Source organism: Cydia amplana, chromosome 1 (genome assembly GCF_948474715.1).
Source record: "Cydia amplana chromosome 1, ilCydAmpl1.1, whole genome shotgun sequence".
Lineage (NCBI taxonomy): Eukaryota > Metazoa > Arthropoda > Insecta > Lepidoptera > Tortricidae > Cydia > Cydia amplana.
The window spans coordinates 23,941,775-24,002,722 of record NC_086069.1 but is presented as its reverse complement, the minus strand read 5'-3'; the positions used below and the strand labels follow the sequence as shown (position 1 = coordinate 24,002,722).

General features: G+C 36.5%; 1 protein-coding gene across 1 annotated transcript; it reads right to left on the bottom strand.

Annotated features, from left to right (window-relative positions):
* Positions 1–6,834: 6,834 nt before the first annotated feature.
* Positions 6,835–42,855, bottom strand: LOC134649677 (uncharacterized). Its single transcript, XM_063504542.1, has 12 exons — positions 42,655–42,855; positions 42,195–42,354; positions 18,817–18,939; positions 18,185–18,293; positions 17,586–17,722; positions 15,103–15,185; positions 13,911–14,036; positions 11,879–12,026; positions 11,066–11,193; positions 10,029–10,161; positions 8,407–8,551; positions 6,835–7,006 (listed from the first exon to the last, which is right to left on the bottom strand). Exons 1-12 carry the CDS (start codon positions 42,853–42,855, stop codon positions 6,835–6,837), a joined length of 1,665 nt encoding a protein of 554 aa, XP_063360612.1.
* Between the last annotated feature and the right edge of the window lie 18,093 nt (positions 42,856–60,948).

Sequence of the window (60,948 nt, the reverse complement as noted above, 5' to 3'; positions counted from 1 at the left end):
AGTCAGTTTTGAAAACATAAATAACTAGTGTCCGACCGAAACATGTTTTTTTGCCGAAACCGAAACCGAAACCGAATGTTCGGCTTTGGCTCTAGTTTCGGCCGAAACCGAAACCGAAACCGAAACTTTTGTAGACTTGTTAAAATCGTTGAAAAAATGTCATAAAACCGCTTTTACACACATATTATGGGGCTGTCAACACCCAATGTCCTTGAAATTGATGTTACTTAAGCAGTTTTTTATGAAAATTACTAGAGTTAGACCAAGATAATTCTGCAACGATTTTGATAAGTTGATAACACACGCAGTGTGTTATTTTAAACGTCAAAACTTCTATGAAATTATGACGTATAAATAACCTTTGCACTAGTTGCACTGCGTATGCTATCAAAATCATTGCAGAATTTTCTTGGTCTAACTCTATTCATTCACCAGTCAAGCTAACATGTAGACACAGGGTCAACCAAAAACGCGAGCGCAGCGAGCGCGAAATTTTTTGTTAAGAATATCGCAAGGCCGGGTACCGATCTTCACCTGGGCCGAAAAGTCCGAAGTGCCCCATTGAGGCGAACTTTCATGCGAAGTCAAAGCCGTGCCTAAGGCTTCAGGATAAGTAGTTGAGCACAGACTCCAACCAATGTCCATTGTATTCAAAAGCGAGACCGCAGGCCGAGCACGGCGCAGCGAGGCCAAAGGCTAAGCTGAAGTAGAGGACATGTGGAACACAAACCAATGGTAAATTGAGGTAAAAAGTGAGGCTAGTTTTCTTATTATTATCTTGCCCAGGGCCCAGTAACATGCGACAGTGCTATCTCATTCACTTATAGGTATTGACAGCCTCTTAAGACTGCGTCAACCGTCCAGGTGGCGCCCTCATTAGTGGAATTGTGTTTTATAATAAACCAATTAATGTCTGTACCTAATATACATGAATCAGTATATGTAGGTATTAATATTGTTGTCCTACTTATTCCCCAACTTTTGGTCTTTGTCCGAAGTACCATTTCATAAGTTTCGGCCCGGCCGAAAGGTTCGGCCGTTTTTTGGCCGAAACCGAAACTACAGCCGAAACATGATTTTTTGGCCGAAACTGGCCGAAACCGAAACCGAAACCGAACCTTCGGTCGGACACTATAAATAACGTAGTTTCGACAGGTAGATGAGCGTACTTTATAAAAGCATGGCACATTGAATAGTACCCGCAGATGTTATTTACATGTACGTAAGGGTTGTAGAGCATAAATTTTGCAACAAGTTAGGTACCAAACATTTTTTCATGAGATCAGACATATACGTACTATGAGGCAAGGTCAATCGTGAATATCGGCATAGAGAAATATAGTAAAGACAAGAGTGATCACTCCATACATCAGTTTTGATACCAAAAAGACTATTAATTTCAGTGTTTACATCTAGCATCGAGTAGTTCCGCTACTAGATACTAGATGTAGACACTGAAATTAATAGTCTTTTTGGTATCAAAACGTATGGAGTGAGCAATCTATATTTTAATCTATATTAATTTTATTTTTATTTTATTTGTACATACTTATATTTTTAATGATTCCGACACTTATTTGTATTTATTTATTGCAATTCACATGTACATTACAGGTTTTCCAAGTACTTAAGAGTATAGGTAGGTACACAAATGACACATGAAACCCTGATGGGCGCAGCAATCAGGTAGATATGTAAACAATACTAGTCGTTTCGAGCATAATTTCATCAATTGCAGGGTGGTTGAATAGTAAATATTCTAGAATTATACAAATAAGTAGGTACCTATGTACATTTTTCTTTCTCACCGAGACCGTGGTACACAACAAGTACGATTATGTAAAATGGATCAGCTATATTTACTCGCAAGTAGGTATTTAGAAGTTAGACCAGCGTACCTAATATTTATTTGCTGTTTACTCATTTTCATTAAAATACTCCTGTAAGCTGTAATGACATTTTTTGATTAAGTATTGTTTTAAAGTTTAATTAAATATTTTTTCCAATTCGTTGTCTTTTATTTCGTTAGGTAAATTGTTATAAATTTTTATGGCCATATTTTGTGGGCTTGTGCTATGTAGTTTCAGATTTGAGTTTGTTGTCTGTATAAGGTTATTTTTATATCTCGATTCGTATCGTCTAGGTTGGTCAGCAATTTTTTTAATAGAGCGGGGTATTTACGTACAAATTTGCAAATTTCAAAGATATAAATTGAATTTAAGGTTAAGATTTTAAATATATAAAAATAACTTAGAGACCTATATACATCTCTAAGTCAATATAGGGCATTTAGCTTGGTAATTATGTGAAGATATATAGTTTTTTTATGTAACATACAAGAACAAAATGTTGTGTCTCACAGTTATACGTTATTACAATTTAAATATTAATATGGCCCGGCAGCTTGAATATATCATGCTCGCTTAAAAGTCTTTGCTTACGGTGGCGTTGTTGATCGGGTCGCCACTTTCCCGAATGAAGGTTGAGAGAGGCGATGGCTGAGATACGCGTCATACTCGTGAACGGGTGCTGTTTGTGGAGACTGGTCTATTTAAGCTAACACGAGCTATTATTATATTTAGTTACTCTATTTTTGAGGATAATTACATGGACATAGACACACCTCATTCGGTTCTCGTATGCTATTTTATTTTTATTGTCATTTTCTTACTTAATGAATGTTTTAATTAGGTATACAGGATTTTGACTCTTGGAGACCCTATACATCTCTAAGGATAATTTGATTAACTACTATATATTGTAATCTTTTAGTTATGATGACACTTAGAGACATTTACATTTCTAAATAATCTTAGATTATAGTTTTGTATCTTTGTGTTCTTTTTTTCAATACTATTGTTATAGCGTTTTTTTTTGTAATTCGACATTTAGAGACTTTATACATCTCTATGTAACACTTTAGTTTGATTTTATATTTGCGGCTTAGAAAGTTGTATTTTATAATTGTAGATGTGTTTTTTTTTGCTGTATGTAAATTCCATGTTGACGTGTAAAAGTGCCCTTGTGGCCTATTTGCTGAATAAATGTTGATGTTTGATGTTTGATGTATATGGATTTTTTTCTCTATGATATCGGTGAATAATAGGTACCAATTTATATAAAGTTATTTAATCATCCTTTATTGATCATACACAGTGTTTAAAAGTTGTCTGCCCTGTAGAAAATAAGTAACCGTTTGTGCCCATACCTATACCTATATGTACGTGACTGCACGGCCAAGCCGTACTGTTTGACCAAGATGTTGGCTTAATACAGTTAGAGCTTATAAAGTTAGGACATACAGAGTAAAAGTCTTGGTACCTTACCGAGACCTTACCTACTATGGGATTTGATAACTTTTTAGTGTAAAAGCTTTATGCGCCTAGTCTTGGCGACACTTTACATGAAATGTTTTAGGTGGGATTTATTTTTTCTTATTTATACAATTCTTATGACACGAAATTTGTTAGTTAAGTACCTATGTACTTACTTAACACTATTCTTGCAAACTAAGAATCGCAATATTTATCTTCTAATAATTATTCTGTCAAAAATTAACGTGGTAAATCAGGTAATATATATGTAATATGTTCCTAGTAGGTATTTGGTAAAAAATAAAGAAACGAGTCTATGCAGATCTAATTATCATTAATAAACACAGTCATATACCTACCAGGAAAAAGCAAAATGATAGTTACTTATGTATAGTTAACGTCAAAAATATGAATGTATACACTTTTGAACCTTATTTCAATGAGATAGGGTTTAAAAATGTGGACATATTTTTGGCGGCGACGTACCAAGCAAGGTCAAAGGCTGAGTTTTGGATTTGCGAAGTGAAGTGAAGAAGTTCCAGTGGTCAGCCGCATTAAAACGTAATTTCAAATGCGGCTGACTACTGGGTTTTACTTTAAATTGACTAGGGCATGCCTAACTAAATTTGAAAATTAAAATTTTTTTGGCTCTTAAACATAATAAAATAAACGAATAACCCAAAAGTCAGCCGTGGGGGCTGGGCACTGGATTTTTTGGAAAAAAGTGTTATCCAGTGGCCAGCCCCCTCAATTTATAAATGAAATATTGATATTATCATTAAAACATAATGCAATTTAATAGATAAACGAATAAATAAACCAATCATTAATATAAAGAATAACTTTTTACATTAAAACATAGTTTTTCTTGCCTGTTAAGAGAACACCACGTACAGTAAAAAATATGGCGGACATGACACTATTGTACTCGTCGACAAACAGCACCTGTATGAACGAGTATATTTCTTCCCCTCGTTCCCTCACCGCACCTGTCGCATGACGTATTAACCAATAAGGATTCAAAGCTCCTATTAGAGTACTCGCGATTTGTTTAAACGAATAAACCAGATATTTATGACCAATAAACGACTCAAAAGGCTGGCCACTGGTGCTGTTACCCAAACACGTACGTGAGCCAGCCTATTGGATCCTGATGCCAAACAGGAGCTGTAAAAAAAAGAACTTCAGTAAGGAACTAGCGACCCGCCCCGGCTTCGGCCAGGTTACAAAAATCTTAACAAAGTATAAACTTAAACCTTTCCCAAGAATCACTCTATTGATAGGTGAAAACCGCATGAAAATCCGTTCAGTAGTTTTTGAGTTTATCGCGAACATACACACAAACATACAGACGCGGCGGGGGACTTTGTTTTATAAGGTGTAGTGATTTAGTGTTGACGCGGGCGATGTCACTGTAAACCCTTAAGGCCAGAGCATACTGGCTGCATGTGTTACACTAAGGCCTGAGTGGACGCTCTAGTTGGGCGTGCAGCGGGGCGGGGCGTGCGGCGTGCATATTAAACAAATGCAAGCGTATAGGAGCGGCCTTAGTACACGCCGCTCAAATTACTTGTGAGCCCGACGCCACGCTGCACTCCCCGCCGAATGCTCCGCTTTGAGCGTCCACTCAGGCCTTACACTTAGAAGTTTCACGTGTGCGTGTGCTAAATGGTTGGAACCGTGCAAGCGGTGCGCCATCATAATCATAACATAAAGACCTATATTTTCAACGCATCCATGGGCACGTGCACTTATACGCACACACATCCGGGGGTGTGTAACGATCGATATAAAAATAAATAATATATTCTCTGTCGATATAACAACATTTAATAGAATTTCAAAAAATATAATCACTCATTTTATATAATATACATTTGGCATATTATTAAAATGCTTAATATTATTTTATATAATTATCTATCGGTATAATACTTATTTCTTATAACGATCATGTGATATAATGCTCATTTATTATACGAGTTTTATTATATAAGTATTATTCGGTATAATATAGCTATTTTTATTGGATTTGCGAACTACACAAAAGGGAGCAATGCAAATCGCGGGCCATCACGTTGTTTGATAGTAGTTCAGTCACATACCGTTGTTAAATTTTACGACGCTCATAATCATAACCCTGATTCAGCACGATTGGCAAGAGTTTCCTTAATTGATTCTCTCAAATGTGAGGCATTAAGAAGTGTTGATAAAAAAACCTGTCAGACTAGTTAATAAGCAACGCAAAACGAAATTACACTGAAATTATTTTATTTTCATTTTATGTAGGGGTCGCAGTTCCAACCTAACCTAACCTAGTTTTCTGGTACTTAGCGGTTTGTGTAATGGTCGCAGTTCTAACCTAACCTAACCTACTTTTCTGGTAGCGAAAGCGGTTCGTTTTGTGTAGGAGTCGCAGTTCTTAACCTTACCTACGTACCCAGTTATAAATAGCAGTTCGTAATACTCAGAAGGGGTATCGTTTTTTGTAGTGTGTAGTAAATATTGAGATTATAAATGTAATACATTATATCAACAAATGTTATAACAATTCTACTTTAGATGAAATAACTTGATATCATAAATTCGGTATAGGAAATATGCATTATACTTCAAGAATGTTATGCCAAATGTTATTAGATCAATTAATCATTATATAAAACGATAATAATATCATATGTTAATATATTGAGTGTTGTTATATCATTTAATAATTATACTAAATAAGCGTTATTGCAACTGATATTATAATAAAAATATTTATAGCCATCGATACGCACCGTACACAGGCGTCGTCCTTACGAATTTTCTCAACGTGCGCTTTCCTGCCGACGAAGGAGTCGTCGGTACAAAATTGTACTTTTCTCTCACTTCCTCGTCTGTAGCAACATAAGTAAGTATAATAAGTGATAATATCCCTCGCCATATATCAGTTCGCCTTTGTACATTGTATACTTTCTTTTAACTATATCTTAACGTCTTATGTACAATAAAGTATTTACATACATACATACATATCGATAAGTAAAAATAAACAAGCCGAGTATAGGAATTTGTTCTTGGTGAGAAAATGGTTTTATTATTGATGTAATTTTTCCAAAAACTATCCCAAAAATACTTGTGGTTATTAAAAAAATTACAGAGGAAAATCTGGGGGCACGATTGCCTCCGCCAAGACTAGCCAGTCGAAGCGCAAGGGCACTACCTACCTTTTAAGGGTTCCGTACCTCAAACGAAAAAAAACGGAACCCTTATAGGATCACTTTGTTGTCCATCTGTCTGTCCGTCCATCTGTCTGTCAAGAGTCTAAACCGTAAAATTATTCAATGTAGAGTTTATTTCGATTGTGATTTGTGACACACATACATAGATTAGGTAGGTACCCACATTCACGCCCTGTTTGGATTCATATTAGTTAAATCATAATTTTTATCCGTTCTAGCTTTTAATTATTTCGTTACTTTTATATCCAACATGTCGACGCATTTTTTAAATATCTCTTTGGATTTCTTAGAATTTCCTAGCGCTTACCATCAGCCGTTTGAGTGTACCGAGGCGTATAAGTTTGTAAATCGAATGATAGTGGCGTAGTAGACCAATAGTAGTAGTCTGGAACCCACATCTTCTCGTCTAACGGCTCGAAGCCGTACTGCGTCATGTGCGAAGGCCCCCGGTACTCCACCGGAGTCAGTCTGAATTTATTGTTAACATTAGACCAAGGTAAATGAATATTATAGTTGACTAAACTGTATCGAAATGAATATTATAGTTGAATTGGGGTCCCATAGTGAAAAAAGTATGCGATTTCACTTTGGTATACGAAGTCTTAATTCAAGCATTGCAGTCGACGAGTAGAAATACGTGATTTATTTCGACGTAAACAATTATATATGGAGGTGAGAATTACATAATAATATATATATTTCTTGAGGGATCTTCACTCTTCAGTATAATTTACAGTACAGGATTCCTGCTCCGTCTGCCTATTCAAACGCTTTGATACGTCGTCTCGTACCTCTAACTCTTATGGAAATAGCTCTTATCACAGAAATTTGGACTTTAAGTTTCAGCCGGAATATTATTTGTGAATATGCCTTTCCCCATTTAGTTTTGATGCTGTTTTCTTTAGGAAACTATTGTATTCAGTCCTAGGGCTCCGTCGCATGAAATGACCAGTGGTGTAAAAAAGGCTCTTAGGTCCTCTGTTGCTCTGTCGTATTTTAAATGTTTCTCTGACATTAGACCAATGCTCTCTTAAATACAAACTCAACAAACTGAAATATATGTCATTATAGTTATGTAATCTTAGAGCAATCTGAGCCAGAAAACTGTCTCAGTAACTGAAAACATTCGCGTCCCTTCTGCCCCCTCAATCACTTCTCACCCCATTTTACGGTACCTTTTTGTGAATAAAAACAGCTTTCTTGACCAATCAGATTTGGCTGGGCGTTAATTTAAGTCAGTCAGTCAGTCAGTCAGGTCTTTTCCGTATATAAATAAAAGCATCAAACTAATATAGAAAGAATAGAATAGAAATGGTTTATTTGGTGTTGAAATACATGCTTAACCTATAATACATCTTATTCTAGTACAAGACACCAAAATGGATGCCACTCAGCATATGCCGATGACTAATGTCCTTAGCCAAGGCGCTGGTTTTCAGGGCAACCAATTTAAATGCACATAAAAAAATATAAAATAAAGCAAAACTTAAGAGAGAGAGATAACATATACAATACAATACAAATACTTTTTATTGCACACCTCAATAAAAGAAGACAATACAAATAAAACAGAAATACAAACAGAGGTAAACAACAGGCGGTCTTATCGCTAAAAAGCGATCTCTTCCAGACGACCTTTGGGTAGCGGAAATTAATAAATTTACATATGTCAGTAGGTGTTGCAAATGCAATGAAAGAAACCTATCACTAAATACATCGAAAACAGACAAATTACCATGCAAATAAAAATAAACAAAATAAAAATACATATACAATACATACACATACTTATATATACATACATAAATAAATACATATATAATATAGCAGTGCCAGCCATAGAGAAAAAGTACTTATACTTATAATACCTGAAGTCCTCGTAATATGTGCCTTCCTCCCACCTCCACTGTTCGATGTCGAGTAACGATATGTTGACGTGGAGGCCATACGCGCGTACATCCAAGGCACACGCCTCCGTATACGTCATTTCCACCGATATGTCGAACCGGGTACCTGGTAAGAGGACGGTGTTTAATTTGACACGTACCCTATCGGGGTCCCGTTGTTTCCCATAAAGTTTTAAGCTATAATGTATTGATTGCCCGAATTTTCGTTAGTCATAATTCATTTGGTTCAGAAACGCGTCACTTTTCAGGATTGCCATAAAACAAACCTAACCTAACCTAACCTTAGGATAATCTAACGAAAATCCTCAAATGTTAACGGTTTCATATTATCATTAGTCATAAAACTGAAACCGTTAACATTTGAGGATTTTCGTTAGATTATCCTAAGGTTAGGTTAGGTTAGGTTTGTTTTATGGCAATCCTGAAAAGTGACGCGTTTCTGAACCAAATGAATTATGACTAACGAAAATTCGGGCAATCAATACATTATAGCTTAAAACGATTTGGGAAACAATAGAGACCCGTACCTATCACTCATAAAATATTTCTTTATACTTTTTTCCTTGTCGGAATATGATACTAATTATGCTCGCAAATATATCGTCAATATTTTTATAACATCTTTTATAATGACCTATTATATTACATACCTAGGTCATATCTCTCGACTTACCATTCTATGTTTGTACCAGAATTAAAATAATCAAGGAATTTAAAATAAAGAACTACAGTATTTTTTTATAGTGGCTGGGTTTCATAGTAGTAGTTCCCCCCCCCCCCTCCCTTATCTCTGAAGTTTACCAACAAAAAATTATGAATTTTTTATATAATAATAACAGTATCATAAATATTACAGGAAAAATATAATCACACCTCTATTTTGAATAAGCCCCTTGGCGGGTGTTAATTATACTTGAAATATCTATGAGATTACGCTAAAACACCTTCATTCAAATAAAACAAGAATTGTTGAAATCGGTTCACATGATAAAGATTTATCCCTGAAAACCAACGTACATCAGTTAGACTATTAATTTCAGTGTCTACATCTAGCATCGAGTAGCGGAACTATCAGTACTGCTACATCTATTGTCAAGTAGCAGTACTGATAGTTCCGCTACTCGATGCTAGATGCTAATAGTCTTTTTGGTACTAAAACTGATGTATGGAGTGAGCAATCTATGTATTTTTTTCTCTATGGCTTAGTATACTTCTGGTCAAAGTCTCTGTGCTCTCGTGCTTATAGTTAGGTACCATGCGAAAATTTAAAGTTTGTACGGAACCCTCGGTGTGCGAGTTAAACGAACTCGTAGTAGGAGAATACCCTATTGTAGTACCAACTAGGGTTGCCAGCTAGTTTTTGGTGGAATATAGTATTTTCCAGAATAAGACATCAAAAATATAGTATATAGCAAAAAATATAGTACTTTTAGATAAAATACTAAACATAACTGTAATATACGTTTAATCGGAAATATAGTATTTTAGCGTACTATATATTTTTCCAAAAATATATAGTGCAGAGAGCCAAAATATAGTACAATACTATATTATATAGTACGGTTGGCAACCCTAGTACCAACCCTTGTAAGCGTAGCAGGCGGGTCCGCCGATACGGCGCGGACAAAAATGGCGCACGCTCAACGCTGCGGACGCCGACGCGTGCTTCAGCTCGAACACCACGCATGTGTACTGTACCGTGTCAAATATGCTCATCTGTTGGCAGGAATTTAATAACATTTAAATGATAAATAAAATCCTTTACGTTAAAATAATCGCAGCAACATATAACTCACACTCATCTACTCTGTGTTCCTGACAAACATTTAGCCAACACAAAATTACAGGACGTCGAAAATGGCCTGAATCGCATCGAGAAAAGGATGGTACGGCAGTGCGGTTTTGTTTTGCTCGACTTAGAAGGGGCACTGCCGTGCCCCCAGATTATAATTTCCCAGTTAATGGATAAATCCATACACGGTAGTAGGTTAGGTATATGTCCTTAAGGCGAGAGAACAGGACTTTACCCACTGAGGTTTAACAACGAAAACTATAAGAGTATAAGAGGACCGATATACGTTTCAAGGACCACATCGCAGGGTTCGAAGGGAAGAAAACGAGTAGGTAGGTACAAGACTGAACTGATAATGCAATATGATTTGTGTATATGGCTAGTGTGGTCACTTTTTCCTACCATACTACGGTATTAGTGTACCTAACTTTACTGTCTAATTAATGTTTATCATCATCATCTTCCTCGCGTTGTCCCGGCATTTTGCCACGGCTTATGGGAGCCTGGGGTCCGCTTGGCAACTAATCCCAGGCATTGGCGTGGGCACTAGTTTTTACGAAAGCGACTGCCATCTGACCTTCCAACCCAGAGGGTAAACTAGGCCCGTATTGGGATTAGTCCGGTTTCCTCACGATGTTTTCCTTCAGCGAAAAGCGACTGGTAAATATCAAGGATATTTCGTACAAAAGTTCCGAAAAACTCATTGGTACGAGCCGGGGTTCGAACCCGCGACCTCGGGATTGCAAGTCGCACGCTCTTATCGCTAGGCTACCAGCGCTTTTTTTTTTGTCTAATTAATGTTTATGAAGAAGTAAAATCAATTTTTACGTTGTATGTTGTGAGTTTAACATTGTTGTTGTCTGTGGTCACTCTGACGTAGTCACGATAGATAAGGTTCTGCATCTCGTAGTTATCACATTCTCCGAAACGCATCAGCGTGCCGAATGCAACGCCACCTGCCAAATTAAATTTTACCATTAGGTATCTTCTAACTAAAAATATATAAGAAAAATCTTGTACATAAAATACTTTTTTTCATTTACTCAAATAACATAAAGTACCTACTTTCATTTATTTACTCAAACATCATCAGGCCATCAAATTTATTTATATTCATCTCTTGTCTTTCTTTCATGTTGTCCTTGTCACAAACCTTACTCTCCCATTCAGTTATTAGTTATTAGCCTCATTGCTCACTTCATTCCTAAACTAAGTTACTATCTTACTTACTTCATCACTATCAAACGTTTCTATTTCTAATTGGTTTTTAACTAATAATAAGGTAAACGTACTTGCTCGACATCCTAATGCCCAATAGATGACACCCTGATGTGACCTCTATTGACATTGACTTAAGTTTCAAGATGACATGTACTGGGAGCGCGTCGAGCACCAGTACGTTTACCTTAATATGTCTTACTAATATTATACTTTGAAAGCGTAAACATATGAATGGCAAGGCCACCCGTACTCGCTGCGGGGACCTGCCCCAACAAATCAGCAATATGCACCTACTAGACACATCACATATATCCTCTATCCGACAAAGAGCAACCGGCCGCCCGTATTTCTAGCGAGGACCGATTGACTCACACAAGTGATACAATATGAAAAAAAAAAAAACACATGAATGATACGCACTGCGCAATACGTATTTGTGCTGGTTGATCTCCGAGATGGTGATACGCTGGAACTTGTCGAGGGAGTCCTCGATCCAGGGGTAGTAGCGCAACATGTCGAGGTAGCGCGCCGGCGCGCCGCAGCCTGGTCCATACACGCTTAGCCCTAGCTGCATAAACAAAAGAACACACAGTGTAACGCACCACTACTTAATAAAAGTTTCTCCCATGTAGGAGGCTCGAAGGTTAACTGGAAGAGATCCCTTAAAGGGCATGTTTGCCTTTGTATTGATTTATATTTTTTCCTATTTTTTTGTAGAATAACGTGTTTTGATACTGTTGACAGTTACAGCGGCTGCGTCGAGGCCGCATCAGTAATGACGTCACAGTAACACAGTTACAGTAGCCATCCGAATGTTAACAATTTGTCTGTCAGTTCTTATATTCGTAGGCAGGACATCTTGGCTAGGCCCCCTGAACAGAATTTCTACTAATATTATATAAATGCGAAAGTATACGTCTCTCTGTCTGTTTCCTCTTCACGCTTACACTGCTGAATCGATTTGGATAAAATTTGTCTTTGAAATTTCAGGCCCAGAAGGATATAAGAATTTTTTTATCAATCATCATTATCCCACGCAGACGAAATGATGGGCAAAAGCTAGTTTAATATAGGCAAGTATTGGGCTCAGCAGTTACCAAACATTTTAGCATCTCAATAGGTACTTGTATTAATTAGCATTTTATGTTTTATCACTATGACAAAGGGTAATAAGAATAAGTCCTGTTTACATCATTTATTCAGAAAAGAGTTATTTTCTTTCCTGCTAGGAGGGATCAAAGTTGCACTTTTCTGTTTTAGGACACTATTTTTATTCTTTTTTGCATACTATTTTTTTTGTTCAAATATTATTTTGAAACAATATTAATTTCCTCATATATGTGAAAAGCAGTATGTGTCACATGGTATCAAACTTATTTCCACAATGGGCATTAATAATTGAATTGCTCCCTTGTGAAACAATCTACAATTAACATCAGCAGCCATATTCGAACTTTAAGATACGTCAAATATATACGTATGGAAGCGATATGGATCGGATATGTCAGTGTCAAACAAGTGTCAAAAGTGACGTTTTTGTTTGGCTGTAAGCCAATAACCAAGAATATCCAGTTAGCCAAAACCTTAGGTCATTGAAGTTAAAATGGTTCTATTACAAGTCAGCCCGTCTTAAGACGAAACAGGAGCTGAGATTTAAATATTTTAGGTAAATATACCCGTCTCGCTAACGGAAGCGGCTCCTAAAACTAGTGCGATAAGGACAAGGCGAAAAATCCTGCGTAAAAATCTCAAAAATCGAGGTTTCGTACTCGACTGTTTCCTCCTCTAAAACTTAACCAATCGTAACCAAATTTGGAAATCTAAATGTTTATGAAATTGTCTGTGTCGGACCGTTTTGCTTTTTTGGCTAATTGATATCAATTTTGAATACCACGCCTCTCATTGCGGCATAGTCAATTAGGCCAGTTTGGCCATTTTTGAAGGGTTCTAGCGCCTTAAAAAACAAAAATATCAAAAAAAGCAAAACTGTCCGACACAGATATTGACAATATTAATCTGTGTTGAAAAAATCATTGCTCTAGCTTCAAAACCCACGGAGGAAACAGTCGAGTACGTTTGTATGGAGAAATGGCCACTCCTGTTGGCTCTTAATTATAATTATTGCCTTTATTTGTACACGAGGCCAATGTTCGATTCGCATAGCAGATGGTCTCGGTTAATGCAATCATTTTCAAACTGTATAATAATAAAATATAAAAAGTATAACAGCGTTTTATCCCTGTAAGGCCCACGGTCCTACCCGTAGTACTAGTTACTTCAATGTAATTTAAACCGTTTTTACTTGTAACAGAGTTGCATTTTCTTTGTTTCGTTGGTTTTCAAAACAAAAGAAATTCAACCATATTTCCTTCACTATTAATTTCAAATTCAACTAGCAATGTTTTAGTAGGGTAGGCCTTAGGAAGGAGGTTATGAGTTCAGCAGTCAGTACCAATTGCCAGCGACCCCACACGTCGCGCGTGACTAACGCCGCACCCGCACCCCACACGCAGGGCGCACGCTCCGCCAGTGACACCGTACATTTCACGAATGATGGCCGTCTTTTCGCCTCGTACAACTACAAACAAAAATAAAAAGTAGTTTACCCCGAACTAAGAACTCGCGACTGGCCAAAAACGTCCAATTAAAAAAGGATTTTGACCATTTAGATAGAGTGGTTTCATGGACATTTGTTTGAACTTTATTTATTTATTTAACCTTTATTACACAAAAGAAAAAACCTTACAGACAAAAGGTGAACTTAATGCCATAAGGCATTTTGTACCAGTCATTGGTCAACCTTAAAAGTCAAGCAGAGAGAGGGAGAGGAAGATAATATGATATAAGTCATACATCATACATAATTATAAGATTAAACATAGTCATAGTCCAGACCTGATAGCCAGAACCGACTTTTTATATTAACCTCATGATTTTTATTATAACATGAATGCCAACTAAAGAAAAAGTGAATAAGCCCTCCAATGGCGAAAGCCAAATAAAATAAGTAGGTAAATGGTATTTTCTTATGTTTCAGACGGATTATGTGTTCTGTACATGGCATACACCTATGACGAGAGCGTGGATGTCAGCTCACACTACTCAGACCGCTGAAAGGGATGGTTGGGAGACCCATTTTGAAGTCAAGTTCAAGGATTTATCACAGAAATATGGCTATACTTTCGAACATGTTCCTCCTACTGAAAAATTCATGGTAGCTGGGCCGCACCCGGATTACTGTGCTACTAGGTCACTCTGATACCTGATCTAATCGGAGAAAACAGTACGATAATAAATAAATCTTCAAAATCAAAGTGTTGGGTTTCAGTTACCTGGTCTACGTATTTATATTAGATACCTACATATATCTGAGGTCTAATATTTTAAATGGAGGGTCCGAAGGTTTCTAAAAATGAAAAAAAAAATGTGGTCGCAACTTTGAAAACTGTCAAGTACTTAACCTTTACATCAAATATTTGTAAATGTGTTTAAAAAATTAAATAGTGAACAACATTTTTTAACATTTTTGATTCTGCGGCAAATAATCCGATCTTCTTGAAACACGAACTACTTAAGACAGTTTAACTACTGAGGAAGTCGCGAGCAAACTCAAGGTTGTTTTAACAGATATAAAAGTGGCTTACGCTTTTTTCGATGTAGAACTCACGGCACATAGCAGCGGGTACTTCAGTAACCGGCAACACGCGCTTTTGCAGTGTGTCTAAATCTGGAAACGAATATTATGTACCTATGTTATGTCTCTTTAATGCACATAAACAAGTTTACACAAAAACATACACTACTACGTTTGGCGCTGCAATACTGCAGCAGTAATTCTGGTACAGTCCTTTTCGGTTGGCTTACAGATGTGGTGCATAATCCTTTTCCATCGTATTTTCTCGGAAGTGTTCGTATTTGTCATTCTACTTCATTCAACCTCAGTACTTTTTGTACGAAGACTGACTAAAATAGTTTACTTAACACATTCGTGCGTTTTCGTGAAATTACGATGGTAACAGATTATGCACTACATTTGTATTGTACTCGCGAACGGCGGCCGCTAACAACTGCTAAACTGACTTACGTGCGCTAATCTTGTAATTTATAAAACACCCAGGTCCGGATTGCATTATAAAATACAAGAGTGATTTTAATAGTAGGTTTTAGCTTGTATTTTATTATGCAATCGGCCCCTGAACTATCAAAAAGGACATCGGAATTTGAATAAATATAAAGCCTGACCAGTAATATATGATTATTTTCAATGTAAGGTGACAGTTCAGTATAAGTAGTATGAAAAAATTTGTTCCAGTGAAAAGTCCGCAACATGGCGCGTGATAATATATTCCTGGTCAGGTTTATAAACATTGTAATATTATTGCAATATCACTTCTATATTTAAAAAAATATGTTAGGTACTTACTCTCATCGAACTTAACTACCCAAAATGTTGGGTAACGAATGTGATAGGGAGGCTGGCATACCGGTTTAAATATTTTAACTGAAATATAACGTAAACATAAATCAGAACATAATCCTTTATCTACTCATTCTTAAAGTACCTATGAAATAAAATATTAATTAATAAATACCGTGGAATATGTATAATTTTTTACACTGTAGGTAGGTACATAACAACATTGTAGTTTATAACATAAATAACATAATATTATTCGCGCATGTCTTTCATTGTCAAAATAACCACAAAGGCACATAAATCATTATTATACTTACCTACCTACCTAAATCTGAGCACGATTCTTTTTATGTTTAAAAGTTTTATTTCTTATAAGGGTTACTATTACTGAATCGCGATCAGAAAGGGATTAGAAATAACAGATTTCCATACACTTACGTCAAAATCAATATGGATTGACAGCTATCTCAATCCCTTTCTAATCGCGATTCAGTAATATGAAAATCCATCAAAAATGCTGTAGGTATCGTGACTGTGTTGACTTATCAATTATAAAGAATAGGGATGATGACACATGTTGAATTTTATAACAAAATCTAGTAAAATAGATAGCAAATGAGCAATTTATCACATTATTGTGGATATTAAAACAATTTAAGGAAATAATACAAAAATAAGCACCTGAAAGTTTCAAAATTTAAGTTTTTTTTAACTTTCAAAAACGAAATAAGTCATAATAATAATAAATAATTATCATTGTCCCGATAGTTGTTTCAGCGAACGGTCTAATAGCGAAGAGTCTCGACCAACATCTTGAGAGACTCTCGCTAGGTGGTTGGATCAAGGGCCGGATGCAGAAGGCGGTGATCTTGGACACGGCGCGGATAGTCCGCCGGTTCCTCTCTCTGCGGCCCTGACCACCGGTAGCTTGGGCCCTGCCCCGCTGCCGGCGGCATTCTAGGTTAGGTTTTTTATAATGTGTTTATATGTTTTTTTTTATTGTTTTGTAAGTGTTTTTATATTTTACTTTTATATTCATATTATAAAAACCCTAACTTAAGAGAAAAGATAAATAAAGAGAAAATAATAAATAATAAATATAAATATTAATGGACATTTTTTTTACACATATTGACTAAGCCCCACGGTAAGCTCAAGAAGGCTAACATTAAGTAAGGATAACATTCGATTCCTTATATTATATACAAAAAAATATTGCATAGCAACTATATACATAAACGCAATATTTTACGAAAAACGCAATTTTCTTGTTTTGTCCATACCTACTACAAGATGGGATCTCAGTGACCTTGACGTCACGTTCACTTATCCTTGTGTGAGGAGCGTTTCGCGAGTGAATTGCGACTGTCGGACTTTGACTATAATTTCTGACTTTTGTTTTGCTTTAATGCAATAGGTCCCATATAGACATTTGATCCTAAAAACAAACCTGCCCTAGTAGCACGGTCGCATTTTTATCATTTATCACCATGCCTGTCACGTTCTAACAAGTATGTAAGTGCGAAAGTGACGGGCTTAGTGATAGTGGATAAAAATGGATCCGTGCTGAGCCCGCTGATCGATTGATACCAAATAACTGAAAATTAGTCATGTAGCCTATTAAAAAAAACAGAGGACAAACGACGACGGGACGGGACTTTTTCGTACGTATACAAGTATAGGAAGATATATACTAAAAACTATTCTCACGGTTTCGCACGGGTTGCCGTAGATGTACTATAGCGATACTGTTGATGGTCTCGCCGTATTCGGGGTGCACGACATAGTTGCGCACACGCCGCCCCTCGCGCTCCCAGCCCTCGCCCAGCAGCACGCGCGCCTTGTCTCTGTCAGAATATAACGAACTAAGAGGGATGCAAGTTATATTGGAATTTCAATCCACGATGAACATTAGAATAAGGACGGATAAGGAAGCATCTTCATACAGAAGGCCGCAGCTAAATATTTACTACTTACTTATTTACTTTTTGTGGGTTCAGTCGTACTTAAATTAGTGCACTACAGAGCGCCATTCTTCGTCGTCATCATGCATATTTAATAGTAGGTACTATTAATAATGTCTCATTATTAGGTAATAATGAGTTATGACTAGGTCATAGTTGTCTCTTAAATCCCTTCAAGTGTAGAATTTGTTACGCTAACATAAACAACGAAACATCAATTGTCATCTAGACGACTTCTCTACATACGATTATGCCTTTTTAGTTTCAACTTCTAAATATAATTCAAAATCTTATTTGTTCTCTGCTCATCTTCAAGTAGTTATTTCGAATAAACAGTGTGGTTACCGGAAGGACCGCTTGGGCATGGGGCCGATGTCGGCTGAGTTAGCGATAACGAATTCCGTGTGTATGAGCACCACCGTCGTCACCGAGCGCGTCTCGCCTAGCTCGCCGTCTGCAACAAAAACTCATCACCTCAAGATATAAGCCGCATTTCATGACTATAGGTGACATTTGGGTGGCAGCGGCGAGAAATGGGCTATGTCAGTTATAATTTCCTTGACTTGATACCAACTTCGCGACTCAATTAGAAGTATAAAGTAAACGTGTAGCGTAGGTTGCTGTTTTTTTTTTTAACTAAAGCATAAAGACACGACCTTTTCTTAAAAAAAAACTTTGTGATCCTCTGGGCGCTCAAGACTGGTTGAAAACACTGAACTATATTAGAGAGGTTGTTGGCAAAAGGAACTCTCCATAACTCTCTTCAGTCCTTACGTTAATCATATTGAAATTGGAATTGCAGCAGGAAATGGACAATAACACAGTCAATTTAACATTGCCACAATCCAAACTTCACCTCTGTGACTTAATTTTTCAAGCAAAGTGACAGTGACATCCATGACTCGCTTCTGCAATGTTGTACGAGTACGACAATGCTGTCACAGCTGGAATGTAACCTTTCATTTAGAAGGACTTACGCAGCATGTAGAATAACACGCCTAGCCAGGGGTACTGGTGGTTAGGCACCGCGCCTTCTACCGTCTCTGCATTGTCCACGCCGCATTTCACCGTGTCCAGTCTCACTGCCTCCCCTCTCCACACTAAATATTCAAATTGAATTCACATCACATTTAATACAAAATTAGTTTTCCGCGATAATTACAAAAAAAGTAAGTATATGAAAATAGGTAACTGAAATGGGAAAATAGGTAAAGCTTTTTCTAGTTGATTTGGGATGCGGTGATAAATACTTACTTTACTCTTTGGGTGATAGTCACAGTACCCCTAGTGTACATTTCCTTCGATAGCGTGACGCAAAGAGTATAATAACTATATATAGTAAGCGTGACGTGACGTACGCGTTTGCATTATGCGTCATTTTGTATGGGATTTTCAGTATCCAAAAGGAATCGAATTTATCAAATAAAATTTACACTAGGGGTTCTGGTATTGGTTTCAGCCTTAGGTACCATAATTATAAAACCATAATATCTGGGAGACCGATCTTTGCTCGGAAAACATATAAAAACTAAAAATGCGCGATTTGCCAGAGATACGATCTAGCTAGATCCATTTTACACCCCTGAAAACCTTCATATAACAAATTTCCTCGAAATCGTTAGAGCCGTTTCCCAGATCCCCGAAATATATAAATTAATTGATATTATACAAGAATTGCTCCTTTAAAGGTGTAAGATACTTCTAAACAGCTGTGGCTGTGGCGTAAGCAGAAAAACACACATGAGGAGGCCAAAACTTTTCTTAATTAAAAAAAGATCGCCGTGTTTGGTACAGCAACTGTAAAAATATGGGTGCATATAACTTACTCCAAAATATGTACCATGGTTCTTAATTCGCCGACACAAGACCTATGCGATATATTTTTGAGTATGATGTGTGCACCCATATTTTTACACTTGAATGTACCAAAAGTACCATTGCCGATGCAAGGCAAGTCCTTTAACAATTTTAAGAACTCAAACCAGGCGGTCTAGCATGAGTTGCGTTCTTGCGCGCGACTCCATACATTTTGCATGACTTCAAGTATGGAGTCGCGCGCGAGAACGCAACTCATGCTAGACTGCCTGATAACAGTATTTGTGATATGAAGTTTTAGGTAGGTACTTGAGAATTGTAATAAAACTAATGAGTAATGTCAGTGAAATATTGCTTTCCTCATTGGATTCAAGTGTGCTCCTTTTAGATTTTTAGATGCCAACGCGGCTTTCTTTTCCAAAGCGGTTTGGAACTAGACAAAATTTAATGATGAAAATTTTACACATCCAGAAAAATAGTAGGTACGAGATTTTAAGATCGGCCTAAATAAGTAGCAATAATTATTACGTATTCTATTCGCTTACTCTTTAAATATAACGCCAGCGCAAACACAAACAGTTCCTTCCAAATCATGACTTTGTTTTAGGTATGCACTTTTTATAACATTAAAATATTATCTTCGGTTACCGCGATAGTTACTCATGAAATAAAACTATTAAAACGGATTATATCGCGTATATTGACGGGTGACTGGCCATTGAACGGGTGACCGTTAACCACGAACGCTGTAAAGGGTTCGAAACGTCGGGATGTAGAATAAATTCAATATACGCGATATAATCCGTTTGAATAGTTTTATTTCATTAAAAAATTACTCAATTATTAAAACTTTACTGGCGACACCGACACAAACAGTCTTCTAAACGAAACTGGAAATAAAGGTAATTTACAGTTGTTAAATAGTGCAAATTTGGGATACCGTAATACAAATATTATGTGAACTAGAGACATCGGAATGTTTTAAATAAAACAGAGTGGTTAAATGTCATATTTAGCCGACTTGGAATGAATTAAAGGTAATGTTTGCAAATATTTGTTGTTGGTTTTCATAATTGCTTGTTTTTTAGTCACGTCCCATTATACTTGAAACCCTAGCTAACCCCTAACGCTGGATGGAGTTTAAAGTATGAATATTGAAAAATAGAGTGAAAGAATGTGTATGTATTCATGTAACACATCAATTTTTACAATGAATGCACATTGCACATAGAGGTGGCAGAGGCAATAAAGAGAAGGAAGCAATAAATACAAAGTTTTCACCACACCAACCCGAAGCAAATATTAAATGTAAAATATCAAACAAAATCAAACCAAATCAAATCCAAATGAATGTTATTGAATATTTATCATCCAAAATCATCATTTAAAAGTCAATTCTACCAGAAAACATAAGAAAACAACTCAAAATTTGCATTTGATTACTTTGCCTCACATGTGAATAATAAAATGCAACTTTGCTTTCAGTTTTTGAAGTGCAAAGTAAGCCTTTCCGAGCTGGTGTGGTGAAAACATAATTATTACCTAACTCTAATGTGTCTTGAAATGAGATACCTACATAACGTGCATACTTGTTACTTGTTACGGTTCAATTAGTGCCACACTATCAACAATCATAGCTAATCTGGAAAATACATTAGGTACATTCACGCCAGGCGCCATATTTGCCCCACTCTGTGTAATTGGCGTGAAATAGAATATTTATGACATCCGAATGTGATTGGAATTAGCTCAACCAAATATGATTGCGGTCGTTTTAACATGGAGCGATACGCCGATTGATGCATAAATGGAACGAGTGGTTTTGTCGCGGCTTTTGCAGCGGTACCTATCGCGAAATATTTATTTTTTATTATAAATATACTTAAATGCCTAATAATAAGGGCAATGAGGCCAAGTTATACGAACAAGTGCGAGCGAAATGTAAGTACTCGGGAATGATAGCAAAATTTGGTAGGTACATCAATTTGATATCGGAATGTACTTACATAGTACCTACTTACTACTTATGTACTTGCAGTTCTAATTGGCCTCCAAAACTTGCTTAATAAACTCTCTTACCTCCTTAGATAGTGGTAGGTGAGCCCAAGAGGGGATTTTTGAAGTCATACTCAAGCGCGTCAGATTAAAATACCACCACCTTCACCTCCACCATGTTGAGTCTTAAAACGCGTCCATGCAGGACAGCCTATCAAAATAGAAGAAAATATCGATCATCAGAAATACTCGAGCGCGTCAGATATAAGGTGACAGTCGATTTCCAACCGCAGCTGCACTACTGTTCATTTTACTATGGAAATTGACTATCGGCGCGATTCGGGAAATGAATTAGTGACTCACTAGATATGAAATAGTAAAGATATGTGACGTTCCACGGCAAAAGGTACCTTATGGCGGCTGGGGCTTACGCTATTATTAACGCCGCTCCAATATTCAGCCGGGGCAATAGTACCTTTTGTCGTGGAACGTCACATATCTTTACTATTTCATATCTAGTGAATCTCTTATTCATTTTGCGAATCGCGCCGAGTAACAGCGACGCGTTCAGTACCAGTAGGGCAGCTGCGGTCAGAAATGGAATGTTACCCTAAGGTGTAGTAGGTAGATTAATTACTTATTAAAAAGTGTGAATTTCAGTAATCTGATTTCAGCGATCCGTATTGGTGGTAGCGTCACAAAGCTGCAAATAAAACGTTACCTTGAACTTACTTGAGCGCGGTCGTTTTTTTTATTTTTTTATTTAAATAGATTAATGCATAGGTATTAAGAGAATGATGCGGTTGCACTAATTGATTTAAAGAGCAAAGAGCTGATTCTGTTTACCATATTAAAAACACGTTAGGTACCTATATATGTGTATACATATAGCCTCTAGACAGACAAATACAAATACATCTACCTATTTGATTTATGAGCACTCCATAATATTATTAGAGAAATTTTAGCAAGTTATGCATACAATTTTTGCAGAAACTTTTGAAAGTCTCAAAACTTAAACTTATCGTCCATTAACGAAAATTCTCATTTAAAATGATTATATTCGAATTATACTAAATGAACAATTCTCTGAAACTTCGTATAAAATGTTTCGCAACTTTGAAAAATGCTACTACGGAGACAATTTATTCATTAGTGAGTTTTTGAAGCGGCAAAGATAGCGATTTCAAGCATCTACGTCGACGGGTTTCGCTTTCATTTTTGAACTTTATAATTGAGAGACAATTTGGCAGTTAAAGTTGGCTCGAAAGAAATAATCAGATGTCTAATTTTAATAAAATAGCTAGTGATCCAGACGAGGGATTTGACTAGCAAAATTTTAAACAGAACTTACTTTCAGAGTTATCGCTAAAACAATAGCTGGATCTTCTCAATCCTTTCTAATTTTCTGGCTTTACGCGCTCTGCTCAATACAATATGTATTACACAGCCTACCATTTTCTCTCTATTCTAAAAACTCTCAGTGTGTCCCTCGTATAGGTATGCACATGTCATGTTCTAGCTTAAACCGCATTCTGCTAATTAGACCTCAAATTATGTCGGTTATTTCTGGACGTCATACACACGTGTGCTCAGTGAATACAACTAGACAGCAGGGTGCCATTTAGTGCAGCGTAGATATACAAATTGTTGCAATGTAATGAGCCACTTGACGGAAACTTTATAACTATACTAAAGTGTATCAAAATGTATTAAACACTGATTTGATTGCAAATTAAATAAATTAGTAAATTTAATTGATTTATCGAGACCGCTATAGATACTTTATATACATAGTCGTAGGTAGTGCTCGAACGTCGCAAAAAAATAAAAGTACCTAAAAAAACACGCATTAAATTTAAATCGGTACCTATTAAATAAATAAGGCCTACTGTATTATATTATGTACTATGTAGCAAAATGCAGTAATTAGCGACCATGTTGGATTTGAACCGCCCCTGCGCGTTTAAACACCGCAAAACGAATATCTGCGATTTGCCAATCATTTATTCAAAGAATACCGGCGGTCTGAATCGTTTCGCAATCAAGCTACAAATATAATAATCGTGGTTACTCATAATCTCAGTTAATGAAGCTTACTGAATATAAAACTCGCTCGTTAAAAACGAAATTGCCCTTAGATATTTTGAACATTTTAATTACAACGGGTATTATTCAGCTTCCTGTTCAGTTGTGTTAAAAGCATTTATTTTCCTCGAAGCGAGAACCCATAAATAATTAAAAAGCGCATTAAAAGCTTCTCGACTAGACACCTCGAGCTTGAGGTGATACCCAGAATTTAATGGTCGATTTATTGTGATTTTAATAATAATGCCTTTTAGTAATCAATTCCATTCAGGGTCGGAAATTATACAGAACGGAAATTCCTTTGCAAGAAAAAGCAACTATCGTTGGTTCAGAGGCAAGAGCCACCATAGACTCCGCGTAAAATATTTTTTTATGAAAAATTCCATCTAAGAGGAGGCGTAAAGCCACATAAAGCCAGGGAAATTAGAAGGGGACAAAATCATCGGAAGTTTCGCCCAAGAACATAGCGCGAGATGATCTGTGGCGCGGGTTTTAGCGGGGCATTTCCTTTTATCTCAATTACTTTAAAAATATGCTCAAAAAGTTTTTGCTCTGAATCTGAGGCTCAGATCACTAGCTATTATAACAAATAAAATATACTGCTTTGACAAATGAAAATTCAACTTTAAAATTTTAAGATTTTAGTTGGAGTCTCCGCTTGCAAAATAAATACGTAAGTATTTCCGTTCACTGGTAAGTACACACTTGTGAATGTTTCATAATATTTGCCCTTGATTAAAATGATTGTGTAAAATTTCAATATAAAAATTATAATTTTCCGTTTAAACTAAGCTATTAAACAACTAAGTTATGACACGCATTTTCTCCATTCTATAATAAAACTACATGCTCTAATATATCCCTTATGGCCCATAAAGCCCATTTGGCTTTAGGAAATAAAGAGCAATAATTAGAAAAGATTGATTAGCTTAGGACGACAGGGCTTACAACAAATATGATTAAGAAAAGCAAAACTAGACAAACAACTGTAGACATATCATGTAATACTTACAGTTAAAAGCTTAAATTATTGTTGTTTAATACTTTAATAGTTGCTTAGTGACCTAGTATAAATACACTTAGGTATTAGTATGGCTTATTATTATAATCTGGTAATATGCGTGGTCAGTTCGTAATTTAATACTTAAAAAATAGCAAGGTACCGTAGGTCGAACTTAAAAACGTTAAGCTAAAGTTCGAAATAAGTGATAGACAACCAAGCGATTGGATTAAGGTTTCGTTATATCCTTTTGAAAGCTTGAATGGTTCAAGGATCAATCTATTTACGGTAATTCGATAACAAAAGTTCCACGCGATTGCGATTGGGGCTGGAAATCACGCAAGAAACTGCAAAGAAATTAAGTAACTCGGAACAGACAGGAAAAAAGTTTTTTCGATCCGTAACGGACCCTATGATATCACTTTTATTGTAATTTTGTAAAGTAAGATTATCCTTGTACGAGTATATTAGAGCAGTAATCTAGAAAGTTTTCAGAAAGCTTCACTTTAATCAAATAACAATATAACAATCTGCTGAAAGCTATTGACAAAACGACTCAAATTTTATAATACCAAGAATTTCGTCATTTCGACAAATTTTAATAACAACGCCATTCAATATTTTAGGAAGCTTGTTCAGTATTTGATGATTTCACGTGAGAAAATTTGTCTGAATCCTTGAATCAAACATGTGTAATAATCAGATTGGAAAAATAAATAAGTGGGGCGTGTTGCTGTGCGTTTCCACTGTCGAATTTTTATATGAAAATTTTACTTATTACAAATAAGTACATAAGTAAATGTATGGGATTGCCTATGTAAAAAAAAACTTGATCATGAACAAATCACTTCAGTAAATATCACTTGTATAACAGGCAATTGCACGGCCAATCGTGCGTATAATTAGTTTGTCTGAGCTTTGCCGCTGCGCTCGGTAAGCAATTTGAATTTCATCCCAGGTTATGTTGATCATTTCTGAAATCCGAATACCTCCCCTGGATTACAAATCTGCCAGCAGGCACGCTATATGGTAGCTAGCATGGAGAACCTCCTAACTACGCAACGCACTCAAATTTATTAAATATGACGCGGCTGAAGGTTTTACCGCCTGTTTCAGTGAGTGAACCTGTGAAGATGACAAATGAAATAGCTCCACAAAAACATTTCGATCGCAGTTCTTATGGAAATATGACATTTATGTGTTATGGATAAAAGAGAGAATCTTAGATACCTATTTGTTAAATATTCGCCAGTTTGTTCTCTTGAGTTTTCCTGAGTGAGACGTTCTTGAGGTTAGAGATTTTCTTGAGAGACGTATTCTAAAAAAAAGAAGTGTAAAGAATATAGTAAAGTATAGGACATACGGAAACAAACGAAAGCGCTGCGCCGCGTACATGTTTGAGCGACTTATTTATTTCCCTATAGCCCAGAGCGTTGCAAATTTGAGCTCAATTAACTCAGATCGATTAATGAAACAAAATACCTCAATACATTTGAAAGCCCGAATGCCCCCGGTCGTCGCTCTGATCACCTAAAATACGATCGGAGATTCGGAGTAATAAATAAAGCATTGAACAATCCTTTATACGTAAATCACTATTTGGCATCCAACCGAATTGAATAGTTTCCATCAAGCGAGGCACCAAAGTTGCTGCATTTCTGACCTAGGTACTATTGAATATGGTTTTAAGTTTTGAAAAATGTATGGTAAATATAAATATTCTTTTCATTTCTCATGCTCTGAATGTGGCTCAGTGTTGAAAGGCCCCCTGGATGACTTATCATTCTTATTAAATATATCCCACTAAAAACATTTTCATGTAAAATGTTGCCAAGACGAAACCATAAGGCTCGCACTGACAAAAAGTTATCAGATCTCTTGTAGAGCCAAGCTTCTAACTCTACAAGCCCTAACTTCACAAACTCTACACCTTAGTCAAAATATGTGGCTTGACCGTTTCGCTACTGTCACATGGACGTAAGGTGAAAAATGTATTCACTATTCATTATTTTTTATAATACAATAGTTCTTGGAGTAACGAAACGGCCAAGCCACATATTTTGACTAAGGTGTAGAGTTTGTGAAGTTAGGGCTTGTAGAGTTAGAAGCTTGGCTCTACAAGAGATCTGATAACTTTTTGTCAGTGCGAGCCTTATGGTTTCGTCTTGGCAACATTTTACATGAAAATGTTTTTGGTGGGATTTCACTTCTTTTTGTAAGTTGCTTCCATCCCCTAATTTAAAGGGTTGCGCGTGTGATTTAAGGTACTATTAAAAATCCTGAAATACGTACCTCGGGGCATCTTTTATGCATACAATTTTTTACTGATTCCCCATACAAACTTTAACCCTCCTTTTCCCCTAACGCCATTTTCCACCCCCTTTTCACCCTTACGGGGTGATTTTGGGGTTGAAAACTATTCAACGCCATTCCCCATTACAAAAACTATCTACATACCAAATTTCAACTAAATCGGTTCAGCGGTTATTGATTTCCCATACAAAATTCCACCCCCCTTTTCCCCCCCTTAGGGGCAAAAAATTTCAAGTTTTTGAATTATTTTGTTGTTTGTGTACTAATACTATCTTACATACCAAATTTCAGCTTCCTAGGACTTCAGGAAGTACCCTAGAGGTTTTGATGATCAACAGTGAGTGAGTGAGTCAGTGACGAAATTGGGGTTTTTTAGATATGAATAAAATCTTAAGTATAAGAGCTATGCAATTGAAATTTTTTATGTTTAATAAGTCCACTATTGATATCATATCTCGAGAATTTTGTTTATCTGGTATAATCCAACCCCAAGTTATGAGGGTTCAAAAAAACGACGAAGCGCTTCGAGAAAAGGTAGGTAGTGCCCTTGCGCTTCGCTTTGCTCGTCTTGGCGGGGGCATTACCGTGCCCCCAGATTTATCTCGGGATCCAGTTACCTATAATGACAGGTATGATACAATGTTTTGCTATTCTAATAAAGTGAGACAGGGCGTTACCTGCGTGAGCAGCATTTAAATAGGTGTTCTGCCAAAATTCAAACAAACAAGTAGAGATGGGTCGTGGGTATTTACCCAATTTACCCACCCAGGTAAATACCCATCTACCCGGTATTTACCCGTATCTACCCAAAAGGACGGGTAGATTCATTTCTTATTGCACATGTCGAGTTGTGTTAAAGTGGAGATATGAACAGAGTTAATGGTTGTAATTAATGTGTGTCATTTAAAATGTTAGGTTTAGCGAAACCTGCAGTTGTAACTAAGCATTTTTTAGTACACTTATGATAAATATTAAAAAAAGACCGTCAAAAGAGTATTTTTTTAGATTTTAGTAAATTATCATACTTATACGTTGATAATACACATTCGAACTTCAGTCGGCGGGGGGTGTGGTTGGGGGGAGGGGGGGTAAAAGTGAACTTTTTCATATTTCTTGGAATCTGTCATTAATATCGAAAAGTGTTGTATGTACAAACTAAAGTACACAAAATTTCCTACAAAAAAGGTTATATACATTTTTGTCCTAAAACTAACTGTATTTGACTTATGAGCTTCCCAAGTTGTGACACTGCACAATTTTTTTTTCTTATCATTCATAAGTAGTCTTTATTTTCATCTTTCTAATGTATATTAAAAGCGTTATAAAACATTTCCGGAAGCCAGGGAATGATTTTACACGATATTCATAATTTGACTTATACGTTAAAATCAAACTTCACCTCATAGCAACCTTTTCGTAATTAGTTTGAACATACATTTTATGTAAAATTATAAAAAATTACTTAAATTAATCTTATTTATACTCACATACCATTAAACACATCAAATTTAGAAGAAAAATAAAAATACGCGGGTAGGTAAATATCGGGTATATACCGGGTAAATACCCGCTCTCGGGTATTTACCCGGGTAGTTACCCATCTCTACAAACAAGACTTGAATTCTAGCCACTTTCAAATTGTCATTTTAGATTTTAATCCAGGTAGGTACATAATGCAATTAAAATAACAATTTTGACCCCTCATACTAATAGGTGAATCTGAATCACTACATAGTATAAAACAAAGTCGCTGCCCGCTGTCTGTCTGTCCCTATGTATGCTTAGATCTTTAAAACTACGCAACAAATTTTGATGCGGTTTTTTTAATAGATAGTGATTCAAGAGGGGGTTTATATAATAAAATATAATTTGTTAACCCGTGCGAAGCCGAGGCGGGTCGCTAGTATATCTATAAGAGATTTTATTAACCTTGGCCTAGTTTAGCCAACTAATCTGGAACCGTGTTTAACTGGGGGTAAATAAGTTTAATCCGAAGTCTTTACAAAAAAGGCTGCAAGGAAACCATAAAAAGAAAAAGACATAAATGATGTAAACTCTTTAGAGCTTTGCACCTGTTTTGCATAATCTATGCTCTGGCTGGCTCTAATTGGCCTTTCACCTCTCTAGGTAACAAGAGCAATTGCCAGGAGTAACTAAATCATCCAATTATTTTAAAAGCACAGTTTTGATTTATTATTCATTAGTTACATACCTACCTATTTATTGCTTTTTTACATTAAGAACACGGTATACGATTTTTCATTCTCGTGAGTTACAGGAAAATACTTCATACATTTAAACCAATTAAAATATCAAACAGCGGCGGTAGAACGGTCGCATTTTTACCGTTTGTCACCATGCTTGTCACGTTCTAAGAAGTATGTAAGAGCGAAAGTGACGGGCATAGGGACAGGCGATAAAAATGGAACCATGCTGCGCCCGCAGGTCAGTTTACCAAACATTTATATTAAATTAAATTATATTAAATTGATCACAGACGTTTCTACATTTTAGACTGGCGTTTGTCGTCATCTTGGACACAATTCGAGCACATAATAATTAGAACAACAGACAATGCACAGTTAGGTAGGTACTGAAAGTTGTTTAAAATTACACTAAAAATATAGAGTAAAACATAAACTCCTCCTTAGGTTAGATCCTATTGCACTAATGTTTTATAATACTTTTCACTGTTAACGGAAACTCTTAACAGTCTTAACCGCTTAGCTTACAAATAAAATAACAGTTGAAAATAATTTACAACCGCATAAAATAGAAAACGGAGTACAAAAACAAAGTGTCTCGCTCGGAACAATAAAATGGTAATAAAGTTTGTATTTCTCTTAGGGACTGTAGCCTACGAAAGAGATACAATAAAAAAACACGGGTCACTGGGTCGGGTCACCTGTTTGGAGAAAATCTGTGAACCCGTCTTCTTATTACTGTCTATAAAACTAAAGTATAGACGAGCGCTTGGACCGCCAGGAGTCAACGACATTTTAAATTTAGATTTCTTATATTCGTACTCGTGTTATTGTACCAATACATTCATAATAATACGGTCAAAATAGCTCTTTTTTCCGAGCTCATATAACCCGGCAACCTTCAAATCAAAGGTGAACAGGTACCTTCTGGGCAGGCTCGCTACATCGTAGGCCACGTCTTCGCCTCGGCTAGTCTGTGGCCATGAGTATGCCCATTTATAATTAAAAAAAAAAGATAATAGGTATTGTCTCTGTTTGAAATAAGAACTAACTTTTGTTGGCAAAATAATCGACACTATCGATGGAGCCATAGTGCCCAAAAATATGGATTGATTTATTTAATCCTATATTTTCTGTCCCACATGTTAGGCAACTTACTTTAATTGACAGAGACACATTTTACAGGTTACAATAATTGGGCAGTAAAACCTTTATAATGTTTTAAGATAAGATAAGATAATATTTTATTGTAAAAAACCTTTTTCAATCCTTTCTACATAAATCAAGTCTCTAGACTATCTCTATCTCGTGTGACCGCTAGTCCTTGAGAGGACACGACGTGCTTGGCCTTTTACTTAAAACAGAATTGCTGACCTTTGTTTGGATGCGCTAATTTCGAATTAGGTTAACAATCCAAGCGTGCAATGAAATCGTAATTTAAATAAAATCGGATGTGTACCTACAAAGACTAGACATGATTAGATTAGATTAAGTAGATTCATTTATTTCTCATTGAAAATGTACATTATATTTTACATGTCAAAATAAAATGCATTCACAAAGAGATCGTCGCAACACAATATCAATAATAATAATTGAAGAATAATAACCAATCTTAAAAACAAAATAATAAAAAGAAAAATAAAACAGTGAAAAAAATGTGTGTAAATAGAATTCTATAAATTCTATATATTTCTATAAATAGAAAGATCAAACTAATTAAGAATACCTATATATAATATTAAAAATGTCCAAAATATTTGTAAAAATATACGACAATTTGAACAAATCATTAATAATTTCCGTCAAAATATATTTATTATAACCTTGGCCATAGTCATAGACTAATCAAAATATTTTTGTAGTTAAGCTATACCATTACTAGAGCTAACTGCATTCAATTATTGTATGAAATGGCTTCCAAATTCTAGCTAGACAGCTAAGACAGCTGAACAAATCCTTGGAATGGAAGTACCTTCTTAATACATTGTGCCCTAAGTACATTGTGATATGGACAAAATTGTTAACGAGAGTCGACCCGATTGCCCGATGTTTTAAGCCAAATAAATGTACGGTTAAGTTACACTTGATTTGAAATTGTGTAAAAAATATTTAATCAGCTATTACACCACTCATATTATTTTCAAATCATTAACAAAATAAATTCATACACTCCTTATTTCATATGAGTTAATGACATAATTTTGATACAAAACTAATTCCCTATAGACTACTGCGGCGTTTCCTAAAATGGGACAAATGGGTGACGTTCGTTGCCATTACTGCCGCGAATAGAACGTTCAATACGTCACTCATTTTACAAAGGCAATTGGCAGTGACTGCGCGTGCGTCAGTAATTCATCTTCAATGATATTAATCACTGGGAATAAAAACAATGTCAAACATCCAGCTTAATAAAATTTATTGCTATTTTAAAAAGATATTCCATTCAATTTAAACGTAAACACGAATTCCCGTATCCAAATAAATCACCAAAAGCACATTCTTCTTGCAATTATACAATTCTATAAATTTGAATTAAAAGCCGCGATAAAATCGGTATGTAACGCAGACGACAATTCGGACTATCGCACGGAAGAATTTATTGTAATGGAGGCCAGGCTCTGAACAAGGAATTAGCGCCTATAGATAACGCAAGCGTGGTTGTGTTATAGTAGTTTATGTGACTGCTACATAATGAGAGGCATTAAAATACGAGTGTGGGTTTAAGAAACGAACGTTAGTGAGTTTCTTAATAGGATCACACGAGTGTTTTAATGCCTAATTATGTACAGTTACATACACTACTTTATCTAAACACATACTTAAAACTAACTAAAAGATAAACTGTACGTCAAATGGCGGTGAATGAAAACTTTTTTCACGCATGTCACACATCCGTAGTTTTTTTTTAATTCCTAGACAAAAGAATGAAGTATACTCATGTCACTCGAGATCAAATATCGTGCGGTTTAGGTATATTAACAAAACATACTAAATTGACGTTTCGTATCGATAACTGTTTTAATATCTATGGATACTAGAATAGAGACCCACTTGAGTTTTGACTGCTGTTCCAAATTTAAACTCATAACCTTACAAAAATCTATAACGTTATGTACATTAAAGTACAAATTTTCCTACTACCTACAGATAAGAAAGTTCTCATAGTGAAATTGGTTGTAAACGCTTGTCATTTCCTACGGTTTCTGAACGCATTATAGAGCACTAATGACATGTGTGTAGATAATAGTAGTTTATGCAACAGTGATATAATAAGGGTTCTTAAAATTCAAGGGTCGAAGTTACAAAACGAGACGTAGTCGAGTTTTGTAAAAAAAGACCCGAGAATTTTAAGAACCAATTATGAGCTGTTGCATACATTACTTTTTCTATGACAGCTGCAGCAAAAAAAAAAAAAAAAAGAAAAAAAAAAGTTATTATTTAAAAAAAATTGAGTTATTATTTTAAAAAAAAGAGTTATTATTGTAAATGAAAACATACCTCTTTCAATCAAGATGATCGGAACTTGTATCTTTAAAAAAAATAAAGCAGTTGTATTATACTCATAAGATGACTGCTAGCAGTCATCTTAAGAGCCTATAGACAAAGCATTCAAATGACATTGCTTTAGATATCACTGTCAGTCATTTAATTGACACATTTAAGTGCTGGAGTAGAAAAAATACATTTAAAAAAGTAACTGTCGGCAAAATTTCATGGCAATGTTTTTGCTAAATTATTGTGACTTGTGACGTAGATGACTATTTATAACCGTGTGCCGTAGAACCTCGTCGGAGATGGCGGGACGAACTTGACGCCTTTGAGAGAGACGGTGACAGACTTCAGGGTAGGTACGTGTTAAAATAAAACGAGTTCTTTGCGCAGCAGTGGCACACAATGGGTTCGCAATAAAGATGATTCAGATAATCAGAAACCATTTTGTTTTAAAATGTCAAGTCTCATTTCGACGTCAAAGAATAACATAAATCAACAATCCAATCCAGCAAAAAGAAGCAGGTCAGTAGTTTATTGTATATCGCATCGGAAACGAATGCCTATGATAGTCTGGGTTTTGAAATAAAACTGTTTATATCGTTATATGACATTATTTTCTCTAATTCCGCGTTCTAAACGGTATAGAGGCACCGCGCCGAATTACGCCTGGGTTCACCCTAACATTAGTTATGTTAGGATTTGCACCCTTGAAAGCTTTGTTTTATTATCTTCGTATGTCAATTTTATGACCTATTAAAATATTGTACCTACGGTCATTCAAACCTCAAGCGGAACGAGAATTACCTACGTATTAAGTTTCATAAATAAATCGTTAAATACACGTCGGAATACACGTTTGAAGTTAGTAAGACTGTACTCACCTTAGTTAGCACATTAGGCGCAAAAATCTTTAGCATATTACTGCCAAGTCAAAATATTATATTGACTATTGAGGTACGCATTTACTTCGGGTATTCTTGTTTCCCCGAAATGATAATTTCCCGCTTGAGCGAAACAGGTTTGGTCCTTGTTCGTTGTTGTTTCAAACGCACCAGGATCTTAGGATCGGTGCGTCGCTATAATAGTCACACATATAGCTAGCTAGTAGTAATACCATAGGTACCTATTTGTTTTAATAATACATCATAAACTACTTAGGTATAGGTACAATATGATAATACTCGTATAATATGATTACTTAAGTTACAAAAAAAAACCGGCCAAGTGCGAGTCGGACTCGCGCACGGAGGGTTCCATCAACAAAAAATAGAGCAAAACAAGCAAAAAAAACGGTCACCCATCCAAGTACTGACCCCGCCCGACGTTGCTTAACTTCGATCAAAAATCACGTTTGTTGTATGGGAGCCCCACTTAAATCTTTATTTTATTCTGTTTTTAATATTTGTTGTTATAGCGGCAACAGATATACATCATCTGTGAAAATTTCAACTGTCTAGCTATCACGGTTCGTGAGATACCTACAGCCTGGTGACAGACGGATGGACGGACGGACGGACAGCGGGGTCTTAGTAATAGGGTCCTCTTTTTTACCCTTTGGGTACGGAACCCTAAAAACAGCTTAGTAGTTTAATTAAACAATTTTCTTTATTTTATATTTGTTCGAAATCTTGTAACATTTTAGGGTTAATATTTGGTGAAATATTTAGCATCTTATACATCTGGGCAAATAAATCGGCAAAACGGCAATCAATTTGACGTCTGGGGCAGATTCCCCATACTTACACAGCTTTAGGCTCAAATGCAACTCCCTCGCCCTCATCACAGTGAATTCTTGGTTGGATATCTAGCAACCTTCCTCGCCATCACGAATAACACTTCGTACACAGTGATTATGAGTAATTTGCGGTCAAACTTATACTGGATTGATAGAGGCGTATTATTTCGTAACAAATGGAAGTAAAAACTTTTATCGCTACAAATACTTGAAGCGTCACGCGCGACAGCTTCAGCGTTTCAGAGACAAATACAAATACGAATTCAGAAAATGTAAGTATAAACGAAACGGCAACTTACAAGATTGAAATTTAATCGCATGACCTACGTAGTTATTAAGATGATTGAGTTTAAGTATAATGAAAGATAGAAATTTGAATTTTAAAGCAATGAGACGTAAGTAGGTATTTGACTTTTCACCGAAATGTAAAAAGTACCAATTGTTATTCTACTTATACGTTTGAGAAATATATTAAATCGTAATTCTTGATCTCCAGCGCACAGTGGCATGTAAATAAATCTCACAGACAACAATCAATTTAACTATCTAAGTACCTACTTAACTAATGCATTTTATTTTAGATCACTTTTCTAGTGTTTATGTTGTATCCTCTACATACCTAATACCATTAGAAATAACGTTACAGATTAGCACCAAACAAACCTCAATCACTACTCTACCACAATTCACCACTGAAGCCTCAACACCCCAAAGAAATTTCACCAAAGCCAATTTCCATCTTTTGTACGCCCAAATAGCTAACACTTGCTGGAATGATACCTATTCTAATAATGAAGTTAATGATGCAGTTTCCACTTTCTACAACTTACTTAATCAAAATATCGCTTCTTCTGTGCCATTTAAAATACATAAAATACCTAAGGCCCGATATCCAGTATGGTTCACACCAGAAACTATTAAGTTAAATAAAATAAAAAATCAATACCATAAGCGGTATAAATTGAGTAACGATCAATTAGATTATGGCTTTTTTACGTACTATAGACGTCAAGCAAAAATACATTCAGAACGAGACTTTGAAATATACAATAGACGCATACAATTAAACATTAAACGAGACGTTACGTCATTTTGGTCTTACGTGAAACAACATAGAAAAAACAATGAACAAGCCATATTTGGAGACATGACTTCAGATCAAGTAGCAAAAGAGTTTTCGAATTATTTCAGTAGTGTATTCCTACCTGATCTTCCTGCATTAGATGTTCAGACAGCCATTCAACACTGGGATACCTCCCATCAACTCATATCAATAGACCACATTGACGACAATGATATACGTCTAGCCATAAAACGACTAGCTCCTAAGAATACTCAGGGCCCAGACTTTATACCACAATATGTAGTGCGCGATTGTTGCGAAGCTTTTATAAAGCCTTTGGCATATATTTTTAATCTGTCCATCAAAACCAATACTTATCCCTTGCTCTGGAAAATATCAAAAGTCCTTCCAATTCACAAAAATGGCTCTAAATCTGATTTCGATAACTACAGACCGGTAGCAGTCCTTTCTGTGTTCGGCAAAGTGTTTGAAACTGTTCTATACAAAAAAATATATCAGCAGTTACGGAGGTGGTTTACTGACTCACAACATGGATTTTTACAAAATAGATCAACCACATCCAATCTTCTTAACCTTGTAACATACACTACCCATCAGTTAGACGAAAAAAAGCAAGTGGATGTAATATATTTAGACTTCCGAAAGGCCTTTGATAGGATAGACTGTGATGTTTTATTGCAGAAAATGGCCAGGTCTGGGTTTACTGAGCCATTATTAACATTCTTTGCCAATTATCTATCTGGACGCGAGCAATATGTTATGTACAATACAGCTAAATCAGAAACGTACTCCGTCACTTCGGGCATTGGTCAAGGTAGCAGTCTTGGACCTTTACTATTTTTAATAACAATAAACGACCTTCCAGAATATATAAAACATTCGATGATATTAATGTTTGCTGATGATGTCAAGCTCGCTATGTCCATACAAAATCCATCTGATGTAAGTAAGCTTCAAACGGATATTGATAACGTATATCGATGGGGTGCTATTAATAGTTTACACCTTAACTCAAGTAAATGTGCAGTAATGACATATTCAAGAACCTCTCAGACCATTGCTAGATCCTACACATTAAACGGCCAAATCCTACAAAAGGTAAACTCTATTCGTGACCTGGGTACATGCTTTGACGCTGAAATAACTTTTAATAAAAATTTAGTGCAAATTTGTAAAAAATCGCGAAAAGCTCTTGGTTTCGTAGTACGTCAATCCAAATACTTTCATAACCACCACGTCATTACTCTATTATATAATGCCTTTGTACGTAGCCTGTTGGAAAGTAACTATATTGTCTGGTGCCCACACGAAAAGAAATACGTACTTCTGATTGAAAAGGTTCAGAAATCATTCGTAAGATACTTGTACTGGAAACAGTATGGGTACTATCCCTATATGTATCCTACGCAGTTTGTGTTAGGAATGGTCGGTCATCAAAGTCTTGAGGTACGGAGACAACTTGCAGTCATAAAATACTTCCTTAGATTAATACGTGGATCAATCACAAATCCGTGGTTACTGCAATATGTCACTTTTAAAGTACCTACGCCATTTGTGAGAACTACTCTTCGACCTCGCCCCACACTTCTTTTTATAATTCCCAACACCAACACAGTAACTTTAATCACTAGCCCTCTGTATGTAGCACTGAACCACATAAATAATATTCTTCTCTTCGACCCCCAGACAGACATATTCTCACAGAAGGAACCGAGACTCCTAGCCACTGCAACTCGGTATTTGGAGTCAATCTCCACACCCACGACTATACCCTCATAATTTTGTATTAAATTTATTAGTCATGTATATTATAGTATAGTACTAAGTAATTAAATAATTTGTTATGTTTAATAACTTACATGTCTGGTTTAACTGTAAATGTAAGTTAGTCAATAAATAAATAAACAATTAAATTAAATAAACAATATAATTCATTTAAGTGTATTTATCTTAAGCACTACCATGAGTTCCGTAAATGACAGTCGATAGTGAGAACGTTAAAGAAAATGTATGGAGTATTTGTACAGTGCCTCTACCGGTCACTTAAAGAACTAAAATTTTCAACTGGTACCATGAGTTCCTAACGTTTTTACGTAAGTTTTCTATCCATGCCTAACTTCACACCTAAAACGCTCTCTTTCTAACTATATAAAGAAAACTGAGCCAGAGCCTCTACCATCAGTTGCCTGAGTATTTCTCACTTACTTTATGTGAATAAACGTGCCTTATGTCACGTTTTACGTTTCTTTACGGTCTAATGTGCCTAACTTCACTCCACTAGAAACGATGCTGTCCCTTTCTAAGTATACTAAAAACAGTGCAAGAATTATATCGGAGGATTGTACAGCGCCCCTAGCAGTCACCTAAAGAACTAAATATCAAAGTAACCTACCGAAAAAATCGAAGTTTGCAAATTGCGGGCATCTTTCTCTGTCAGTCTAATTACTCCTTAATTAGAGTAAAAGAAAAGCATGCCCGCATATTGCGAACTGTGAAATGTTTTAAGTGTTTCTATGGTTTCTAATAGGGTGATCAAAAACATAAATGTGAAATGAGACCCAAGTCCAATATTTAGAATATGCCTCGGTTGATTTTGCGGAAAAAAGAATTGATATCTATATGGGTGCCAAGTTCTAGTTCGCTTGTGATGTAATTAAAGTTCAGGATTTTACTCGACTAGTTTTTACGTACACGCTATATTATATTTGTCTATGTTACTTTTCTAAGAATTTAGTTTGTTGGTATAAAAACTAGACAAGACAAATCCTGAACTTTAATTTCATCCCAAGCGAACTAGGACTTGCACCCAGGGTAATTCGCCAGTGACTGGCCAGCTGGCCACCTTAAACTAATGATGAATTCTATTCATCTATAAACAGAATTCAATTTAGTATAGTTTCAATAACTGGTCAGCTTTCAATAACTGGCCACCTAATACTAAAATGAATTCTGTTTATACGTGAATATAATTCATTTTTAGTTTAGGGCCAGTAACTGGCAAAATACCCCGTATAGGTATAGATTTCAATTCGTTTTCCGGCGAAGTCAACAAAGACGCATATTTTTTATAAGTACCTAGTATTGAACTTGACTTTCATTTCAAATTATTTTATGTTTTTGATGCATTATCATTACTTTTTGTACAGAAATTATTAGTATTCATCATAGTTGATTTCGAAACTAACATTTATTTCTATTTAACAATTATTTCTAGTTAATATAACACATAGCCGCTGAGTCGCCAGTTCTCTTTTAAACTTGGCTTGACACGCTACCCGCCATTCTTGAATTTGTGCGAGCTATTTTGTCACTTTTTACAGATTCAACATTCATTCTACAATTTTTAAAGATATGACGTTGCCATAGATAAGATAAAGATAAAGATAAAAGATAGTTAATTCAAGTAGGCATAATTACAATGCGCTTATGAACGTCAAATAAAGCTAGGTAGACCGGCTCCAACCCTACACCTCTGCCCCGAGAAGATTTAAATCCCCCCTCAATTGGAGGAGGGTATCCCAATATGGGACCGGCAACAAACTCGGCGGGACACATCTTTTCAAAAATAATTACATCTTATAATTAACATGCATTACGAGAAAATAAGGGAAAAAATACGTTACGAAAATAGTTACGAAAATATTAAACATATCAATGTTAGTAAACAATGTATAAACAGTGCTGTGTTCAAGAAAAAAATGCATAATAATATATGATAAATACGTAAACACCATTAATAATCGTGTTAGAATTATACCTTTGCGTGTTAAAAAATATGAAGCAAATTATACGGGCTACTTTTGGCTACATAAATAAGATTATTATGTACTTATGTTGAAAATAGTACACACGTGAGAAGAAATCTGTATTAAAATAGGTATGTATACCTATATGTTAGGTCTTGCCCTGGCCTCGCTTTGTATAGGTTGCTGTACGTGCCGGCGTACTAAGTAACATTATAGGGCCTTAACAGCGATCTAAATTTTATGGTACCTAAATGATCTCGATCTTAGCGGGTACGTAATGATTCTCCGAGAAACTTTTAGCAGATTATCGATTCGCCGACAACGATTCGCCGAACATCGTTTCGCAGAGTCATTTATTTGTAAATGTAACTTTTGGTCGACTAACGTTACGCAAACTCTTGGTTCACATACAGTTCAGTTCGCTTCTGTGTAAATTAGCTGAACTATTATGGGACGATTTCCATTTGGCAGAGTAACTGTTTCGTTTAAGCAATGTTTAGTCGAATAACGTTTCACATTATATATACATATAATTTTATTTTCGCAACAAAAGGATGATATAAAATATTATCATTTTTTAATTAAATGCGTTAAGTAGGTATACATATGTATATAAAGTAAGTTACGAAGAAATTAGCGAATATGTAGTGAGGCTACAATTGCACTAGGTACATCAAATTAGTGGATTTCGGGAGGAAATGCTTGAGTTACTTTAGAAAATATCCAAATCATAGTACACATGCCTTTAAAAATTTAGAAGTTCCGTCAATTCCTCAGAAGAAAGATTAAAGAAGAAAATTATTATGGGAATATCTCGAAGGTAACTTACTCAAATCGGACCATGGGTGCCGGAGTAATCGCTGAACATATTACTTAAAGTAAATCATCATCATTATCATCAAAACAATCATCATCATCAGGTACACTTCATCAAAATATTTGAACTCTCACCTTAGTTTATAATGATTTCGATTAAAATTTAGTTCTGTCTTCGCAAGTGTGATGAAAAACATTGTGTGTAACTCCGGGGGTAAGAATATTCTAAGTTCTGCTAGTCAATAATATGCCAAATGAACATTCGACCTATTGTGTTTCGACCTATTGGTCGAAACCCCAGAAACCCCACCCCACCACTACCCCAAACTATTGTTTCTGGGGTAATTATGACAGTTACTAAATGATTATTCTACGAATAGTAAATATGCGTATCAATGTTCTGCTTATTGACTACTCTCGCAAACGACTATTATGCGTAATGAGATTCGGCCAATCGTTACTCTGCTAAACAACCCGTCGGCGAATCGTTGTCGGCGAAACAAAAATCGGCGTAATTTTTCTCGGAATATCAATAGGGCACCCGATCTTAGCACTTTCAGTGCCAAGCGCCCCTTCCCAATACAAAATGAAACCACTCAGCGGGTTTTTGGGCAGTGAATGTGTTAAATCTTATTTTAATTTTCAGATTGTGAACTACCAGCAAAAAATGTTAAGTTTTATATTTCCTGTTGCCAAACTGACGAGACATGAAACATCATCACCACACACATGAAACATCGAACTGAACTTGAACATCGGGAAATAATATATAGGTAGTAAAGAAAAATAAATAAACTCACAGAACATTTGTATGTTTTATTTTATTTAAGATATAAAATAATAGGTAATAATATAAAAAAATACGTAGGAACTCTCTCTGTGTACATATAAACAACAGGTCTTGCAGTAAGTATGTATATTGTGTTACTATGTGGTATGTGCACCCGGCAACAACAACACAACATGTCTATGTACCGCTCCTTGACATCATCATCTTCCTCAAGTTGTTGTCCCGGCATTTAGCCACTTGCCAACTAATCACTTCTACAATGCATACAACAATGAACGATTTGCTTGCACGCATGTACCGCTGGATGCCATCCGGGTTTGTATGGAAATGTTGTTTTCAATCATAGGTTCATGCCTAAAAGCAAAAACTGCTCGTAAGTAATGTGATCTTTGCAAATGTACTTAACTAAACAGTAGAAATAGGAGTAAATATAACTCATTACCTTTGTATCAAATCAGCCTTTTTTCGAGCTACTAATTGATTTATTCCGTATTAGTTTTTGATAAGTATGTACTTAGCTAGCAATGAAACAAGTGCGTACGATGGAAGCTCGTTTATTACTGGCGCGCAGGCCAGGATACAGCGGACGCGCGGACTGAGGCGCGGGGACGTCACATGCATACATGTCATCTCCTCCCGCTTTAATTAAGGGAACCTGAGATCAAGAAATACAGACTATTATAACAATATGTATAACCACTTATTTTAAACCTTATAGTTAACGGCCTTAGATCTAGGTCGCAATTGATGACGACGTTGGGGATCGGGCGACAAGTTATCGGTCGAAGGGATAACCTGATTTTCGTTACTAGTTTCTGGCGAATCATTAAGTATCAACGGTCGCTCAGTCCCCAAGTCCTCCCCCTCTGCTTCGGCATCCTCCCACCTCTCCTCATGAACGGGTTCATTCGGTAAGTCCGAGCTAATAGTAGCCGGATTATTCACGACATCATCAGTGTTTAGATCCGTTGACTGGTCTTGTGAGACTGCAGGCGAGGTGATAGCATCCGAAATCACATCTGACAAGGTAGCAGAGGATGTTGCTGCTGAATCTAAGTTGTGTCCTACATCATTATAGCTATTGTTGTTCGTATATCGCAATATTTGGTCAACGTGGCGTCTACAATTTATGTTTTGGTCTATTACGTAAACGAGGTACATTCTACGACCGATTATGTTAATAATTTTACCTCTTGTCCAATACGGTTTACGATTTTCAAAACATTTAACCCAAACGTCTTCGTTGACGTTAAATGAACGCACTTGTTTACCGGGCTGGACCGGCTGCGAGGAATGCACCGCGTCAGCTGTTTTGCCTCGCGGCGGTACTATGAGGTCTAATCTCGAACGCAACTCACGGCCAAACATTAGCTTGGCTGGAGTTTCTTTCGTTGTACTGTGCACTGTAGTACGATATTCGAACAAATAGCTCTGTAATTTAGAATTTAATTGACTTATACATTGTGATTCTTGTTCTATGATTGATTTAATCATTTTTTTACAATTTCGTACTGCACATTCGGCTAAACCGTTGCTAATTGGGTGATATATAGGTGAAGTTACATAATTAACACCCATCATTTTACAAAACTGATTAAATTCTTGAGATGCAATTTTAGTATCATTATCAGACACAATCGTATCAGGTAGGCCAAACCTCGTAAACAACAATGATAACTCTTTAATTAAATGTTTCGTAGTAGTACCGCAAGTCATGTCTATACATTCTACCCATTTGCTAAAAGCGTCTACCACAATCAAATACGTTCTTTGAGCTACAAACATGTAGTCAATGTGAATGCGGTGCCACGGGCCCGGCGGCTGGCTCCAGCTGGCGGGCGGCGCGCGAGCGGGCGCGGCGCGCAGCACGCTGCACACTGCGCACGCGCCGATCAGCTGTTCGATGTCGCGATCTATACCGGGCCACCACATACGTGATCGAGCGTTGCTTTTAGTTTTAACTATACCTAAATGTGTTTTATGTAGCTCTTGCAATAATTTGTATCTCAATATTTTTGGAATTATAACACGATGTCCTCTCATTACACAGCCTTTCTCTAATTCTAAATCATTCCTGCAACGGAAATAAGGTTCAATTTTAGAACATCGTATTTTGCGCGGCCAACCTTGCTGGATATATTTTGTCACCGTAGCTAACGTTTTATCCGACGCTGTAGCATTCTGAATGTCTTTATAGGTTAAGGGTGCTAAATTATCTAGTTGCAACGCGTTAACGTTCAGTACACTGCACTGGTTTACAAGTTTGTTTTCCGCCGCGTTATCTGACGACGACGTCGGGCATGCGCGCGAAAAATAATCAGCAACTGTGTTATCCTTACCTGCCGTGTATTGAATAACGTAATTATACGCGGATAAAAATATAGCGTATCTCACTAACCTAGAAGCCGTCATTACCGATATACCGTTCTTTTTTCCGAATATCGCTAATAAAGGTTTGTGATCGGTTTTTAGGACAAACGGATCCGCGCGGCCATACAAGTATTGGTGGAATTTTTTAATTCCGAATACCAACGCGGTCGCTTCTTTATGCAGCTGACTATAGTTTCGCTCACTGACCGTCAGCGAGCGGGAACCATAGGCAAGCGGCCGCTCCACGCCATCAACGCCTATTTGGGACAGTACAGCGCCCAGGCCCTCCGGGCCAGCATCAACGCTGAGAAGGAGACGCGCGCTGGGGTCAAAGTGCGCCAGGACGCGCTCGGACGCCAGCTCCCCCTTCATCCGTTCGAAGGCGGCTTCGTGTCGCGGCGTCCACTCCCACCTCGCTCCCGCGCGCAATAATTCGTGGAGTGGACACAATATGCTTGATGCATTTTCTACAAAATTCCGATAGTAATTTACTAGCCCTAGGAAACTCTTAAGTTCCTTTATATTTGTCGGCCGCGGTGCGTTTACTATAGCATCTACCTTTTTAGGGCACTTGTGCATTCCATTTTTGTCGATAATATGGCCTAAATAATTAACGCTCTTTTGGAAAAACGCACATTTATTTTTTTGTAGTCGCATCCCGGCGTCTTGAAACCTTTCGAAAACTAACTTTAAGCGGCCTAAATGTTCGGATTTTGTAGCCCCCGTAATACAAACATCGTCTAGGAATACAGCTACACCCTCGATACCCGCTAGCAAGTTCTCGATAGCTCGCTGGAACACCGCCGGCGCGTTCGCGAGGCCAAAAACGAGGCGCGTGTACATAAATAAACCTTTAGTGGTATTTATTGTGGTAAGCTTTTGGGCTTCGTCCGAAAGAACAAACTGGTTATAGGCCTGACTGCAGTCTAACTTCGAATAATATTCACCCCCACTTAATTTAGCAAAAATATCCTCTATCCGAGGTAAAGGATATTTGTCTATGTAAATATCATTATTCACAGTGAGAGAATAATCTCCACATATTCGTACGCTGCCGTTTTGTTTTAAAACCGGCACAATTGGCGTTGCGTAATCGGAGTAGTTAACGGGGACTAGAATACCGTCCCGCGTAAGTCTCGATAATTCATTTTCTACCTGAGATTTTAACGCAAACGGCAATGGTCTCGGCTTATAAAATTTAGGTTTGACGCCTTCCTTTAATTGCAGATTCACCTTGAACTTATTAAAACACCCTAGTTCGTCACGAAATAATGGTTCAAAATTTGATAACAATGTTTTTACTTCGGGATCAAAACATTCGTTTACAGCCATTTTGTTATTACCTACTGCAAAATATATATTAAATTTGACCATGAATTCACGACCCAACAGCGGATTTGCACCGTTTTCCACAACATAAAACGATAATTGCCTTGTCACGTTACGATAGGTAACATCGGCCGCAAATCTACCCGCGGGAGTGATTTTATGACCGTTATAGAAACACATTCTAACATTGACCTTTTCTAACGGAATTCGGATGAAAGACTCGATCGAAGACTGGGCGGCTCGATTACGTGGTCTGGCAGTTCACTGTCAGTTCGGAACCGCTCTGGAAACGATGCTTCGCGACCGTTTTGTTCTGGGATTCAATGCGGGCCCAGAACGAGACCGACTCTGCGAGCAGGACGTGGAGAAGTTAACGTTCGCTAAGGCGTTGGAGCTAGCTCAGCAGGCGTCTTGTGCTCGTCCGGAACACTGGCTCCTCCTTGAGCACCGCAGGGGTGGCCTTGGCCTGTCGAGCACAAGACGCCTGCTGAGCTAGCTCCAACGCCTTAGCGAACGTTAACTTCTCCACGTCCTGCTCGCAGAGTCGGTCTCGTTCTGGGCCCGCATTGAATCCCAGAACAAAACGGTCGCGAAGCATCGTTTCCAGAGCGGTTCCGAACTGACAGTGAACTGCCAGACCACGTAATCGAGCCGCCCAGTCTTCGATCTTTTCGCCGTCTGCCTTTACCGCATTGTAGAATTTCGCTTTATCCGTGAAGGTTGACCTCTTTGGTACAAAGTGTCCATTGAGTAATCCGAGCAGGTCATCGTACTTCTCCGTTTCCACATCCTTTGGGTGCGCGAGGTTTGTAAGTAGCCGGTATGCGTCATCCGAAAGATGCGTTAATAAAACCGCTTTCTTCTTCGCCTCGTCCGTAATCGCATTTAACCCTAAAAACTGCTTCAATCGACTAACAAATATTTGCCAGTCCTGCGTATTAGGATCAAAGTTAGAAATACTGCCTAAATAACCGGACATTATTATTTCACTGCGCGCGCGGGTATACACTATGCACCATCCTCGTCAGCCACTGATAAGTATGTACTTAGCTAGCAATGAAACAAGTGCGTACGATGGAAGCTCGTTTATTACTGGCGCGCAGGCCAGGATACAGCGGACGCGCGGACTGAGGCGCGGGGACGTCACATGCATACATGTCAGTTTTGCCTGGAGTTCACGTAACTCTTATAAATAAATACATACTACGTTGAAAATTGCAAAGATAATCGTGAAAAATATGTTTATCTGCTGTGTTTACAAGTTGACAGAAATGTAACGTCGAAAACGCACGTATTTTTCGATGACATCTGTCACGTTTATTCGCGTAAACGGCGTAAAGTAATTAACTAGTATAATTCTGAAGCACTACCATGAGTTCCGTAAATGACAGTCGATAGTGAGAACGTTAAGGAAAATGTATGGAGTATTTGTACAGTGCCTCTACCGGTCACTTAAAGAACTAAAAATTTCAACTGGTACCATGAGTTCCTAACGTTTTTACGTAAGTTTTCTATCCATGCCTAACTTCACACCTAAAACGCTCTCTTTCTAACTATATAAAGAAAACTGAGCCAGAATTATACAAGTTAATTACTTTACGCCGTTTACGCGAATAAACGTGACAGATGTCATCGAAAAATACGTGCGTTTTCGACGTTACATTTCTGTCAACTTGTAAACACAACAAATAAACATATTTTTCACGATTATCTTTGCAATTTTCAACGTAGTATGTATTTATTTATAAGAGTTACGTGAACTCCAGGCAAAACTAATACGGAATAAATCAATTAGTAGCTCGAAAAAAGGCTGATTTGATACAAAGGTAATGAGTTATATTTACTCCTATTTCTACTGTTTAGTTAAGTACATTTGCAAAGATCACATTACTTACGAGCAGTTTTTGCTTTTAGGCATGAACCTATGATTGAAAACAACATTTCCATACAAACCCGGATGGCATCCAGCGGTACATGCGTGCAAGCAAATCGTTCATTGTTGTATGCATTGTAGAAGTGATTAGTTGGCAAGTGGCTAAATGCCGGGACAACAACTTGAGGAAGATGATGATGTCAAGGAGCGGTACATAGACATGTTGTGTTGTTGTTGCCGGGTGCACATACCACATAGTAACACAATATACATACTTACTGCAAGACCTGTTGTTTATATGTACACAGAGAGAGTTCCTACGTATTTTTTACATTATTACCTATTATTTTATAACTTAAATAAAATAAAACATACAAATGTTCTGTGAGTTTATTTATTTTTCTTTACTACCTATATATTATTTCCCGATGTTCAAGTTCAGTTCGATGTTTCATGTGTGTGGTGATGATGTTTCATGTCTCGTCAGTTTGGCAACAGGAAATATAAAACTTAACATTTTTTGCTGGTAGTTCACAATCTGAAAATTAAAATAAGGTTTAACATATTCACTGCCCAAAAACCCGCTGAATGGGTTCATTTTGTATTGGGAAGGGGCGCTTGGCACTGAAAGTGCTAAGATCGAGATCATTTAGGTACCATAAAATTTAGATCGCTGTTAAGGCCGTATAATGTTACTTACTTAGTACGCCGGCACGTACAGCAACCTACACAAAGCGAGGCCAGGGCAAGACCTAACATATATACATACCTATTTTAATACAGATTTCTTCTCACGTGTGTACTATTTTCAACATAAGTACATAATAATCTTATTTATGTAGCCAAAAGTAGCCCGTATAATTTGCTTCATATTTTTTAACACGCAAAGGTATAATTCTAACACGATTATTAATGGTGTTTACGTATTTATCATATATTATTTTGCATTTTTTTCTTGAACAGAGCACTGTTTAGGTATACATTGTTTACTAACATTGATATGTTTAATATTTTCGTAACCATGGCAACGTCAAATCTTTAAAAATTGTAGAATGAATGTTGAATCTGTAAAAAGTGACAAAATAGCTCGCACAAATTCAAGAATGGCGGGTAGCGTGTCAAGCCAAGTTTAAAAGAGAACTAGCGACTCAGCGGCTATGTGTTATATTAACTAGAAATAATTGTTAAATAGAAATAAATGTTAGTTTCGAAATCAACTATGATGAATACTAATAATTTCTGTACAAAAAGTAATGATAATGCAACAAAAACATAAAATAATTTGAAATGAAAGTCAAGTTCAATACTAGGTACTTATAAAAAATATGCGTCGTTGTTGACTTCGCCGGAAAACGAATTGAAATCTATACCTATACGGGGTATTTTGCCAGTTACTGGCCCTAAACTAAAAATGAATTATATTCACGTATAAACAGAATTCATTTTAGTATTAGGTGGCCAGTTATTGAAAGCTGACCAGTTATTGAAATTATACTAAATTGAATTCTGTTTATAGATGAATAGAATTCATCATTAGTTTAAGGTGGCCAGCTGGCCAGTCACTGGCGAATTACCCTGGGTGCAAGTCCTAGTTCGCTTGGGATGAAATTAAAGTTCAGGATTTGTCTTGTCTAGTTTTTATACCAACAAACTAAATTCTTAGAAAAGTAACATAGACAAATATAATATAGCGTGTACGTAAAAACTAGTCAAGTAAAATCCTGAACTTTAATTACATCACAAGCGAACTAGAACTTGGCACCCATATAGATATCAATTCTTTTTTCCGCAAAATCAACACCGAGGCATATTCTAAATATTGGACTTGGCTCTCATTTCACATTTATGTTTTTGATCACCCTATTAGAAACCATAGAAACAGCTAAAACATTTCACAGTTCGCAATATGCGGGCATGCTTCTCTTTTACTCTAATTAAGGAGTAATTAGACTGATAGAGAAAGATGCCCGCAATTTGCAAACTTCGATGTTTTCGGTAGGTTACTTTGATATTTAGTTCTTTAGGTGACTCCGAGGGGCGCTGTACAATCCTCCGATATAATTCTTGCACTAGTTTTCAGTATACTTAGAAAGGGACAGCATCGTTTCTAGTGGAGTGAAGTTAGGCACATTAGACCGTAAAGAAACGTAAAACGTGACATAAGGCACGTTTATTCACATAAAGTAAGTGAGAAATACTCAGGCAACTGATGGTAGAGGCTCTATTCCTTCTTTGTCAGATACGTTCAGAAACTTTCTGATGTGTTCACTCGATCACACATCGTTCTCACGTAATACGAGCGAGGCTCGTGCGGAGTATTGATATTGGATGTCAGTGGGATGTCACCTCTTGGTCATTTCGACGAAAAACTCACGGACACAAACTTTTACACTGAGGGTGTTGACACGTATAGATACTTGCCTACGTTTATACCTACTACAATAATTATATTGTCCTATAGATATACCTAATCTTTAATTCATTAAAATTTGGTCTGCTAACCTATACGAGTACTATAGTCTTATTATTTTATGTAGGAAAAAAAATACTTTGACAATTATGTAACACTTATTAACATGTTTCGCTGTCATTGTCCATGTCCATTGCCATTTTGTTAATTAGTGAGCTATACACCGTACTTAATCATGTGTTTAGAAACACGTTAGATGTAACTCTAGTTTGGCAATAAGTATTAAATATTTCTATGTAAGCTATAATAACGTTGAAAATACTAAACACTAACATGGGTAGGTGGGCGTTTTTTTAAGTTGTCCCCTACACTTTTTTTTTAAATTTGGGATTTTTTATGTTATTTCTACTCAGAATCACGAGCTCTTTCTATCCTAATAGGAGAAAAAAAGTGTCCCAAAATTTCCATAAATTTTTCGGTCTTTCCATTCCGCGACCGCCATACAATTTTTCTCCTATTAATATAGAAAGAGCTCGTGATTCTGAGTAGAAATAACATAAAAAATCCCATATTTGAAAAAAAAAAGTGTAGGGGACTACTTTAAAAAAAAACGCCCAGGTGTATGTTACATACCTTGTTCTTAAACAAGCAAATGCCAAATCTCTCTGGCTCTTACGCCAAGAATAATTTGCTAGAATTAATAATTAACAATAAAAGTATCTGACTGACTAATGTGCTCTGCTAATACAGAATAATTACAGAAATAGAATCCAAGCTCGCCAGCACAGTTTCTTTGTATCAGTAGCATAATTATACTTTGTTTTATTCTTAGTTTTTTTCCAACGGATTGTAATAGAAGCAAGAACAGTGCCAGTAAAGTAAGGAGTGCTAAGATAAGATAAGATTGTTATTTATTCGAGCCATACGTAGGCGTCTGCCTTTTTATTACGATTTACTTCTGACCCTAAAGCGGCCTTTGTTTATGATGATAACACCGTGCTGAAGTTTTTTTGGCAAGTTCTTCACTAGAGGTTACAAATCCACAGATAAAATGTCGCAAAATGAAAATGGAAAGTGAGAACCGGGAAAATGTGTCAACTGGTAAGAAAAAGGATAACATTATAATTAGCTACATATATACATTCATTTTATATCAATCGATTCTACTTCCTGTGAAATTTAAGAATATACCTGCTATCTATTTGTACCCCAGATAGTTCCTAATTGCTAAAATAATAGTGGCGCGTACACCGCGAGGAAAAACTCCCCATACAAAAATCATGCGGCCTGTGTGGTCACAACGGACACGGCTGAACCAAAATGTACGGAAAGAGACCGGATTTATAGGTTAGGTAACTTTAAGTTTTTATAGGGCTACCCTTAAGGTAAAAATGTAGAATTTACAGCTAGAGTGCTATTGGCATTTTAAATAGTTTCAAAACCAGAAAAGAATTAGGTATATAAGTTTGTCCTTTGTTTTTGTCCGGTAGCATATACGTAATAAAGATATACAGGTACCTACACAGTCTAGTTACCCTTCTCGACATTAAACGATTACCCATGTCAAAAGACAAATGACGCGCGACCTCACGCAACTTGTCGTTTTCAAAATACCTCTTTAACCCCGATATTCGGAAATGCTTTGCGGAGACCAGAGACTAAATCGATTTTGGGCGGCATTGGCATGCGCCTAAATTGCAGAAAACTTGTCGTTCGATTCGAACGACCGTATACATTCCCGTTGGTCAAGTTTTAAGATGAGCCAGAGTATTGTGAGAGATGTGTACCGACAATGTGTAATGTGTAGAATTAGTTAACAGTCGAATTTGAAAGTCTAAATTCTAAAGTCTAGTTGAGAAGAACTCAGTTTATTTACGAAACACACGCAAAAGTACTCGACGTTTAAAACACCTGTGTGTTTTGTGTTTGCGTTTTATTAATTTATAATAAAGATTCAGTGATTGAGTTAGAATCGAAATATTCTCGATAATTAAAATAGATGCTATTAAGACACATCGTTTATCTTAACCAAGAATTGTATGCACAGATTATACATGTCGAGGAGAGATAAACGATCATGTTAATTAGAGATGCTAAATGTACGTGTACGGCATAGGTAAAACGATAGATTTCATAAAATATTAATTATAGGAATGTAGTGAGGTTGACTGCGACACTTTTCCAATTCAAATCTGACTGACGGTTCCACTCAGGATGCCATCTCATTTCGGGCTGTCCGCAGAATCAGCCAGGAACCAATCCATTAAAGAAGCTGTTCAGGTCATTCAAATAAAAGTCACTGTATCGCAGTCAAACACACTCAAGCATAGACTATTTCAATACTTGACATTCCATCAAACGCAGCCGTCATAGATCATAATAGACGGTCTGCGACATACATATAATTGTTACCTATGTATGTGCGTAAAAACATCATGAATGGTGCCTTTTCCAGAAATGGCTCATAGTTTCTATAACGGAAGGCCACTACACACTAGTTATCAAGGTTCTACTGTTTCGGCGGTGCCTTTTAGTGCCGTTGCTTGGCAAGCTATTACAATCATACCATATAATCGTGCCGATGAAAGGAGAGGTCCCTCTTTCTGCATGCCTGAAGAGTGAAGTTGAAAACATTAGGTATCCTCACAGACAAAACATCCTCTAGACTGAGCATAGTAACGCTACCCCCTCTGCTACAAATATACGGTAGTTTTACTCCATCTTCGAGTCAAAGTGTCTTTGTGTGACGTCCGTGTCTTTGAACGGACCAATCACGGCACGGGACTCGCTCACCTCGTCCCCCGCACCCCAGTATTTTGGCAGCATCGGTTTCATGAAATAATTGCTCTAAACTCCGTCTAGAGGATTCCTAGTCTATGGGTACCCTAGTTTACTTATGATAAGTTTTCAGGACAAAATGTTTGTGGTTGTTAATAGGTACAATCGTAGTAACGCAAATACAACAAATGACGACTGAATGGAATCATACACTGAGATAAAAATTGTATAGAGATAAGAATCCAAAATGTTGAATTGCCACGGTGTGGCCCAAATCTACAATGTATCTGTCTGTAAATTACAGACTGTATAATATTGATTAAAATGTCAATTTGGTATTGACAACTAAGGAAATAATTGAGCAATGGGAACAATGAGAAAATGTTTACTAGTCTTGTTTAGTTTCATTTTAATTTTCAGTTTTAAAATGTGATCCTATTTGTAATTCGTGCAACTTAATAAAATAAATATTTCTCTAAATATGATCTGAAATTGTGGAAGAAAACGAAGAGAATTATCAAGATTAACGAAGTTAACATGTAATTTCAAGTTTGGGAACGACAGACGACCGTCGTAATTACAAACGGAAGCTATAGTCTCAAATTTAATTGAAATTAAATTTAAATCCGCGCTCGATTCGACATTGCATGAAATGACACACCAACTCACCTTTGTGTCACGTCACGTTCATTAATATTCTGTATAATTTGGTGATATCTCGATAGTAAAAATAAGAGCATCGATATTTAACTAAAGATACCTAATAAGTATAATTTGCATGACATTATGCTTAGCAATAGAATGTATAAGAAATCACAAATACATAATTATTATGTATTAAGTACTCCGAAGTTGAATGAATTAAATGTACTTTAGGTTGTCTGGATACCTACATACTTTTATATAATTCGATATAACATTTCGTAATTGCAAAATATTAGTTTTAATCTAAATTGAAAACAAAATAAAAGGGTTCTAAAAAATTCTGGCCAAGCCATCCTCTACCTATATGTCATGATATCAGAAACTGGTAGGTAATATATCAAGATGTCATGAAACAACTCGAATGCTGCTTTAACCTAAATAAATGGATTAGAACGTGGAAACCCTCGTCAGGGCCTAATATCCTTCGCTCCGGGTGTCCACAATTCGACAAGACAGTCCTAAAAACAGGCCTTATCTTTGTGACTGGGATATCTCGCTTACCTCGTAAACAAAGTCAACCACAGATTAAGATTAGGCCTTACCTAATGCGACAGGTGCCTAAAATACGTGTGTTTAAAAAATAAAGCCTACCTTTATTTATTTGAGTATTCCACCAGGAAGCCACAAATCGCCAGTGTATTTAAAAACCCTTTAATAATTGTTAGTTAATGAGTAGCGAAGGATCTATTAAAAGGATTCAATTTAAGCTTAAGTTGGCCAGAATTTGTAAGAAGAGCTTGGCTTTTTTGTTATACTGAAACAGAACATCCAACGAATTCACTGTGTTTACAATTTTGCAATCGCAGTAAATTAGGATTAAACAGTAGTATTGTAAGCATGACTAGCATGAGCGATTTTAATAAACTTTAATCAGAAATCGTTCTACAAAAATCACTAAACACTTATATCAGGATCTATGTAGTTACAAACAGAAACCGTTAACGAAAAAAAACACGCTGTATAGTATTCCACCTTAAAGCTATACTAACTTATTTGAAGTACGAGTAGAGCAGCTACTGGCCGGTGACTCAAAAAAAAACACCATAAAAACAATAACTGACAACTTCAGTGTCATTCGAATCGCGAAAGAAATTGTATCACAATTTCCATGATATTCAAAAACCAAAGTTAATAAAGAAAGAATAAGGAAGCAGCCACGGCCAGCAAGCAGAGGCCTCTGCCAACGCAAGGACCCATCGCTATCGGTAAGGGTAACATTTCATTTCTGACCGCAGCTGCACTACTGGTACTGAACGCGTCGCTGTTACTGTCAATTTCCATAGTAAAATGAACAGTAGTGCAGCTGCGGTTGGAAATGGACTGTCACCTTAAGCCAAACTAGTTTCATTTGGGTTAGTATTTAGTATAGCAGAACCACGCATACAGTCCGCTGGCTTTACGCCACACACGCAGAAAAAAAGTCAAATATTTGTATTCAAACAGTAAAAATTTAAATCAAGATACGATTAACCTATTGAAGATACAAATACACTACCACAGAGATAGATTACCTATGTTTATTTCATTTCTACGCCCTGTTTTGTTTTGTATAATACCTAGGTTTATGTAGATTTAATGTGCATAACAATATATAATAGTGATATATAATTCGTTGATCGCTCACTATTTACACTGCCGCCGAGATTTTTTTCTAAGAAAAATCATTAGTTCAGAAATAATATAATCTCACTTTACCCATATTATGCAATACTTACTCCTTAATCGTCAGTGTCGTAATGGCCGGCATCCAAAGCCGCCGTGTCCAAAAGGCAGGAGACAATTCAGCAAAGGCTAACGTAAATAGGTTTAAACTAACTTATTTCCGTGAAGAAGAGTCACGCCGGCTGTTCTATAATTTTATACCGAAACTACCACTGGAATGCGGCCACCGTCATTTCGGAAACTACAGAAAAGGTCGCTTTATTCAACACAACACGTTTCATAACCGCGTCCATCACGCTTTAGCTTCTAGACCGACTACTCTCTAAGTAATATAATTTACAAGTCTTCAGTTGTTTTTTTGTAAAACTATAAACTTATGATAATAAAGTCTGTGGACTGCGCTGCAGTAGCGTTTCAGAAAGTGCCCCATGAAATCCACTAGCGAACTTCCTTACTTTTAGCTAGTCTTATCGTTAGTATAATGACTTGTTTTAAATTAAGCAGCGGCATCGGAACTCGTTCCCAACTTGGGTACTATTGAAAATGGTTCGCTGCAGTTTTACAGAGAGTTACGGTACAGCACGTAATTAGGTACTTACTCGACTAGAACTCGCTCAACCATCAACTTCATAAATTTTATGCGTAAGATCAAAAAACTTCTTAGAGTTTTGAATAGATACTCAAGAGTAAGTAGGTACGAGTATAAAATTGACGTGTTTTTTTGAGGATTTAAGTACTGAACACGTTTGCATCTTACGAGTTTTACGAGAAATACTACAAATTTGGAGTTGAACCTCGAACTTCACTAAATCTTTTAAAACTCTACCACTACCTACTAGCAAGAGATCTTAGGTCCACCACCTTGCATTTTGGAGACAAAGCAAACCGCTTGGAACAGGTGTTCCTGGGGGTGATCTGAGCTGGTTTCGCCCGGTTGCCGAGAGGTCCCCTCCAGCAGGTCGGCAGGGGAGGGGGGCGAAAAGTGCCTCCGGCGCGCCTCACTCTTAATTTTATATCTGGGTCAATTTCACCAAACGAGCATTTTTGTCTAATTCCCATGGAATTTTGAAATACCAACATTACACAAAAAAAAATATGCTGATAATTTGATAAAAAATATAATAAACATCAATTTTCTTATGGGGTAAAAATATTCATAAAACTATAAAAGTTATTTCAATTTAAAATTTTGGTCAGGGCACGGGAATTAGTGTGTCCATGGGAATTAGATTTTACTAGCACGGAAATTAGAACATGGCACAGGAATTGTTTTCTTAGCTTATTTTGGTAGTTATGTATATTTTAATCTACAATAATATACTTCAACCATACTGAAGCGGCATCGAACATATTTATCTACTTTAATTTTAGTTTCGGACGACAAATCTACGAAAGTATGATACACTAAAAACTACGTATTTGACTAATAGTTTCCTTGATTTTAATGGCAACTAATCTCTCTTTCTTAGTAAAATATATATATTTCAAAACAATACTTTGAGTAGTTGCGTAATCATGTCCGCCTTACATACAAAACTATTCATTAAAAAGTGTCATTATGTATCTGCATGTAGATAGGTACAAGGTGTATGATCTGCTTTATGGCCGTATAGGAAATGATACTAAGGAATAAATAGGGGCACAGAGAGAAGAAGTTATTGTGTAAGTTAATCTGAAGAAATCGAATATGCTGCCTTCATAAATTCATAACACAAACAATTGTTTAACCACATATGAGGTAAGGTGGGGTAAGACTATCACCGGGGTAAGACTATCACAGACAGACAGACATGACGAATCCATAAGGGTTCCGTTTTTTGCCATTTGGCTACGGAACCCTAATAAGGTATCTAATAGTATTACGGTTTTAATACCCCCCTGGCATTGTCTAAAATAACCGACTTGGTTTCACATTACATCTCAAAACTTTTTTTGTAGTAGAAGAACTGCGTTGCGAGACTTGCATCTTTTTACATGTAATGTTTTTGATAGGATCCCATCTCTTTTTGTAGGCTGTCCTTCTTTTCAGGTAATCATACCCATACCATACTGATACTATGTATACACATATCATAACTATATACATCTTTATTCATACTCACATCGTACATCGTAGTGTACCTTTACTTTCCCTACTAATTGTAAGAACTAAAAGGTAAATTTGTTATCGCATATATTTCTATAGGATTACAAACTTATTTATGCAGTTATTAGATCTTTAGAACGTGACTAATATTGCAGTATTATTAGATTTTTATTGGCTTAAAAAGCTTAAACCTAATTACGTTTCAAATTTGGAAGTTGTGGGTATGCTAGAAGTACCTTAGAATAATGATGATCGTGAGTGATTGTGTCAGTGACAAAACTAAGGGATTTTAAAGTGCATTAATTCTTAGATTACATGTTCAAATTAAATGTTATTTTGACCGTGCCACTTTGTTTTGCTCGACTTGGCGGCGGCACTGCCGTGTCCCCAGATCCTTTGTCCTTCCCCGGGCCTCAAACTATCTCCATGCCAAATATCATCAACATGATATTGGTTCAGCGGTTTAAGCGTGACGAGATAACAGACAGACAGACAGAAATACTTTCGCATTTATAATATAGTAAGAATAGGATATATTTAATTTTTCTTGTATTAGAAAAGCTAATTTATAACAACTAATCTATTAAACGAGCAATTCTTGTATATATTTCGGGGATCTCGGAAACGGCTCTAACGATTTCGATGAAATTTTATCATATATGAGGGTTTTCTGGGGTGAAAAATCTATCTAGGTAGGTGTTATCTCTGGAAAAACGCGCATTTTTGAGTTTTTAGGTAGGTAGGTACCTATATGTTTTCCAAGCAAAGCTCGGTCTCCCAGATATTTAAACTTTATACGGCATACGCTGTCAGCTGTCAAATTTACAAAAACAAAACATTGCAAATGTGATTCATTTTGTTTCATGTAACCTTAGGTACAGGTATTATAATATGTAATAATTCCAGAAATAGTTTTATGTTTATATAATATTTTAATGTTATAATATGATCAATGAATAAGGTAAGGTGGGGCAAGACTAACAGTACAAGGATTCCATACAAGTGATAGTCTTACCCCGGTGTCGTCTTACCCCACCTTACCTTACGTATTAAAATTGCCCGGGTTATTCGGGTCGATCCTGTATGTAAGTACTATAGTACTTATACTAAAAAACTATTCACAGATTTTTGTGCATTCTTTAAGATTTCCTTAAATGTAAAATAGAAAGATATACGTCGTATTATTATTACATATAATATATATTCAATGCCAATATATATAAGTAATAATAATATGACGTAAACATTGCCAATTAACTTACAGTGCCCCCAATAAAAGATTTGTTGACAATATATGTAATACTTTCTAATTCCCGTGCCACTTAATCAGCTGTTTTAGGTAAATTTGTTATGGGAATTAGGGCACGGAAATTAGAATTCGTAATAAAAAAATTCGCCAAAAATTTAAATCGTGTTTGACCAAACTGTTATGTTATCGCTTACATAAAGATACATAAAGGGCTCCTAAATATGACAATTGTTATTGAAAAGCTATGTGGAAAATAAAATTTATAAGGGGCATCGAAATTAGAAAAAAATTGTCGCCCACCCGGATTCCGAAATACTTACGCGATTTGCTCGAACACGCCGCGGCTTGACTTACATCCGCTTGCTTTGAGAGACAGCCGAATACTGCCAGTACAGGTGAGGCGGGACACGAGGCGGTTCAAATACAAACGTCGGCTGTCAGAGCCCTTTGAGTTTTGCCGACGAAATTTTACTCGCGCGCTCGGACAAAATTTAAACATCGATCACGAGTTATTTACCACAATGAAGTTAATAGTATATGTGCTCAGTGATAGTAAATATCATCTAGTTTAAGTATTTGACACTAAATTAGTGATACTAATGTAGAATTTTTCGTAGGATTTTTCATTATGCTCAAAAGTAGATTCCGGACAGGGCACGGGAGTAGTAATTTGAGCCTTTAGGTATTTTTATGTGTACTCTAAAAACCAACTAATCAGTGAATTCATATGGAACTCGGTGTGAAAGTGTGACTTCTTTATGTAAAAAAAAATTGGTAAGTATTGTCTGATGCTAACCCGCGATTTTCATCACGGACAGAAAAAAAATCGTGTTCAGAAATTGACCCATACATCTAGCAACTATACATACTTTGTATCGCGGCCAATTAGAGGCACCTAAATTTAAACCACCTTTGTACTATTCAAATTATGAAAATCTCTCTCATCAGCCTTCATACAATATCCACCACTTCTACATTTAACCGTTTTGGCAAGAACCCTTGTAAACCAGTACTTGGAAAATTATATCAGTTCACTATAAGAATTGAAGCTTTTTATTTGAGTCGTCGAGCTCCTGACCTGCACGGCGGCTACACATACAAAAAATACGAGAAATTAAAAATTCAAAAAAAATCTTTACTCTTTTTTTTTTCGAAAATCCTCTACAGAATTAAAAGTATGAGGATTTGCTCTAGAAAAAAAAATACCTGTGAATAGCCCAGTTATTCTACTATATATAATAGTAAACTTGTCAAACATTTTTCGTTTATAACCCTGTTGAAAAAAATGTTTTGTGTCGCGCGGCGTACCTGCATTGTAAGAGCGGTAAGCAGCTTTTAGGATTTTTAAGTATGTTTAGATGATTTGTGATAAGTTTGTTATGCTTCTGGTTGTAGATAACATTAATAAATTACTTCTGGACTTGATATATATACACATACAAATTAATTTTTTTTTAAGAAGCAGAAATGTTTACGAACGATGCTATTATGCTCAGAATAAATTAAAAATTGGAAAAAATACTAAAAAATACGCCGTGAGTTCAAGTCTCACCAAAGACAGTAATTTTTCCACTTTTAAATTCATATAAATAAAGATGTTGGGAACACTTTCGCCATTAGAGTTATTATAATTGTGATAAAATTAACATATTTAGTTAGGATATGTCTGACATAGGTCCGTGCAAATGTGCAGTCAAGCGGGAGTCGGACTTAATGGACGGAACCCTTGGAACGCGAGTCCGACTCGCACTTGGCCGGTTTTTTAATGAAGTTGCACCTCCCTGTGCATTTTGTTTTGCAGCGGGAACGAATAAGCTCTAAACAAGCAGCAGCCGCCGCAGGTAGGCTTGTCCATATGGGCTCTCAAATACTCTCAATATTTAACCATTTTGTTTGGACGAGCGCCAGTCAGCAGGGCATGGTAGCTGTTACTGAGGGGCTATCATCTGTCCCCAAAAATAGCATCTTTGGTAAACTGCACGGAGAATATGTTTACGCAGCGCATCTTCCGTTGGAGACAGATTTTCTTACTGGAGATTTCTTTTTGTAAAAAGTACTTAACGGCACTCATTTACACTTATACCTGATCTGAAATCAGTAACAAAATGCATAGTGTTAAAATAATGTCTAGAGACCAATTCACACCTCGTAATTCAAATCTGTTCAGACTAATATTGTAAGACTCTTACTTGTCATACAAGACAATAACAATTGTTTCCATTATTGGCAACGCCTGCTCAATATTGCCTTGTTTGCTGTATTTAAATACCTCAGTTACAGCAGGATATGCGTTCCAAGCTTGAAATACGCTTTTTTCCCCTTTCCACGCAAAAAAAAACAGTGTCATAACCTGAAAAGGCGAGGAAGAATGGCATGACTTCTGTCCTTTTTGGTCCTTTAAAATAAATTACATATATATTTATGGAGGAACTACATAAGTTACCCAAAGAAGCTGCAATAGCATGGCACGGGAGGAACTGGTGATTCTTTCCTGTACCAATATGTACCCATAACTCCTGGAGCTCCGGCAATTGTGATATACATGCAATGCAACTGCGAGAACAACGACATCAGTATCCACTGTGCGTAACAAATTTTTTGTGTGACCTTGGGCTACAGCATCAGCGACATGGACCATCATGCGCATGTCTGCTTCCTTATGGCTACATGGATCTCGTTTTTGTTTATCTCTGCTACTATTGATTACATGTTTATCACAATTGCCGGAGCTCCAGGAGTTATGGGTACATATTGGCACAGGAAAGAATCGCCAGTTCCTCTTGTACCATGCTATTGCAGCTTCTTTAGGTAGGTAACTTTTGTAGTTCCTCCAATAATTGTAAATAAAATAAATATGTTACCGCAGTACGAGACAGGTCATCTGGGAAACTTTCTTTAAATATAATATGATTTTATTTGTAACTCATAGATAGGTATCTATAATATATTATAATAATATAATACCCTTAAACGAGCAATTTGTGTTTATTTATATATGTATATGTATATTTAATTATATATATATTTCGGGGATCTCGGAAACGGCTCTAACGATTTCGATGAAATTGGCTATATGGGGGTTTTCGGGGGCGATAAATCGATCTAGCTAGGTCTTATCTCTGTGAAAACGCGGAAAACGCGCATTTTTGAGTTTTTTTGTTTTCCGAGCAAAGCTCGGTCTCCTAGATATTATAATTAATTTTACAGGACCAGAAAGGACAGAAGTTTTGCCATTCTTCCATGCCTTTTCAGGTTGCGACACTGTTTCTTTTTTGTGTGGAAAGGGAAAAAAATAGTATTTCAAGCTTGGAGCGCATATCCTGCTGTAACGGAGGGATTTAAATACGGCAAACAAGGAAATATTGAGCAGGCGTTGCCAATATTGTCTCTGTTTAGCCCAATGGTTGACTGGTAGAGAATGCCTCAAGACGTTAAGTCCGCCATTTGTACTTTTTTGTGTAAATTTGTGCAATAAAGTTTAAAAAAATCTCCTAGGTAACACAAAAGGATAGAGAGCGCTTTATCCGCCAACAAACTGTCCTCAGTTTGGCGGAACATAAATA

What these genes read in the sequence shown, in the direction of transcription:
- LOC134649677 (XM_063504542.1), bottom strand. Translation starts at nt 42,855, where the DNA reads ATGTGGTGGCCCGGTATAGATCGCGACATCGAACAGCTGATCGGCGCG. An exon ending in ACGGCAACCCGTGCGAAACC is followed by an intron (nt 15,186 to 17,585) that starts GTGAGAATAGTT and finishes ATTCGTTTCCAG; the next exon opens with ATTTAGACACACTGCAAAAG. An exon ending in TGTGGGGTCGCTGGCAATTG is followed by an intron (nt 12,027 to 13,910) that starts GTACTGACTGCT and finishes TTGTTTATGCAG; the next exon opens with CTAGGGCTAAGCGTGTATGG.